The sequence below is a fragment of the Pongo abelii genome, chromosome X, assembly GCF_028885655.2.
Source record: "Pongo abelii isolate AG06213 chromosome X, NHGRI_mPonAbe1-v2.0_pri, whole genome shotgun sequence".
Lineage (NCBI taxonomy): Eukaryota > Metazoa > Chordata > Mammalia > Primates > Hominidae > Pongo > Pongo abelii.
Genome location: NC_072008.2, coordinates 5,630,425 through 5,702,513, shown reverse-complemented (window position 1 = coordinate 5,702,513; position 72,089 = coordinate 5,630,425). Strand labels below are relative to the sequence as shown.

Here is a 72,089-nt window from a genome sequence, read left to right as displayed (position 1 = left end):
ATGAATGCTTGTGATTTTTGCACATTGATTTTGTATCCTGAGACTTTGCTGAAGTTGCTTATCAGCTTAAGGAGATTTTGGACTGAGACGATGGGGTTTTCTAAATATACAATCATGTCATCTGCAAACAGAGACAATTTGACTTCCTCTTTTCCTATTGGAATACCCTTTATTTCTTTCTCTCGCCTGTTTGCCCTGGCCAGAACTTCCAATACTATGTGCAAAGACACACATAGGCTCAAAATAAAGGAATGGAGGAATTTTTACCAAACAAATGAAAAGAAAAAAAAAAAAGCAAACAGGAGTTGCAATGCTATTCTCTGATAAAACAGACTTTAAACCAACAAAGACCAAAAGAGACAAAGAAGGGCATTACATAATTGTAAAGGGATCGATGCAACAAGAAGAGCTAACTATCCTAAATATATATGCACCCAATACAGGAGCACCCAGATTTATAAAGCAAGTTCTTAGCGACCTACATAGAGACTTAGACTCCCACACAATAATGGTGGGAGACTTTAACACCCCCTTGTCAATATTAGAACGATCAACGAGACAGAAAATTAACAAGGATATTCAGGGCTTGAACTCAGCTTCAGACCAAGTGGACCTAATAGACATCTACAGAACTCTCCACCCCAAATCAACAGAATATACATTCTTCTCAGCACCTCACATTTATTCTAAAATTGACCATATAATTGGAAGTAAAACACTCCTCAGCAAATGTGAAAGAACGGAAATCATAACAAACAGTCTCTCAGACCACAGTGCAATCAAATTAGAATGCAGGATTAAAAAACTTGCTCAAAACCACACAACTACATGGAAACTGAACAACCTGCCCCTGAATGACTACTGGATATAAAACCAAATTAAGGCAGAAATAAAGATGTTCTTTGAAACCAGTGATAACAAAGACAAAATGTACCAGAATCTCTGGGACACATTTAAAGCAGTGTTTACAGGGAAATTTACAGCACTAAATGCCCACAAGAGAAAGCAGGAAAAATCTAAAATTGATACCCTAACATCATAATTAAAAGAACTAGAGAAGCAAGAGCAAACAACTTCAAAAGCTACCAGAAGACAAGAAACAAAACACCTCTTACACAAATAAACTAGAAAATCTAGAAGAAATGGAGAAATTCCTGGACACATACACCCTCCCAAGACTAAACCAGGAAGAAGTCGAATCCCAGAATAGACCAATAATAAGTTCTGAAATTGAGGCAGTAATTAATAGTCCAGGACCAGACAGATTCACAGCCAAATTCTACCAGAGGTACAAAAAGGAGCTGGTACCAGTCCTTCTAAAACTATTCCAAACAGTAGAAAAAGAAGGAATCCTCTCTAACTCATTTTATGAGGCCAGCATCATCCTGATACCAAAACCTGGCAGAGACACAACAGAAAAAGAAAATTTCAGGCCAATATCCCTGATGAACATCGATGCAAATATCCTCAATAAAATACTGGGAAACCAAATCCAGCAGCACATCAGAAAGCCTATACACCACGATCAAGTCGGCTTCATACCTGGGATATAAGGCTGGTTAAACATAAGCAAATCAATAAACATAATCCATCACATAACAGAACCAATGACAAAAACTACATGATTATCTGAATAGATGCAGAAAAGGCCTTTGACAAAATTCAATACCCCTTCACGCTAAAAACTCTCAATGAACTAGGTATTGATGGAACGTATCTCAAAATAATAAGAGCTATCTATGACAAACCCACAGCCAATATCATACTGAATGGGCAAAAACTGGAAGCATTCCCTTTGAAAACCGGCATAAGACAAGGATGTCCTCTCTCACTACTCCTATTCAACATAGTATGCTTCACTTTCTAAGAAACTGCCAGACTTTTCCAAATTGGTTAGACTGTTTAACATACCAGCAAGAAATGAAAGTATCTGTTATCTATATCCTCACCAAAGATGCTATGATGAGGATTTTAAAATTGTATCCATCCTAATAGGTGTGTAGTGGAATCACATTTTGGTCTTAATTGCATTCTCCTAATGACTAATAAATTGAGTATATTTTCATCTTCTTATTTGCTCTTCATATATCTTAAGTCCTTGGTACAGTGTCTGTTCAAATCTTCGCCATTCTAAAAAATTGCCTTATTTGCTATTAATCATTTTTGAGAGTTCTCTGTCTTCTGATTACAGTTTCTTGATCGGAAATACAAGTTCTGTCAATCTGGCTTATCTTTTCATTCTCTTAACAGAATATCTTTCAAATATCTTTTGTAAAGCAGATATTTTAATTTTTAAGTTCTATTTATTTGTTTTATGGAGTATGAGTTTGGTGTTAGATCTAAGAAATCTTTTGTTAGGCCTAGGTCACATTTATTTTTCCTATGTTTATACTAGAAGTATTAAAGATTTAGGTTTTAAATCTAAATTTAAATTTAGGCAGATGGTTCATTTCGAGTTAATTTTTTATATGGCGCAAGGTATATATTGCTATTCTTTTTTGTTTGCATATGGATATGTGATTATTCCAGCACCATGTGTTTAAAATAAACATTCTCCACGGAATTGCCTTTGAAACATTTTTCAGAAATCAGTTGTCTATATATATATATGTGTGTGTGTGTGTGTGTGTCTGCTTCAGGATATGGTATCCTATTCCCTTGACTTACTTGTCTGCGTTGGTTGACAATAGCATACTGTCTTGATTATATTACCTTTACAATAAAAAACTGGAAATCAGGTAAAGTATGTTCTCCAACTTTATTCTTCTTTTTCAAAGTTGTTTTGACCGTTCAAGGTCCTTGGCATTTCCATATGCATTTCCAATTCAGCTTGTCATCTTTCCCCCAGAGAGCTTGCTGTGAATTTGACTGTGATTTTACGAAATGCCCGGGCACATTTGGGGATAATTGACATATTAACAATTTTGAATGTTCTGACTTTTAATATTGTATATTTCTTGGCAATGTGTTTGGGTTTAGTACGCACAGGTCTTTAAAAACTTTTGTTAGATTCATGCTGTAAGTATCCTGTGCATTTGGTATTGTGGTAAAAAGGTATCTAATTTTTATTTTAGTTCTGATTGCTACAGCTAGTATAAAGAAACGCAATTGATTTCCGTATATTGATTATGTCTTATGCAATCTTTCTTATTGGATAGTATTCATTATTAATAATTTACTAATCTACTATTTATTCATTTTAATGAATTATTAATTCATTGTGAATTTTACCTTGTTGGGTTCTTGATATGTTAGTATTCCCGTAACTGTCCTTGGCATTTGTTCTGAGACACATTTAAATTACTTGAGTACAGTTTGAGTCTCAGTTTTAAGATCTTATTTAAATCTTGGCTGGGCACAGTGGCTCAATGCCTCTAATCCCAGCAATTTGGGAAGCCAAGGCAGGCAGATCACCTGAGGTCAGGAGTTCAAGACCAGCCTGGCCAACATGGTGAAGCCCCGTCTCTACCAAAAATACAAAAATTAGCCAGGTGTAATGATGGGCACCTGTAATCCAAGCTACTTGGGAGGCTGAGACAGGAGAATTGCTTGAACCCTGGAGGCGGAGGTTGTAGTGAGCCAGACTGCACTCCAGTCTGGCGAGAGAGCGAGACTCCATCCCCCCTGCCAAAAAAATCTTAACTTATATCTCACTTTTAAGACTTACTAGATTGTACTGGAACCATTCTCAGAAAAGGGCTAATTAATTATTCCTTCCCAAGGCAACGTCATTCTGTGCACTTTACCTAATGCCCCATGTTTCACGAGATTCTCTAGTCAAGCTGGTTGGAACAGAAGCGGTTTTGGCCCTGAGTTATCTTTGAGAAATGTTCATTTTCATCTTCTAAGGTGCTTCATTGCTGACCTGTTGCCATTTTCTATAGATTGGTGCTAAACTTGTTAGCTGGTGATATGGTTTGGCTGCGTTCCCACCCAAATCTCATCTTGAATTGTAGCTCCCACAATTCCCACATGTTGTGGGACGGACCAGGTGGGAGGTAATTGATCATGGGGGTGGGTCTTTCCTGTGCTGTTCTTGTGATATGAATAAGTCTCATGAGATCTGATGGTTTTATAAAGGGGAGCTCTCCTGCACACACTCTTTTTGCCTGCTGCCATGTAAGACATGCCTTTGCTCTCCTTTGCTTTCCTCCATGACTGTGAGGCCTCCCCAGCCATGTGTAACTGTGAGTTCATTAAACCTCTTTCCTTTATAAATTACCCAGTCTCGGGCAAGTCTTTATTAGCAGTGTGAGAATGAACTAATACGGGTGGTTATTTCCCCATCCTTGTGTAGTTTCCTCATACATATGCAGTGATAGACACTTGGAGGAAAACTTCAGCAGTTCTCTGCAGATCTCCATTCTCCTCTGGGTAAAGCTACCTCTCTCCTGGTACTCTGTCCTGAGAGCCCTTGCAGCCTTGTTTTCCCAAGAATCAAAATCTTTTGAGCTCAGCCTGACTTCTCCCTTTTTAAGTCAGGCCTGGGAAACACTTCCAAGCCAATAAGCTGGGGCAATAGTATATCCCCACTTGTTTTCATCTCACCAGGATCACTACTCTTAATTTCTTGTTGCCCATTTTCTTAAAAGCTGTCATTTTCTTTATTTTTGGCTGTTTTAAGAAGGATGGTATAATAGGTCCCTTTTAGACAGTTTTGGCCAACAACTGATGCAGTCATTTCCTGATTTTTAATTTAAAATGTGGTAGTTCTCCATTAAGTCTCATTTTTTCTACATCGATTTGTACTAAAGTTTTTAAAATATGCACCTTTTGGTGATTTGAATGCAATTGTTCTCAATTCACTTATTGTTTCTCTGTCAGACTTACTGACATTGGTATTTTCACCTTTCACTTCTCTGCTTCCCCGAGTGGTTTTATGAATTCTGTTCGTTTTTGTTTTCCTCTTTTGCTTCCTATCTCATTGCATTTTAGCTTATATTTTATTCTTTGTCTCTTGGGATTTCTCAAAGCAAAGGAAGACCTAGGTCATAAAAGTTGAATTATCTTTTAACTTGAAAATCGCTTTGGCATTTCATAACTCTCTCTCTCTTTCTCTCTCTCTGTCTCCAGATATTCAATTAGCAACAGGCTTCCCATTTGACATAATAAGTATAGTATACTAAAATATCGATGCTATTAGTTTCATCACTTAAGTTTAAAAGACCCAGAGGCACTGTAAATGTGGTGCCAATAAGATTTTCACACCCTATCCATGCTGTGCTTTAAATTAATGGCCTTTCTAAAACAGAATACACCACAGCCACCATATCCAGGAAGACAATATTTTAATGACCTAATTTAATTTATATTTGAGAATGTTACTGACTACTCCAGTTATACATTCTCACTAGAAGGCTATGCTCAACTGAAAAGGAAAGGAAACCACAATTGCTGTTGAGTTAATACAGAATGCATAATACAATAGCACAGACCAAGTTCAGATGGATCCAAAAAGGAAGCATTCTATTTCAGGAAACCTAATTCAACACAAAGAGTTCTGTAATCTTTTCCCTAGCCCTGACAGAGGTAGGTCGCCTAGGCTTACCCAGGATCCTGGGACAATATTTTTAGCCATTTCATGTTGTCTCATCGTCTTTAATGGACTCATGCAAATATCTGCGTGTGCTGTTTTTGAAAGCTGAGCCACTTAACAAAGTGAGCTTTTATTAAAGGATTAAATCGCTAATAAATGAAGAGTGTTTATCCGCAGAAGAGCTTCAAAGCCTGTTTTGATGAAGATGAGCTTTCTTTCTGTGTTGCAGGTGTCCTAGCTCATGCAGGGGACCTGGCAGTCCAGGGTGGGCATGAGTCCAGAGAGAGAAGGGGAGGGGGTGGCCGAGGCTGCAGTGGAGGCTTCATTGCAGATGCTCACTCAGAGCTCGATTTAGACTGCTTTGTGAACTGGATCTGGAGAAAGGAGGCCACTTCCTCCTCTTAGAGATCTTTCCATCCAAATTAATTTCAGATGTGTTTGGATATCATCACGTGGGCAATTAGTGAAGTGATTATCCCTTCTGTATCATTCAATTACTACAAGGTTTATAGAAAGCATATCAAAAGCATGTCAACCCAATTTCTTCAAATCTCCTGATTTAGACTTAAATTTAGGTCAAGTTTGCAGAAAAAAATTTTAAAAAAATTCCTAGAGAGTAAAATAAATGTTACCATCCCAAACTATGGCTTCCTATAGTTACAATGGAATGCAAAGTGCATGTCATTTAAATGGAAGCTGCTTCATCAGATGATGCTACTCATATTCAATATTGATATATCATAAAGAATTGGACTGCATAATGTGTTTCCATTGTGGATGATTATTAGAAATCAGTCATCAGTGCCTTAAATGAGAATATGTGCAGCTGCAAGTTGAGTTGTGTGGAAGCTTCCACGCTATCTCCAATTTCCCAGAGCTTCTTTCTTTGGCAGATTGTGGCTAAGAGCAGCGACCTGGACATCACACTGCCCCAAGAGCTGCCTCAACAACTCCCATGGCCCCAACCTGCCACAATGTGGATTTTTCTCCCAACCTCCAATTCATTAACTTTAAACTGTGAAATGGGGATATAATGGTATCTCATTGACTTTTCAAAAATATTAAATTGCTAAATATATGAAAAATACCTGAACATTATAAACTGGTAATAAATATTAATTACTAGCAACCTGACTATTGAGGAGCTACTCTCCCCTGTTTTCAATCACTATTCCTTTTAGGGTTGGGGTAACAATAAATAAAATATACACATAGAAATATACATAGATATATCCACACATGTATATATATACATCTATGTGAATATATATATTTTTATATATACAAATCTGTGAATATACACACAGAGATAAATATGATGGATGGATAGAAGATATATATATCTTATATATATATATCCTATACATATATATCTTATATATATATATCTTATATATATTACAGAGAGCTAGATATGGTGGATGGATAGATGGTTGATAGATAGATAGATAAATATAGATAGATAGATGTGATGGATGAATGGATAGAGAGATACCTGTGATGGGTGCATAGGTGATAGATATTCAGAGATTAAATCTTCTAGAAATGTAGTTATTCAGAAAGATCTGGAATTGTTCTGACATTTTGCAGCAGCATTAAGGTCATGCCTCTGACTTCTTTAATGAGATTCCTTCTGCTTTCTCTACTGGGAATTTCTTAAATCATTGGCTCCTCTGAGCATCCCAAGGCAGTGATTTCCTTTGATTTCAAGCTGTGTGAACTAACAAAGAGTGGCTGGTTGGTGTGCTCAGTTTTACTATCTTGATATCTCATTGTTGAGTATGGTCATCAGGATGTTATGGAAGCGTCCTGGATATCCAGCCATAAGGGCACCAATAAGCAAGTACATTCTTTGGCCATTAAAAATGATGATGTCGGCCAGGTATGGTGGCTCACACCTGTGATCCCAGCATTTTGGGAGGCTGAGGCAGGAGGATCATTGGAGGCAAGAGTTCGAGACCAGCCTGGGCAACATAGAGAGCCTTACCTCTAGAAGAATTTTAAAAAGAAATAGCTGGGCACGATGGTGTATGTCTGTAGTCCTAACTACTCCAGATCATCCCTCAAGGGAGGATCTCTTGAGCCTAGGAGGTCGAGGTTACAGTGAGCTATGATTGCACCACTGCACTTCAGCCTCAGTGACAGAGCAAGACCATGTCTCTTAAAACTTTTTTTCGAAAATGATCATGCAAGTGCATATATGAAAATGAAAATAGATCCAGCCCAAAAGACTGAGGGGAAATAAAAAGGTATTCAAAGTGGCATTTTAAATCACATTTTCATAAATAAAAGTCTGTGTACATATTTAAAGGCATAAAGAATGTAAGAAGAGTCAACAGTTTGCTGAGTGACTGCCCTGACTCATGAGATTAGAGATTCTTTTTGTAGCATTCACTGTTTTGCTTATCTGTACTTTCTAATTTGTATGCAACATACATATATGACATTTGTCCTAAAAGTGTTTAATGTTTTTGTGTACCTTCACAGGGTTCAGTATACTCCTAATACCTTTCAGTGACCTTGACACAAAAGGTAGAGGAAGAAGAGAGAGAGGAAGGTTAGAATTGGCTGCTAATGACAGGAAACAGAAATATTTACACTTGGTAACTGGCATCAAGACTCTTTTGCAGAATAATATAAGCAAGAAAGTCACAAGAGGGGCCAGGTATGTAGAATAACCATTCTTCTTGACCTGATAGGGAGCATAAAATAGATTTATTTAAAATATTGTTTTAACCTAATCCACAAGAAATCACATTGTATTTCTCATTGATGAGCAATTTTTAACACATATTGCCAGTTGTATTAGAGTTCAGCATTATGACAATTATGTCTAGATAAAAATTCACAAAGCCTTAATGTCCCAGACAGAGTGTTACTAATTGTCCTCATTCTAAAGCAATTTACAGGGGTATGTTCTAGCTTAAGAACAAAGCTACAGTTGCAAAAATAACAACAAGAACAATGAAAAGATTAAGATAGAATAAGAGCCTTGAAAAAAAATTCTCTGGATTGGATCCAAATCAAAGCCACAGGAAACTGTATAAATAGAAGAAAAATTACAGGAAAAGATTACATAAATAAATTCTTGCATTTATATTGGATGTTGTCAATGTGATTGATAGTTACTAGAATATAAAGTTTATATGTAGTAAAATATTAATTTTACTGTAGAGATTATAAGAACTTCAAATAAAATTGTATACAATTGCCCTTATGCCTCATTTATAGAGTTTTTGGTCTGAGATTTCCCACACACACCCCAAAAAAACCAAACCAAAGAAAACAAAAACAAAAGCTAAAGATACAATCTTGGTTTAAAGAACATCTTTGCTTGTGAAATACATGTAGGCATGCAAATGAAGTAAACAAACTCTGAACATTTTCAATGAGATATTAATGACTTTTTCCAAATGAATGAATTGGTTTCATATTTCTTGGTTTTCAACTGCATCAATATAGGTATTATAGGAGCTTTCTGTTTCTACACTCAGTATATTGTTTCACAACAAATTCACCTTTCTTTATAATGTTTATAAGTGTATTTTATTATCCTCATAAACTTATCTCTATTATCTTTATAAATTCATCTTCACAAAACATTCCTCGTCACTGACACAGAAAGGGGGAAAATAAGACAGAGATTTGATTCCAAAGAAACAAGCTAGAAGGGCTGGAAAACACCAGCATCCAGAAACAATGTTCAAAAGCCAAAGTGGGAATGAGGTTAATGGTGAGGGAAACAGATAGATTTGCAAGGATGCTGTGGAGAAGGAAGGCTGTCACATCATAGTTACATTGACAATGACATTTTCTTTATCCAGTCATCACTTGATGGACACTCAGGTTGATCATCTTTGCAATTGTGAAGAGTGGAAAGGTGCACTTTTGACTAATTGGTTCAGGAGGTAAATATATGGATGAAAATTATATGAGTAACTTGGTAGTATTATTGCATGATGGGGAATTTCCTTGGAGATTATAGGATATTCTAGAACACACAGTGGTTATGCAGTCTTTTGAATCACTCCAGCCTCTGCAATTTTAATACAAAAATACATGCTCCTCCATTATCGTGGGGTCTTAGGGTTTACTAGAAAATAGATTTGGTTTAAATATTTCCACAGTATGTTGTAAAATTATCTGTAAATTGAGTTTCTTGCTTTATGACATTCTTTAATTTTATATCTAGCAATGTAGGCTTTGGCAAATAGAGCAAACATTAAGTTCTCATTAACAATCACTTTATCAAAATGAGGCTTAACAATTGACAATATTATAAATACCTGAATGTAAAATATTCATTTTGGAAGACTGCCCATATAATTGTGAGCTTTTTGTCTCTCAAATGTGCATGCGTGTGTGTTGACTTTAGAGAGATATGTTTTCTGTGAGAACCAGAGGTGATTACCTCTCAAATCTTACCTAATCAAAACAGTGTTCTGCAGAATGATAAACACCAAACTATTGCCTCAGTGTGTTCATTTTATTTAATTGTTTACCCATTGCTTATTTGTTTCAAATGAGTATAAAAGTGCAGCACATCAGAAAGCACACACAGGGAACTGGTTCTCTACCGTGTACATTTAAAATAATTCCCGCCTGGGCGTGGTGGCTCATGCCTGTAATCCCAGCAATTTGGGAGGCTGAAGTGGGTGGATCACCTGAGGTCAGGAGTTCAAGAACAGCCTGGGCAACATGGTGAAAACCCGTCCCTACCAGAAATACAAAAGTTAGCTGGGCACTGTGGCTCAATGCCTGTAATTCTATCACTTTATGAGGCCAAGGAGGGCAGATCACCTGAGGTCAGGAGTTTGAGACCAGCCTGGGCAACATGGCCAATACCCATCCCTACTAAAAATACAAAAGTTAGCCAGGCCTGGTGGCATGTGCCTGTAATCACAGCTACTCAGGAGGCTGAGGCTGGAGATTCGCTTGAACCCAGGACGCAGAGGTTGCAGTGAGCAAAGATCGCACCATTGCACTCCAGGCTGGAAAACAGAGGAAGACTCAGTCTCAGAAAATAATAAAATCATTCCCATGTTTCCACATAGACATATCCATTAGTTTAGCTTTCTTTAATGTAGGTATGTTGAAGAGAAAGTGATACTGATTCATTTTGAATCTGATACTGACACTAAGAGCAAAACAAAGTCAGCTTTATAGAATTGAGGAATTAAATTACAGTAAGTCTTTTTCATAACTGTAAATCATCTCCATGCAGGGTGGTGGCTAGGATCTGTTGCATCTCCTATAATTTTTTCTCTTTAGGAAAATTTGAGTTAGTATTTTCTTCAGTTCGTACTCATCCTGGTAAGCCACCTGCTACACCAGCTGTTCTCAACTGAGACAACCAAGATGACAAGGCTTCAGAAGTCAATTAATGCATAATGTTCTTTCCTTGCAAGATCGGTTACTAAATCTTAGAGGTTTAGGTTTGATAGAGACTGGCCCACACAAAATGCTGCTTCCCTCAGGAAGCTATGTATTATTGGAATATTCTATAGTTTCCATGGCTTGTACATAATTCAGGAAAACAGCACAGTCCAGAAAATCTTAAATGACAGGTGTAAATGGTGCACTATTACGAAATACTTTGAGCTATTTATTATTTCTAACTGCTACTCTTTTTTTGTCTTATATCTTTGAAATGTTAAGCTTAAGATACATGTCCATGTTAAATCTATAAATTAAATATAGGCCATCAGATGGATGAGAATTTTGGCATAAGTTACCAAATTGAGTCTAATATTTTTGAGATTAACAAATCTGCAAGAATAACTAAGAAAAAATATATGAAAAAGAAGTATATGAATGAAATCCTGTTCTCCAAGATACAAATATGTATCCCTTTGCTACTGCCATAGAGGCAATGGATACATGAAACACAGAGAGCAAAATATAGCTTTACAGAACAATATTCAAAAGCTACAGGCAGATCCACAAATATGAGGCACTGATCACACATGAGAAGATTATCTGAAATCAGTGAGAAAATTCCATCAATGGGGTTTAGATATTTGGTGATCTATGGAGTTGGGGTGATGAAGAGAGATTCTCTCTTCACAATAAGATCTCCCCTCACAAACAAGATCTAAAATGCCTTACAAAATGTAAAACAATAGCAAATTATTAGAAGAAAATAGATGATGTTTTCAAAGAGTTGGAAGTGAAATGTCCTTCCAAAGCTTTACACAATACCCGGAAAATTCATGGTACCATGATATCGGATATCAGAACCCACAATATCAGGGACTATATTGATTGACCACATGGAAGTCTAGAAATTATAAATAAACAAACAAAAATTTGAAATAGTTTTCTTATTTCCTTGATTATTGAACACATACAAGGAGCAATGGGTCAGTTTCAGTATTTGAAAAATTCTTAAAAATAAAAATTTTATTATAATATTTTATCTTAATCATATTGAAGATATATTAATACTATTTAAGATAATCAGACCAATAAAATAATTTTAAAATATGAAATAAAGTATCCATATGAAAATAGAAATGGCCAAAGAACATATGATAAATGATCAATTGCACTAGCAATCAAATAAAAAGGAAGTAAATGTAGACATGAGAACATTTTTTAGCTTATCATATTGGTAAAATGAAATGCTCAAAATATAAAATTTTGGTAACTAAGTGGGGAAAAGGGAAGGCATTTTTCATTTGGTCTTAAAATGACTAAATTTATTTTCTAAGTTAATTAAAACTACCTGCCACACTAAAACTATTTTAATATGTTTTATGTACATATTATATTTATAATAGCTTTCAATTATTCACATTATTTATTTGTTATATTTCTGGCATCTTTCATCATATGCTATACTGAATCCCAGAAACATGTTTCTATGTTGTCAAACATATGAAACCTTTTTGTTGATGACCCTTGAGTCTTGTGTCAGGCTTAAAAACGGTTGTTTTTTTGTTTGTTTCTTTGTTTTTGTAGAGAAAGGAGTCTCGTTATGTTGCCCAGGCAGGTCTCAAACTTCTAGGCTCAAGCAATCCTACTGCCCTGGCCTCCCAAAGTGTTGGGGTTACAGGCGTGAGCCATGGTGCCCAGCCAAGCTAACAAAAACTTTTAATAGAGACATCCTACTGCTAATGTGAGAAATAGAAATACAAAGTCACTGCATCATTTACCTAGCTTGTAGATATAGTCCTGTGCATTAAACAGAATCATCATTTAGGTAAATATTATGAACCTCATTTATCTTATAATAAATGATCAACATTCATCAATGGAAGAAAATCTTACTTTCTCCTAGAAAGGGGGGAGTTACAAAATAAACCATGTGTGTCTTAGACCCTAAGACTGGTGTTTTAAACCATGAGAATGGTTACAACATAAACCACTTGTGTTTTAAGTTTTGCCAAGGATTGAGACCTCATGCACATTGTTAAGTGTTGTTCATCAAAAATTCAGTTAGGGGTCATGTGTGGTGGCTCACTTCTATAATGCCAGCACTTTGAGAGGCTGAGGTGGGAGAATCACTTGAGCCCAGGAGCCTGAGACCAGCCTGAACAACATAGTAAAGCCTCATCTCTACCAAAAAGATAAAATAAAATATTAGCAAGGCATGGTGGCCCGTGTCTTTGGTCCCAGCTACTCAGGAGGTTGAGATGGGAGGATTGCCTGAGCCTGAGAAGTCGAGGCTGCAGTAAGCCGTGATCACGCCACTGCACTCCAGCCTGGATGACAGAGTGAGAACATCCCTCAAATTTTAAAAAAGACAAAACAGCAATAGCAACAACAACAACAATAACTCAGAGTTAGTTCTGAAGGTGCACAACGTATTTAGTTTTCAAAATAATTGAGTCTTAATCAGCGATGTTCATCTATATTTCCCCAGAAGCACAAATCTGTATTTTCTGTTGTGTGTGGATTTGCATATTTAGATGCTTGCTGGAGTCCGACTATTCTAAAACATAATTTAGACTTATCTGTAGAGGAGTACATTGCATATGAGTTTGGCTTCTGAATCATCTCACTCATTAATCATGTTTTGTAATTGTGACAGCAGATTATTTGTGGCACCTTATGAGAAACAGCCTTCAAGAAACCAGTTTGTTCATGGTAGCTTGCTGTTTAAATTCTTCTTCTTCTAATTCTCAGGGCTTTCAACTGATAATATGTTTTTTTTCCACTCAATATCAGGAATATTCATGCTTATTTTGTGTCAAGGGTTGGTTTTTATCTTCAAACTTTTGTGGAGACATACGAGTGACAGACATGTAACCCCAGTTTAGCAACACCTATAACATGATATCATGCATTGCTTATGACTTTTGATCAGCCATTCTGTCTTCCCTAATGTTTCCCCTTTTTGTTCTATTGCACTTTCCTAAGATATGTATTCCTTTATCAAAGAGTTTATATAGTACACTATTTTTTTCTTGTCTCTATTTATGAATGCCCAATAAAACAACTTCTTGAAGAAGAGTGTGCACATGGGTTTGTGTGTGTGTGTGTCTTCTATTTGTCCTTCAAGTGCAGAACCATGGTTCACCTTGACTAACATTTTCATGTTAGTGAAAGAATGTTTGGGGCCATGCCTAAACCATATAATTTCAACCCCACGTCTACAACTGAGAACAACAATGGCAGCCACTTGCCAAAGAACACTTGTACCGTATTGTTCTTCACTCTTGTGTTCTCCTGGAGATGATACTTAATGCTCCCTGGTTTCTGTAGGAAGCTCTATTATAACTAAGTTAGCTAGCAAGACTATCTTTAGAAATCTCCAGCTAAAGTAGAGATCCAGTTGGAATTACTCTGCATCAGGAAGCAAAAAGCTCTTGAGACATATACACCCAAGCATTCCCATTGTCCAGATAGAAGAGAGGATATAGGATGTGTCCCGATAGCCATTGGTCCCAACAGGCCTGTTGACTATCTCCCAAGCACAGAAGATGGGGGAAACAGTGGTTTTTAACAATAGCAAGAATATTTTGAAACCAGTACACCAGACTGGGAGACAGAGCCTGGGGAAAGTGTCCTTCCCTTTTTCCTTGGAGGATGTAGAGAAAGAGAAGAAAGAGCAAGGGTAGGCACGAATCATTCCAGCTTCACCACTGGCTTTCCTGCCACAGAGCCTACTCAGTGGAAAATGCCTTGCTGTCATGCGTTCCAAGAAGGTGATGGTGCCATACAACATGTAGCAGCAGGAGCAAAACCAAGCATCTCTCCCGGGCTTTGTGGTTTCCTCCGCTGGTATCACAAAGCTGGAGGGAGACTGCAGGGAAAGGCACACTCTCCAAGGTAACTCTGAGGACTGCTTTGAGGAGAAGGAGAAAATCATCTGAGTACCAAAATACTAGGTCTTCTGGAAACAATGTAACACAGAGCTTGTTATGCAGGTGATACACTGAGGAGGAGCTCTCAGGAGAAACTCAGATGAGGTTATCAGGCAAAACAAGGGAAAAGAAGATACCAAGGAGTCTCAGCCTGATCCCACAGGGAGCTCAGGAATGTGAATAGTGACAAGGAGTTCATTTTGCTTGTGGCAAGGGGTCTAACTTCTTATTAAATTACATCAGGTAGTCCTTGAACATGTCCCTCTCCCAAAGGGAAGACATAATCTTCTAAACATATGTGAGCCTGCAGCAATCCCCTGGAGAAGAAAGCGGGGGAGAATAATTAGAAGCCAAGCCCACAGCAGTGGCTGGATAGGGTGCACTACCATAGAGATAATCTGTTTGCACCTATTTACCAGAAGAAAACAGTTAGCAAAGAGGCTGGACCCTACCATAGCAGTTGTGAACCTAGAAATACAAGCCACACATGACATTTAGAACCCAGCCATAGAAAGAATGACAAGAGGATGCAGTTATCCCTGCTCATGTATGTTATTTGACTATCGATTCCTCTCAAGTTGATGAAGCTTCTCACTTCCTGATTCCCAACTTTGCCACCAACCTGAATATGGACAGGCAAGACCTTAGCAGGTAGGTGAAGCAATACATGCTTGAATTAGAATCCATTCATGTACAACTGGCTTTGCTTTATAAAAATATGCTTTTCTAGAACTTTGCATTTTGCAGCATACAACAAGAGCAGGATTTAATAGGATCCAAGAAGCATTGTTTAATATTCCTCCTAGGTTGCATGTCTTATTAAAGCTCTGTGCATCTGGCTGATATGGATTAGCAGACACACTCTTTGGAAAATAATTACTTTGTGCCTTTGGGTGTGGGCATTAATTTCTTAGTCTTGGAATCTGTTCCTTTAGACATTTCAAATTGCATTGTGCTTTCTAACTAGAAAATGTATTTACTTCCTGATCTGAATTTATCTTTGGGGAGCTGGGGAGAAGAATAAAATTTTAAAAAGGTGGTAACTCATTGTGTAACTAAAATGATTTGGTTTGAAATATCACAAAACATTTGAAAAAATTCCTTGAAAACAAAGGTCTTGATGCATTATTGCAGGGTGGAAATGCTTTCCAACATTAAGAGCTAACATTAATTTCTTCTGAATCAATTAACACATCACCCCAACATGCTGCCTTCAGACTTGATAACACTCGTCTAATTTATGCTGCCAGCATTGTTTCTCCACATTTCAGAGATGAGGCTCAACAGTGGCCAATGGCCTTCTACGGAGAAGTTAGCAAATATATCAAATGAGGTAATACATGAGATATTTTGAAGAAAATTTTAAAAGCTGTAGGACACAGTGTGTTATCATTATAATAAATCCATTTGTACAAAATTGTTTGGAAGTTTTTGAGGAGAAAACAGATATGAGAGGAATTATACTCATGATAGATAGATAGATAGATTAAATAGATAGATGATAGGTAGATAGATAAGATAGATAGATGGATGAGACAGACAACTAGATGAACAGATATAAGGATAGATAGATGAATAAATATTTGAGACATATATAGATATATGATAGGTAGATTGATGTATGGGTACATAGATGGGCAGAGAGATGGTAGATAGATGATAAATGACAAATAGCATGATAGACAGATGGTAGGTAGAAAGATGATAGATATGAACATAAATATACATAAGTATATACAAACATGTATATACTATATCTTTATCTACATGTAGATATAGATACACACACTTATGTGTATATAAGTATATATAGTACACACATGTAGTATATATAGTACACAAAAGTATATATAGTATACACATGTAGTAGACATAGATATAGTATACACATTCAATGTGTCTGTATATATATATTTAGTATATATAGATATAGTATAGATATATAGATAGAAAATAGCATGGAATGGTGACTCTATAGCCACCTCCGCAACCCGAGAGATAACCACTGTTAAAATTTTGTGTGTTTTTCCCATTTTGGCGCTCAAATACATACACGTATGCACAGATGCATATATGCATATTCATGTATATTTTATGTAAGTGGGATATAGGATAAAAATTATCTACATTTATATCTATATGTAGTTATATCTATATCTACATATACATATACAGTCATGTACTGCATAAGGATGACGTTTCAGTCAACAATGGACCAGATGTGTAATGATAGTCCCATAAGACAATCTTGGAGCTGAAAAATTTCTATCATCTAATATTTGCAGCGCTACACTTTTTATTGCTATTTTAGAGTGTACTCCTTTACTTATTAAAAAAAATTAAGTGTAAAATAGCCTCAGGCAGGTCCTTCCAGAGTTATTCCCAAAGAAGGCATTGTTGTCCTTGGAGATGGGGACTCCAGTAGTAGAAAAGCTTCCTCTGTCATGGATCCAGTGAAAGCATCCATGAGACAAATAGATGAGGTAGTAGGTACCTCTCCCTTTATTTTCATTCCAAGTTTACAAGGAATTTTTAAATTACTGATTTGGTTTCCCAGATATCTTCAGAATGGTTTAACACTTATAACAGATGAGAAGCATTTTCCCAACAAACAGACATTTGGCAATACGAGTAGAAGTTCTGTCTCCTCTAGGTTTGGCTAACACCTTGGTGAGCATCACAAGATGGATTTGTTCAACATTCCTTTGCATGTGTGGGAAATGAATCCCTTTTTTAGATGCTGTTCCTCACCCACTACCCTCCCTAGATTTAGTTCTGTTTCTGTGGCATATGATTGAACCATGTCCAACCGATATGGATTTGGGTGCCAGTTCCTCTGCACCCACCAGACTGCAGAAGGAGGTAAGCGAGCGGCTTCCTTCTTTTCAGCTCAACTGACAACATTTTACATCCAATGGTGGCAGCATTGGAAACTAATGTCTAGTATTTGGCATTATCTACAAGCTATTTGGGAGTACATAGCACGTTTTTACCAAAGCGTTAGACAAGTCGTCATTTAATCCATTCACTTTGAATTACAAATTCAAGTTCCAAGTATGATAGAAGATAAATACAGTGAAATGGCAAGTGACCCCATGCCCACCTCCCCCTACCCAGAGATAACTACTATGAAAATTTTGTGTGTTTTTTCCTATTTGTGCACTCAAGTACATATATGTATGCACACTTGCATACACACACACAGTGATGTATATTTTATATAAGTGGGACAGAGGATAAAAATTCTCTGCATTTTAACACAACTTGCCAAATTTTCCACAGGTGAATGCATTTGCTTTTTCCAACCACTGAATGTGATATGGTCGGATCTGTGTCCCCCACCCAAATCTCACCTTGAATTGTAATAATCCCCACATGTCATTGGAGGGACCTGGTGGGAGGTAATTGAATCATGGAGGTGGGTTTTCCCCTTGCTGTTCTCGTGATAGTGAATAAGTATCACGAGATCTGATGGTTTTATAAAGGGGAGTTCCCCTGCACATACCCTCTTGCCTGCCACCATGTAAGATGTGACTTTGCTTCTCACTCACCTTCTGCCATGATTGTAAGGCCTCCCCAGCCATGTGGAACTGTGAGTACATTAAACCTCTTTCCTTTATAAATTACCCAGTCTCAGCTGTGTCTTTATCAGCAGTGTAGGAACAGACTAATACAGAATCATACTTCATAACATGTAGTGGATTAAAGTTGGGCCTGAACTGTTTGTTGCTTTTCTAATTTTGTTGTAGTTTCCTCCCCCTCTGCTTGAGTCTAGGATACCCTATAACTTGCATCCACCCATAGTATTAACCTATTGACGCGTACTGAGAATGGCACATTACAGGTTGCAAAACGTGTCGTAGAAGGCCTCCTAGCCTCTGCAAAAACCCAGTATCTGTTACAAAAATGGCATAATTTTTGTAAGTAGCTATGTTTTCCACCTGAAAAGGAAAAACAGTGGCATTATTTTACATTCTTGTAGACGTCTTTAATGCCTAGCTTACTGAAACAGAGCTTAGGTCGCATATCTACTTCTGGACTGAGTTTGTTGTGAGATCTCAAGCTATGTAACTTGAGCAAAACATAATTGTAAACTCTCAAAAACAAAGGAAATAGTTAATTAAGACCTGTTATTATTATGAATGTAATTCTTATTTCATGGACTTCCAAATGTTTCCAGACCAGACTTAAAGAAATGCTGATCTAAAGGTCTCCTTTCTTGTCTCTCTATTCCATGTTAGATGTAGGACCTCCTAGCATTTTGGGTGAACCTCAATTGCTCCTGATATTTGAAACAGAGGCACTAAATCTGCAATTAGATAGGTTTTGTCAACTTATGGGACTCACACTTAAATTGGCAACCTATGATTTAAATGGAGACATGTAAATATCAGTATCTGACTCTTTTTTCTTGACTTCTCAGTTTTCCTAGAGAGAACTGTTTTCCTCCCTGCTGTTGGCATTTTTGGAATCCACTGTGGGAAGTTGCATGAGTTTCTCAACATTCTGTGTGTAGAATTTTACTTACTTTCCATATTCTGTGTAACTCTACCCCTGCCCATGAGCTGTCACTAACGTCTGGAGGAATGCCCCCTCTGCCCTCGAGAGATAATTCATCTCTGCGGATCAACTCTCAGGTCAAGTAAGAAGCAATTATTTAGCTATGTGGGACGGAGATATTCAATCTTCCAAAGAAGTCCTGCTTTGGGGGATGGGGCAGGGAGGATGAAGAGGAGTGAGTTAAAAAGTGCAAACACATACAGTAAAATAAAACCAATAAATTCAGTGTTTCATAGCAGAGTAGATGACTTTACTTAAACATGTATTGCACTTGGGTGACAGACACCTGCAATACTACATATTATATACATGTAACAAATTTTTTCATGTGCCTTATACACTTGCACAAATTTTTAAAAAGGCAAAAAGAGAGACAGAGAAAGGCTTGCTTTTAACCATATCTGAGACCACGCTTTCAGAGGCCTTTGTGTGGGCCAAGGACTGGCCTATTTCCTAGTTTACTCCCTTGACCCTGAGTACTTCCAAGTTTCTCTGATGAGGATAAATTGAGATTCACCCATCTGCTTTCCAGCTTGCAATATTTCATTGAAGTATGTCGTTGTCTGCTCTCTTATTTAATTCCTTTGAATTCTTGCCTCTTATTTAGACTTTTATTTTGTCCTTTTAGTGAGTTTATGGGAAAGAACAGTGTTTTCAATTCTCTATGTTGAGCTGGATATCTGAAACACACTCATTATGTTGCGTCTCTGTTATACTTCAAGGTGGTCTGGACGTGAGCTACAATGGTGTATTTTCCAGCAATTACTTGCATAATGAATCAATTAGCACGTGACTTCACTCCATGAATATGCACTAACCATCCACTTTGTGATACCTACATACCTTCATTCCCTTCCCTTTTCCGGGGATGTCCAACCCTCATCCTTAGTGAACAAAAAGCAGAGGTAGAAATAAGAATGACTGAGTGGAGTCAGTGAGAAAAATGGCAGTGGAGGAGCAAGCTGGAAGGATGTTTGAATCTGGAAAGATGTTTGGACGTGTCGGAATTCAAATAACCTGCCAATGAGTTTATTGTATGCTCTGCATCTATATCTATATCTACACAGTATACACACTATTATAAAGATCATATCCTGGACTAAATGTGTTTCCTTTTTTCATACTTTTTTCCTCCCAAGTAAAAATTGCATCATTTAAGGTTTACAGATTTTTTTAGCTTTCTGTCATCTCTAGTTTCTCTGTAGAAACATAATTATACTGCCAAAATCTTCTGATATATGAATCTATGCGTATATGTATGCATATCCACATTGCCTGGAGATACTTTCCTCAATATGTATATATGTGTGTATATGTATAATTGTATATATGTGTGTATAGGTATATATGTGTGTATGTGTATATACACACATGTGTATGTATGTGTATGTATGTACATATATGTGTATTAAAGTATATTAAACTTTTAAATCATATGTGTATATATACACATGTTTATATGTGTATATATACACATGTTTATATGTGTATACATATATGTAAATATATACATATATATCATATATACATGTATACATATGTAAGTATGATGTGTATGTATTATATGTGTGTGTGTGTATATATATATGTATGTATGAAGAGAGAACACAAGAGAGAGAGAAATTGTATAAATTACTGACTAGGAGAGTGTCCCCAGGATATTTGCTTTCTTATAAAAAGTTATCTCACAAAGATGAACATGAAAGATTGAAGGAGAATCACTGGAGAAGGAAGAGCAGGAAGAATTAAAGCCCAAGGGTAGGAAGATTTGGACTAGGGTAGAAGCAGGCTGAAGAGAAAGGGTTGGCTGAAGAAGTTCGATGCCAGGCAAATGCAGACTTATTCTGCCAGACCTGGTTCAGCGTCACCTTCTCTCTTCAGCCACACAGATACTATACATTGCTTTGTTCCCTTGCACCCTGGCTACTGCATCATCACCAGGAACAGGGCTTTTGTAAAGTTGGTCATTATTTTTGTGCCCACCAATGGGCTTCAGACAGAGCCATAAACATTTTGAGCTTCCCTCAAACTGTTGAGACACCTTAAACACATCCCACTATTTTAACTTGTCATTTATATGAAGCCAATCTATTACTGATAATTAAAATTGTTTAAACACACAGACAAAAAATGGCAATTTTGCATATGTAAGAAAACCACGTTTTTCTGTACAGTAGATTAGCATTGCAACAATAGCACATTTTTATTTAAAAAAAAAAACTCATTGTGCCTACCTCATTCCACAGTAGTATGAAATTCGAAACATTTACCTACCTGTCTTACCCAAATATTTGAAGAGTTGACATAGCTAGTATCATTTACAGAAAGAAGAAGTTACAAAGTATACACATAATTAGAATTTTGACTTTGAAAATAGAACATGTATTGACTGCAGTATTCTTTCAAAGTATCTCCCATAATGAAACATAGCAATTCCAGGAAAATTTAGAGATGCTTGTCTGGAAACACAGGTGCATTATGTTTATTATATCATGCAATGTGGATGTCTTACACACACTGAAAAGTAAGATTCTTATTATCAAACTATTTTTAATAAAACTGTAACTATAGAAACGGAGCCTGTAATAAATTGCTTTGTAAAAGTAATATATGGGAGAATACACTGTACCGTTTTAAGGTGTAAACCATATTTTAAAGTAGATTTGGATTGCCTAGAATGTGGACTTGGTAGAAAAAAAGAGAAAACAGAAAAACCCACATTATCAAGTGGCTTGAACAAGACATGGTATATCTGTCATCTTCACACTGCCTGTAGGTACGTACTTGCCTCAATCAAAGACTTTTCTGCTTTGCTCCATCTCCAAAGTCATTTCCTGGTTTAGGATAGATCCTTAAGCTCCGATTAGGAAAGGAGGGGCCGGTGAAAAGAGCAGAACTCTGATCCAGGGAAGATTTCTGGAAATCTCTCAGACAGCTCACGCTTACCTCAGTTGGCCAGATGTGGTCACAGAGGCACACCCAATGCCAAGAGTGACTGGAAAATACAGTCTGTTTTCCTCCTGGCCACAGCCTAGCAAAGACCATGGGACATTAACTAAAAAGGAAAATCGGCACAGGCGTCAGGGAAAACCTGAGGGATTGATTTCTTGTCATTTATAAGTAGAAAACCACAAGATGCCACATAGATTATATACATGAACACACATATATAGATTATAAACATACATATAGGTTTAGATTCTCTCAAATACACATAGATTATAAACATAAACATTTGTTAGTCTTTCCTTCTGAGGAACAAATATGTGTTTTTTGATTTAACTTTAAGTTCAGAGGTACAATTGTGGATTTGTTATATAGGTAAACTTGTGTCATGAAGTTTGTGGTACAGATTATTTCATCACCCAGGTATTAAGCCCAGCACCCATTAGTTATTTTTCCTCATCCTCTCCCTCCTCCCATCCTCCACCCTGTGACAGGCTCAGTGTCTGCTGTTTCCCTTTATGTGTCCATGTGTTCTCATCATTTAGCTCCCATTTATAAGTGAGAACAGGTAATATTTGGTTTTCTGTTCCCGTGTTAGTTTGCTAAAGATAATAGCTTCCCACTCCATCCATGTTTCTGCAGTTAACATGATCCTCTTCTTTTTTATGGCTGCATAGTATTCCAGGGTGTCTCCATATTTTCTTTATCTAGTCTACCATTGATAAGCATATAGGTTGATTCCATGTTTTTGATATTGTGAATAGTGCTTCAGTGAACAAACATGTGCATGTGTCTTTATGAGAGAACAATTTATATTTCTTTGAATAAATGTATATATATGTGTGTGTATATATATATGTATATACACACACATATATATATATGTATATACCCAGTAATAATGGGATTGTTGGGTTGAAGGGTAGTTCTTTTTTTGGTTCTTTGAGGAATTGCCACACTGTCTTCCACAATGTTGAAAAAATTTACACTCCCACCAACAGTGCATAAGTGTTTTTGTTTTGTTTTGTTTTGTTTTGTTTTGTTTTTGAGATGGAGTCTCACTCTGTCGCCCAGGCTGGATTGCTGTGGTGCAATCTCGGCTCACTGCAACCTCCATCTTCCGAGTTCAAGTGATTCTCCCACCTCAGCTTCCCGAGTAGCTGGGATTACAGGTGCACACCACCACACCCAGCTAATTTTTGTATTTTTAGTAGCGGCAGGGTTTTGCCATGTTGGCCAGGCTGGTCACAAACTCCTGACTTCCGGTGATCCGCACACCTTGGCGTCCCAAAGTGCTCGAATTACAGGAATGAGCCACGGTGCCCTGCCAAGTGTTTCTTTAAAAAAAAAAAAAGTAATTTTCTTCACCTCTTAATAGTAGTTGTATCTCAACATATTGATTTTATCCACTTTTATCATAAGAATTGAGGTCAGAAAAAGTATCCGTGAAGGACAATGTGTTTTTGTTTGTTTGTTTGTTTTTTGGACATGAACATACTCATCAAAGTTCACATCCAACACCACCAGAAAAACCTTAACCTAAAAATCATCTTTGAATTTCCACCAAAACTTTTTCTGGGAGTAGGTTATTTACGAACTTCAGATGCCTCAATTGCACTACTTTTCAGTTACTAGGTTTCTGTGTTTTTTGTATAAAGATGGTTTTGTGCCCATTGAATTTTCAGTTTGCTGCATGGGGCCACGGGGCCACTGGAAATTCTTGGTACTAAGGGGAAGTTCTGGTTTGAGAAGATCTGAAAGCAGAACCATACAGGTTAGATTGAGGTGTGGGGGTCAAATGGAAGGTAGCTAGGCAATTAAGGAGATTACACATTTATGAACTCAAGAAGAGGCAGGAATAATGGAGGAAGATAATTGAGAGTGTATACTGCCATACCCTGGAAATTTCTGAGAATAAAAACGCTTAAGGCTCCAAATTCAAGGGAATAAAAAGACTGGTTATGTTCTGCCTGTAGTTGTATGAAACCCCAAAACTAGTTTCAAAAGTGACACAATCTTTCAATCAACCTTGGGTCAGGAGCAATGCTTCCGAAAGCCACTCAGCCGTGAAGCTCGGTGCTTCCCAAAGAAAACCCATCAGCAGCCAGCTCACATCAGAAACCGGGTTTCTGCATTAAGACAAAGTGCCCCATAAAATTCCATTTTCTCCAGATTTGGTGGCATGCTCCTGTAGTCCCAGCTGAGGTTACAGGATCATTTGAGCCCGTGAGTTTCAGGCCAGTGTGGGCAATATAGCAAGAAGCTGTCTCTTAAAAAAAAAAAAAAAAATCTGTTTTGAAAGTGTACCAGGACTGACTGAACTTTACAGTACCCAAATATAAGATAATAGCAGTGGTTGACTTGCTTCAGAGACATCACAACCTATAATCGGCGCTCCTTCTGGCTTAGCAAGCAATACATTTAGCTTTTTTCTTTCCCCAGAAACTGAGCGCTAGCATATTTCTACCAACTACATTTGGTTTGTTAGCAACTTCTAGAAAATAAGCCGTTCCTAGATGACTTAGCATTTGAAGGTATGGATTGTGTACTTTCTTATTTCTTATGTCCATTTGTCTTGCTGCTTACCTGTCTGTCTTCTCATTTCATGCAGACAACAAAGCTAACAAACACACTTTAATGCAATGGCTAAGCTATGTGTATTTCAGCCCCTTATGCTGACTCTTAAATGTCTTGCAAAGCCAAGATAGCAACATCAACAAATCTAAAATTTCCAAATTGTGGTGTGTCCATGAAAAAACTGTTTAGATATTTGTTTCTCTTCACATGGGTAGGTCTAAATATATTTCTTTGCTTTCTCATTGATAGCTTTAGTGTCATTTTACCTGGAATAAATCGAGATGGAGTAGAAGTGATCGGAGGTGCTGTGGGACAGGAAAGTTGAACATTAGAGCAGCCGGGAATTATTCTTATTTTTTATTACACAATCCAGGATGGTTCCCATTTCAGTGTGTAGTTTTCTGATGGCAGCAGGGTTAACTGTGATTCTTTTTATTGGAACATTTGCAATTCACTCTATACAGCCAGTTTCCTGTTCTGATATCCCTGAGATATACAGTGTTTATTTCAAAACACCGGAATTAAAATTTTCTATGTAGAATTTTAAAAGTAATTGAAATATAGTTTTTGTTTTGTTTTGCTTTTTTTGTCAGTAAGAGTCTATTGAATAAATATTGGTTTTAGTGTCTATAAGCAATATTTTTGTTATATTCTTTACAGTTTTAATAACTTATATCACATTTAATATATTTCAAACTCTTCTAAAAATGGAGAAAAACGCATCTCCCAATTCTGTTTTTATAGATTATATTGTGTTATACATTTCTCATACATGTATATATCCCTAAATAATGTTCTATACATTTATTACAATATATATTTACATATTACATACATATGTACATTATATACATATGTGTGCTATATGTGTGCATGTGTATGTGTATGTATTAGGTTGGTGCAAAAGCATTTATGGTTTTTGCCATTACTTTTAATGGCAAATCTGCAATTGCTTTTGTACCAAACATATATATATACATATATATATATATATATATATATTTCTTTTAGTACCCCCTCTTTGTGCTAGAAATAATGAATGCTCTTTGGGGGTACAACTGGGACACCTAATACAGCCAACGTTAGTTATATGTAATATAGGTGTCCAATCTAGCCTATCTACATATCAATCCACATATACATACATATGTGTGTATATATTACATATGTGTATGTGTACAGTTTAGAAATGTTTCTTTATTTCTCTTTTCCTTCGTTCCTTCTTTCCTTCCTTCCTTCCTCCCTTCCTTCCTTCCTTCCCTCTCTCCTTGCTTGCTTTTTCCCTCCCTCCTTCCTTCTTTCCTCCATCTTTCTTCCCTCCCTTCCTTTCTTTCATTCTTACTTTCTCTCTCTATACATGTATCATACACATATGTGTGTGTTTGTGTGCAATTTAGAAATTCTTCTTCTGTCTTTCTTTCTTTCTTTCCTTTATGTGTGTATGCATATATACATATATTCATAAATCTAAGCAATTTAGAAATAAGATTTAGCTTTATTTTAAATACAACACAAGAGCATTAATACACTGTACCATGAGTATCTAAAGAGATGCATGTCCTTTTTTTAGTTTTTTTTGAACAGGTTTAGAGGACATTACCTTTCAAGTTTTGATCTGCTTTTATAGTTTTTGGCAGATCGTTACCTTGTCATGTTGCATTACCTGCAAAATCAAGTCCAAACTATTTGAGAAGACATGCTAGCTCAGTGAGATGTAATGTTTAATACAAATATTTATGTCTATTGAGCCCTGGAATGCGGTTAAGTGGCATTTGCCGCACACCTGTCAGTATGCAATGGCGGCCTCATAATGCTTATGGGATTGGCCTAATGTCCATCACTTCATGCCCCAACTCATATGATCCCACTTAGAGATCTTGATGCTGTGGAATGGAGTAGGTTTCCTAGTTGTAACCCATAAAAACATTGTTATTCTTCTCATGAAAGCAAGGGAGAAGTATGCTTATTATTTTATTTTAAATTTTTTTGTAGAAATGGAGTCTCACCCCATTGCCCAGGCTGGTCTCAAACTCCTGGCCCTAGGTGATCCTCCTGCCTTGGCCTTCCAAAGTTCTGGGATTGCAGGCGTGAGCCACCACACCTGGTCAAGAAGTAATCTTGATTGATCATTCTGACTGACCCGATTTGACTTGAATAGAAGAGAAATGTGTCATTACGTTGTTCTTTCTTAGCAAGAACAATTCATGACTGTATTTCCAGGTTTCTCCCAGTGTTTCTCAAATTAACCAGCTCTATCCAAAACACGCCATTAGCCCATAGTTGTAGATTCTAGTATTTTTTCATTTCATTTTTTTTTCTGAACCCAGCTTTCAAGTGGATTTCTTGTGGGCTTTGCTTTTTATGACTAATCCAGGGGCCTTCTCCGGCTTATTTGTAAAGTAGGTGGCCTACATACACTTCTTGTCTCTCCCTTTTCAGGAAGTGACATTAGAAAAGCAGTTGTTGTTAGATTTGTGACCTAAGATGTGCCAGGATAATTTTCATTGCCTGCAATGAAATCTCAACTTCCATGTGGTTTGTGCAAAAGTAAAAGAAGCATGGAGCTAAATTGCATCTGAATAGATTATTGAAGTCTGAGTAAGACTCCACCTGGGGATAAGAACCTCTGCAAAAGGTCCAGCATCTCACTGTTTAGCCATGTTGTGGCCTCTTTAAAAGGAGAAGCATCAGCCAAACATGAATAGTCAAAAAGATCAAGAAAAAAGTAGTCACAACCTCCTGAGCTTGTTTGTATTGGCTAATGACAAAAGTCGTCCATATAAAATGTGTCAACAGTGATAAAATTCATTAATGCTTTGAATTAGAAATAGCTGGAGTGGTAGGGAGCTTTTCCCTTCTTAAAAGGGTCTCTGTTTACAATTTACATTTATCTCACGTAATTTAAAAATTGTGTTTGTTGTTGGTGGTGGTGGAGGTGGTATTGGTGTTGGTGGTGGTAGAGTTGGTTGGAATGGAGCTTAGTATAGCCATTATAAAAAAAGATATGTAAGTTCCTCAAAAAATTAAAAATAGAATTACTATATAATCCAGAAATGCCAGTTCTGGGTATATTTCCAAAGGAAATAAAAGCACTATCTGGAGGAGATATCTGCATCTCCATGCTCATTACAGTGCTATTCACAGTAGCCAAGATATAGAAACAACCCAAATGTCCATGGACAGTTGAATGGGTAAGGGAAATGTAGGGTACATATTCAATGAAATATGATCCAGCCATAAAAAGAAGGAAATTCTGCCATTTGCTACAACATGGATGAACCTGGAGGACATTAAGTGAAGTGAAATAAGCCAGGTACAGACAGGCAAATACTGCATGATCTCACTTAAACACAGAATCCAAAACAGTTAAATTCAGCGGGGCACGGTGTTTTATGCCTGTAATCCCCACACTTTGGGAGGCTGAGGTGGGTGGATCGCTTGAGTCCAGGAGTTTGAGACAAGCCTGGGTGACATAGCAAAACCTCATCTCTACTACAAATACAAAAATTAGCCTGGCATGGTGGCACACACCTGTGTCCCAAGCTATTTGGGAGGCTGAGGTGGGGGGATCACTTGAGAGCTGGAGGCAGAGGTTGTAGTGAGCTGTGATTGCACCAGTGCACTCCAGCCTGGGCAACAGAGCAAGACCTTGTCTCAAAAAAAAAAAAAAAAAAAAAAAAAAAGAAAAAGAAAAAAAGAAAGAGAGAAACGAAAATAAAAAATATAAAATAGTCAAATTTGTACAAGCAGAGTGTAGAATGGTGGTTACCAGAGGCTGAGGAGAGGGAGAAATGTAGAGATGTTAGTCAAAGAGGACAAACTGTTAGTTACAGAACAAATACAGTTTGGAAGACTAATGTACATCATGGTAACTAAAGTTAGTAATATTGTATTCTATAGTTGAAATTTGCAGAGAGTGGAGCTTAAGTATCCTCACCACAGACACACTAGAAAAAGATAACTATGTGAGATTATGGGTGTGTTAATTAGCTTAATTGTGATAATCATTTCAGAATATATACACATGTCAGAATACCCCTTGGTACACCTTAAATATATACAAATTTTGTCAACTATGCCTCCATAAAGCTGAGGAAATTTTTTTTACTAAAAATCGCTTTCTAAATGGAAATCATTATACTTGTATCACATTTCTGTATGAAAGCAATATCCCTTTCTTTTTCACATCTTTTCCCAGAGCATCTTGTCTTTTCATTTACACATCAAGTAACATTCAGCAACCTCTCTCGCTTCCATTTGACATGACATTCAAGTTATTTTGGTTCATGCTCCTGTATCAGTTCTTATTATTTGTGGTCAGTCGCTTAGACATTCTTGGTTTCTAGAGGTTGGATTTAGGTGGAAAATGAAAGAGAGAGACGAGAGTTTCACAGTCTAGATTGGCTGCTGGATTTTTAAAATTCGGTCTGAACAAGTATGTTTGGGTTTCTGTCCTGGTTTATATAGTTATGGAATGTAAACAACTAGACTGGGACTCATTGTATTGGTTCATTTTCACACTGCTATGAAGAAATACCCAAGACTGGGTAATTTATAAAGGAAAGAGGTTTAATTGACTCACAGTTCTACATGGCTAGGAGGGCCTCAGGAAACTTACAATCATGGTGGAAGGCAAAGGAGAAACAGGCACCTTTTGCATAGGGCAGCAGGATGGAGTGAGTGCAAGCACGGGAAATGCCAGACACTTATAAAACCATCAGATCTCATGAGACTCACTCACTATCACAAGAACAGCGTGGGGGAAACCGCCCCCCATGATTCATTTACCTCCAATTGCTCCTGCTGTTGACATGTGGGGATTATAGGGATTACAATTAAAGATGAGATTTTGGGTTGGGACACAGGCAAACCATATCACTCACCATGATATTCATTTCAGAACTAGGAGAAGACAAGAGTTGGGAATCACAGACAAAAACCCCCGTGTTCTACTTCAAAAGCAAAAATAATACAAATTTTTAAAAACATGATTCACCCAAACTCCAAGGAGCTGAAGAGCTGCAATTCAACTTCTAATGCAGTAAATCCTCACCGGATGTTTTCCCAAAGGAACACAACTCAGTGGCTTCCATTGGTGTGAGAACAGCTCTTTATAGGACACTAAATACTGTTCTAATTCATAGATGATAAAATGATAATTATTATTATTACTGTTCTCATCACCAAAGCTAATTATGAATATTTGCCATAGTTCTCATAGGTTTGACGTACACCACAGTCTTCATTTGCTGATAAGTCAATTGTGGCTCTAGGAGGTGAGGCATTTTGCTCAGGGTAGTAAACCTGATAGAAGAGAGTGTTTAGAGAACTCACCCTGTCTTGAGACTATTTAGGGTTAAATTCTAGCACTAACTCTTATTAGCTGTGTGGCTACAGGCGAACCAGTTAATTTCTTGGAAGCTCAGCTTCCTCATTTTGTAATATAGTAAACATAAAACATAGCAGAACATCACATCACGTCACAACACAACTGCATTAGTCTTCTAGGGCTGCCATTACAAAATATCACAGGCTGTGTGCCTTAAACAACACATATGTATTTTCTTGCAGTTCTGAAGGCAGAAAGTCCAAGAGTAAGGTGCCAGTAGCATTAGTTTCTTCTCCTTAGCTTGCAGAGGGTGGCCTTCTTGCTGGCTCCTCACATGGCCTGTTCTCTGTACACAGGAATCTCTGGTGTCTCTTTTCTTATAAGGACACAAATCCATTAGGGTCCCACTCTAATAACTTCAGTTAATCTTAATTACCTTTCTAAAGGCTCTATCTCCAAACACAATCACATTGGAGATTATGGCTTCCAATATACAAATTTTAGGGAGACAAAATTCAGTCCATAAACATAAGATAGCATGGCAGGAAGACATAACACAACACAACATAGTAACACCATACAACATAGCACATCGATATAACTTAACAACACAACATAATGAAGCACAATGTGTCAATGCAAGATGACATAATGTAACATAGCAAACATAACAATATAACACAACATCATAACATAACATCATATAGTGGTAATGAGGATTAAATTAGGTAATATGTCTAAAGTACTTAGCAAAGTCTCTGTCATTTAGCAAATACTCACTCAGTGTTAGAGGTAGCCAATCCCTGACCACTGCCCCTCTCTCACCAATAAAATAAAATAAAATAAGGCACATCTGAAATTCAAGCCAAGGTCCTCTCTCTCTGTAGCATTCTGCATAAAAAGACAAAAATTAGAAAGGACAGATACATACTAGTACATAAAATCAGAATATATATTATAGTCTTAATGCCAAATATGTATTTATATTTTCTTTATGCAGGTATTTTTAGGAAAATGCCTGTTCCCTATATTTAATTCTACCTCTATATGGAAGGACACCAGTAGTGTAGCAATTCTCATAATGCATCTCTTGCTCTCTTCTTCACTGTTTTCCAGGTAAGGAGAAATGACTTTATGTTATGGACATAATCCAGCACTAATCTCCTCTTCACTCCACTCCACTCCTCTCCTTTCCTCTCCTCTCCACTCGTCTGCCTCCTCCTTTCCCTCATTCCCTATTTTCTCTTCTTATTTTTCTTTTTTCCTTTCTTTCTCCCTTCCTTTATCCTTTCCTTTCTCCCTTCCTTCCTCTTACTTTTTCTTTCCCTTCATTTCTTCCTCTCCTTCCTTTCTTCCTCTCCTTCCTTCCTCTCACTTCCTCTTCCCCTTTCTTTCTTCATTTGCTTCCTGTCTTAACCTCAATTCCTCTCTTACTTCTTTTCTTCCTCCCCTTCCTTCTTTCCTCTCACTTCTCTCCTCCCTTTCTTTCTTCCTCTCCTTCCTTCCTTCTCAATTCTTCTCACTTCCTTTCTTCCTCTCCTTCCTTCCTCTCTCCCTCTTTCTTCCTTACTTTCTTCTTCTCTCCCTCCCTCCCTGTCTTTCTCACTCCCTCCTTCCCTTCCTTCCTGCTTCCCTTTCTTCCTTCCTTTTTTTCTTCCTTTTCCATCTCCTCCTCTTTCTCTCACTTTTTCTCCCTCTTTCTCTAAAGATAAGCAGGAGCCATGCATTCTCCTGTCCTCCTTCATTAAGTGACCTATTTCATTTGCATAGGCATCTCATGTGGGGAGGCCTATCTTCACTCAATATTGCCCTCTGCATGTCATTAGGTGTATATGTCCATCTGATAATGGGACTCAGGATCAGAAAGCCCATTTGCTCACAGATAGACTGCCACAACCTGGCTTTCATCTTCCATAAGGGTGATTTTGGCTCCCATCTGTCTTAGCCCATGTCAACTTTCTCATTTTGTTCAGATCCCGTATTGGAAACAGAAGCGTTAGTGACTGGGATTTCTTAAAAATTCCCTAAAGGACACTCAAGTTTGCCCTTGTCCAGGCACCACGATTTGTCACCAAAAAGCTAGTACTGAGAGCAATGCTGAATTTTATGAAGAACGGTTTTGACTCTCCATGGAATTCATCTATGATCCCTTCGGGGCTCTAGACAATTTATTGTTGGACTCAACTGTAATCATCAGCCTTAACCAGGTCTTCCTTAATAAGGAATGCATATATGATGGTTTTATTTATAAACCTAATCAAACTATCTCTCCCTTGTTTTTTTGATTGTTTGTTCTAATAAAATTTATTTGTTTTGATGCTAGACAATGATTTAGAATTATAATTTAACATATGTCCTTTGATCAGTTACTTCACAAATGTTACCACTTCTTCCCTTACCCCCACGTTCAAACCTCACAACAAAGGACAATGGCCCTAACCATCTCCTACTGTTTGATTTCAGTTTGCTTCTCTGGTCTTCACCCAATAAATTACACTGAGTCATTAACGGATCCCTTACACTTAGATACAGACACCAAAGAAAGATGAACAATTGCAATGTTAGGTCAGGTGAAAACAAAATGTTTGATTTTTGTAATACTTTTGTTTTTATTCTTTTAAATAAAAAACAATAAAAGCAATGATTAAGTGTCTGTTCCTCATTATAAGTTTTAACAACAACAACAACAACAAATCCATCTCCAAATGTGAGACAAGTTTGAGAGAGGACAGAAAGAGAAGAAGGATGATGGGGAAGATGAGGCATTTTTTATTATCACCGGTGAAAAAGGAAATGTAGTTACTAAGAAAAACATGAAGGAGATACCTTTAACCTTCCTGCTAATGTCATTTAATTTAAACTCGTAATAATTTTATGTTCTTCTCATTTGCATTATTTCATGTTCATATGTCCCACTTTATTTTGTTTTATTTTTAAGAAGTTTTGAGTCAGAGTCTTGCTCTATCACCCAGGCTGGAGTGCAGTTGCACAATCACATCTCACTCCAGCCTTCGACTCCTGGGCTCAGGTGATCCACCCTCCTCAGCCTCCCAAGTAGCTGGGACTACAGGTGCATTACCACACTCAGCTATTGTTTTCTTATGTTTTGTAGAGACAGGGTCTCCCTATGTTACCTAGCCTGGTCTGGAACTTCTGGGCTCAAGCTATCTTCCCGCCTCACATTCCTAAAATGTTGGGATTACAGGCATGAGCCACTGCACCTGGCACATATGTCCCACTTTAAAATGAGACTATTGTTTAAAGTGAGATTTATGTTCCTAAATCATCCTTGGAATTCGAGTTGGATTTTGCAATGCTGCCTATTGTATACAAAGCTCTCTGAACATTTATGTTCAATAAACAAAGTAGCCAGATCTTCAAAACCATCTGCTAATGTGCATCAAATTATTTAAATTAATAATGAGGGAGTTGGGTAAAGAGGGAAATATATGTTGTATTACTTTTAAATAAAATGCTTGGATAACTAGACTGATTTTTCTTAATGATAATGGCAACATTTAAATGTACAATAACTATAGACAGGAATAAATTTGTTTTAGTCTTTTGCAACCAGGGTGATCTTGGCTTGTTTATGATGAAATCATTTTTTATAAAGTCTAAAGAATGATGGTTGTCAAAATATACAGTTTCTGTGGTGCCCCATATCTGTAGATGGCTTTCTCTGCTCTTGCAGTCTGGTTACTCCCTTATGAAAGTGCAGAGAATCCTCTCTTCCCTGTTCCCCACTTTGCAGCAGTCTCTATGTGACTGAAAACTTCCCATAGAGACCAACTCAGAATCTGGCATCACAAACTGAACCAGAAAATTAACTTCTGTGGAAAAGAGAAATGGCCAAAACAAAGAACCCAAACACATAGTATCTTAAGAGGCACTTGTCACAGGCAATGTAGATTAAAATATATATATATATATATATATATATATACACATATAAAACCCACACACACAAGAAATAGGTAGTTGACAAAACATGTCATTTCTCTGCAGTGGCAGGCTGATATCTCGTGAGATATTTTAGGTGCATTTTGACAACAAGGAATCAATAACTGTGGCTGCATTTGGGGAAGAATTTTTTTTTTTTTTTTTTTTTTTTCCTGCAAAGATCAACTGGTCCAGATTGCCAGGGTAGAGAGTGATGTTATTAGCAAAGATTCTCATTCCTCCCTGGATTTTGCCATTAGGCCCCCTCTAGGAGTTGCAAAGCAATCACCCATCTTTTCTAGGGACTGGCAACACACTAAAATGTGCAAAAAGGAAAAAAAATCAGATTTTACTTGGGAGTGAAAGAATGTCTAAGACTAATTTATAGTGGTGGTTTTCAAGCATTTCTGGGGACTATATAAAAACCATTGTTCAACTCACATAAGCCAGGTAAGTGGTCTATTTTAGATACTGTTTAACATTCTTCTAGATATTATTATGTAAGAAAAAGACATAATAAGTATGAGAATAAAGAGAACGGACCAAAAAAAGCATAAGTTGTGACTCAAAATCGTGTATAGGAAGAATGAAATGTAGCCTTGGTTTCAATGGTGGGCTTGGGTAACATCTAGAAAGTCAATGAGTTATTAGTTGTATTAGTCAAGGTTCTCTAGAGGCACAAGACTCATAGGAGATGTATATATGACAAACAGGTTTAAGTTTGGGGGCTCTTCCTATGAACTTAAACTTTTCCAATGAATAAAGCAATCACAAGCACATATATTTATTTTACTTTATTTTATTTTACTTCACTTTATTTTAAAGTTCCAGGGTACATGTGCAGGATGTGCAGGTTTGTTACATAGGTAAACGTGTGTCATGGTGGTTTGCTGCACCTATCAACCCATCACCTAAGTATTAAGCCTAGCATCCATTAGCTATTTTTCCTGATGCTCTCCTTCACCAACAGATATTTCAACACAGGTTGTATAAAGAGAGACAAAATTAGAAGTAACATCCTTAATATATATTTGCTTTCCATATCCTTTCATTCATCTCGAGAGAATCTGATATTTTTCACCAGAATATCTTTACCAGCATGGCAATGCCATGGGAAAAATATTGCAGGAATAAATTCTCTAATATATTAAAAAGAGATTAGGTATTGAATATACATGAAGACAAAGATCAAATAGATAGTCTGAAAATGATGAAGTTTTAAGTTTAAACAAATAGTTGGTAAATGAGATTTAATAAAACACATCTGTTGGTTCAATAATTCTCAGCTTTTGGAGGTGGTCTACACATTTACCCTCTATCACAGATTTGTATGAACTTATCATCTGTGCCATTTAGAAAGCCTCGTTCCTGTATTTTGATAAACATCTACTCAGGTTGGTTATAAGAAAAGTAATATTTATAGATAAATGTCAACAGTATTGCCTTCCAAACATGGAATTATTATTCAAGGGAAACATCAACTTTTGAAAAGAGTTTCATAAAATACACACGTTTCCCCATCCATATGTAATCTGTGAATGCTATTTTTGTGGCTTGTTTAGGATTTATAAAATTCTCTCATTATAATAGACTGCCAGACTCAGTCATCAAAATCTACCTTACATATTGAGTGCTCTGGTAGGAGTTATTCAGCTGGTGTTTATTCCATACTCAAGTGTTTAAATTTGAAAGAGACTATGTAAAATTGTTCCATTACTTTTAGTCATTCCAGATTGTCTCTTTGAATTTATCTAGAGAGTATTTCTGCTTTAAATAAACAAATGAACATCGTATACAAGTTTCTTGCTGTTAAATTCAACCTATGCAATCCGGAGAGTTTTTGTAGGTGAGACTGCTTCATGAGTCTTTTTGGATTTCAATGCAATATAGAATTGTCTTAAATCAAAAAGTAAAGGAACTGACTCAGCAGCAAAGGTATTTTGCTCATAATTGAAAATGACAACATGGTAGAGAAGTTAGGTATGTACATACTTTAGTTACATGGTTCTCATTTTCAATCTTGGACTGGTTCAGCCAAGTGCAAACTGCCCAAACTTGAGACAATGTATTTAGCTCCATCAGCCTCAATTTCATCAAATCCAATTGTCATTGTGAGGATCTATTTATATAACATACATAAAGTACTACCTTGACATATAACAAATGACTGGCACATATTTATACATTTCATAAGGTAACATGACTTCGTATAATGCCTCTGGTCTCATTAATGGCATCTTACCAATATTAGCTTTTCAGTATTGACTATGTACCATAATTACACAAGGTAATATTTTGAGGAGCTGAGTGAAGTTCTTATATGGAAGCTCCTGGACTAACATTGCAACTTTTTGTATATCTAAAAGTATTCCAACTTTAAAAGTTTATTTTAAAAAATAGAGGAAGAAGTCTGCCTGGCTGAGTGAAAACCTGTTATTAACTAGAAACCTGAAGACTTGAGTTCAAATTTTCCTGACTCCCCTTGGAGTCAAGTCAAAGCACTACTTGTAGCCCAAAGCTCTTGGTCTACGGGATAGATGTTTCATGACTAGCTCTACCTACATCAAAGGTTTGTGGTAAAATCAGTAAATGCAGTCAGCTAATCTACAACCACATCATCTATAAATATAGTCATCTATGAATGCATGGCAGCGCTATTGCATTATTTTTTATTGATCCGTAATGTTTTACATATCTATGGGACACATGTGAATATTTGTTCCATGCATAAAATGTGTAATGATCAAGTCAGGATATTTGGGGTATCCTTCACCTTAAGTATTTATCATTTTGATGTGTTGGTAACATTTCAAGTCCTCTCCTCTATCTACATTGAAATGTGCAACACATTGTTGCTAACTACACACCTACAATGCACTTCACCAGCCCAGTAAATGTAGCCTGGAGTGCTATGAAATCCACATTTATTGTAGTTAAAATCACAACTAGGGACTTAACAAAAAGAATTCAGTCATATTACAAGTCATTCCAGGCGAATTTAATTACATTATTATAATATAATTTATATACGATATATTTAATAATGCAAATTTAGTATAATTATTATTAAAAAGGGAAAATAAGCACAAGAAAACAAATGTCTGGCACATGTTTTTGGCAGAGTTCTGTCAAATCCTCATGTGCTTTGTGGATAGTCTTTTCCCAGGAGGCAGGTAGCAGAGATCTCTCGAGACCATTAAATCCTAAAGGAAACAAAGGCTTTGGCCTCAAAATGACAGCTTACTTTATAATTTATTTTTAGAGGGCTGTGGATTTAGGACTAAAGGGAGTTACTCTGATCATGTTACATAAGGCATTATCATACCTGTCCTAAAATGGATATTTTAATGCTTGGCAAAGCACTGCTCTTTTGGGCTGGTTTATCTTTTTTTGTGTGAATTGTTGATGCTTTTATATGCCACGAATAGGATTGAAAAATCTGAACGATGAAAACACCTTCTTTTGAGAAATTAGGATCACATGAAGAAAAAACAACATTAAAAAAGAAAATAGCTTCGACACTGACACAGAATTTTTAAGAGAACAAGCTTTACTGCCTCATACTCGATAGCATTTAAAACAGGTACTTACAGAGTCGGCCAAGATGGCCGAATAGGAACAGCTCCGGTCTACAGCTCCCAGCGTGAGCGACGCAGAAGACGGGTGATTTCTGCACTTCCATCTGAGCTTTGAAGAGAGCAGTGGTTCTCCCAGCATGCAGCTGGAGATCTGAGAACGGGCAGACTTCCTCCTCAAGTGGGTCCCTGACCCCTGACCCCTGAGCAGCCTAACTGGGAGGCACCTCCCAGCAGGGGCAGACTGACACCTCACACGGCCGGCCGGGTACTCCAACAGACCTGCAGCTGAGGGTCCTCTCTGTTAGAAGGAAAACTAACAAACAGAAAGGACATCCACACCAAAAACCCATCTGTACATCACCATCATCAAAGACCAAAAGTAGATAAAACCACAAAGATGGGGAAAAAACAGAGCAGAAAAACTGGAAACTCTAAAAAGCAGAGTACCTCTCCTCCTCAAAAGGAACACAGTTCCTCACCAGAAACGGAACAAAGCTGGATGGAGAATGACTTTGACGAGCTGAGAGAAGAAGGCTTCAGACCATCAAATTACTCCGAGCTACGGGAGGATATTCAAACCAAAGGCAAAGAAGTTGAAAACTTTGAAAAAAATTTAGAAGAATGTATAACTAGAATAACCAATACAGAGAAGTGCTTAAAGGAACTGATGGAGCTGAAAACCAAGGCTGGAGAACTATGTGAAGAATGCAGAAACCTCAGGAGCCAATGCGATCAAATGGAAGAAAGGGTATCAGCAATGGAAGATGAAATGAATGAAATGAAGCGAGAAGGGAAGTTTAGAGAAAAAAGAATAAAAAGAAACGAGCAAAGCCTCCAAGAAATGTGGGACTATGTGAAAAGACCAAATCTACGTCTGATTGGTGTACCTGAAAGTGACGGGGAGAATGGAACCAAGTTGGAAAACACTCTGCAGGATATTATCCAGGAGAACTTCCCCAATCTAGCAAGGCAGGCCAACATTCAGATTCAAGAAATATAGAGAACGCCACAAAGATACTCCTCGAGAAGAGCAACTCCAAGACACATAATTGTCAGATTCACCAAAGTTGAAATGAAGGAAAAAATGTTAAGGACAGCCAGAGAGAAAGGTCGGGTTACCCTCAAAGGGAAGCCCATCAGACTAACAGCAGATCTCTTGGCAGAAACCCTACAAGCCAGAAGAGAGTGGGGGCCAATATTCAACATTCTTAAAGAAAAGAATTTTCAACCCAGAATTTCATATCCAGCCAAACTAAGCTTCATAAGTGAAGGAGAAATAAAATACTTTATAGACAAGCAAATGCTGAGAGATTTTGTCACCACCAGGCCTGCCCTAAAAGAGCTCCTGAAGGAAGCGCTAAACATGGAAAGGCACAACCGGTACCAGCCGCTGCAAAATCATGCCAAAATGTAAAGACCATCGAGACTAGGAAGAGACTGCATCAACTAACGGGCAAAATAACCAGCTAACATCATAATGACAGGATCAAATTCACACATAACAATATTAACTTTAAATGTAAATGGACTAAATGCTCCAATTAAAAGACACAGACTGGCAAATTGGATAAAGACTCAAGACCCATCAGTGTGCTGTATGTAGGAAACCCATCTCACGTGCAGAGACACACATAGGCTCAAAATAAAAGGATGGAGGAAGACCTACCAAGCAAATGGAAAACAAAAAAAGGCAGGGGTTGCAATCCTAGTCTCTGATAAAACAGACTTTAAACCAACAAAGATCAAAAGAGACAAAGAAGGCCATTACATAATGGTAAAGGGATCAATTCAACAAGAAGAGCTAACTATCCTAAATATATATGCACCCAATACAGGAGCACCCAGATTCATAAAGCAAGTCCTGAGTGACCTACAAAGAGACTTAGACTCCCACACATTAATAATGGGAGACTTTAACACCCCACTGTCAACATTAGACAGATCAACGAGACAGAAAGTCAACAAGGATACCCAGGAATTGAACTCAGCTCTGCACCAAGCACACCTAATAGACATCTACAGAACTCTCCACTCCAAATCAACAGAATATACGTTTTTTTCAGCACCACACCACACCTATTCCAAAATTGACCACATACTTGGAAGTAAAGCTCTCCTCAGTAAATGTAAAAGAACAGAAATTATAACGAACTATCTCTCAGATCACAGTGCAATCAAGCTAGAACTCAGGATTAAGAATCTCACTCAAAACCGCTCAATTATATGGAAACTGAACAACCTGCTCCTGAATGACTACTGGGTACATAATGAAATGAAGGCAGAAATAAAGATGTTCTTTGAAACCAACGAGAACCAAGACACAACATACCAGAATCTCTGGGATGCATTCAAAGCAGTGTGTAGAGGGAAATTTATAGCACTAAATGCCCATAAGAGAAAGCAGGAAAGATCCAAAACTGACACCCTAACATCACAATTAAAAGAACTAGAAAAGCAAGAGCAAACACATTCAAAAGCTAGCACAAGACAAGAAATAACTAAAATCAGAGCAGAACTGAAGGAAATAGAGACACAAAAAACCCTTCAAAAAATTAATGAATCCAGGAGGTGGTTTTTTGAAAGGATCAGCAAAATTGATAGACCACTAGCAAGACTAATAAAGAAAAAAAGAGAGAAGAATCAAATAGATGCAATAAAAAATGATAAAGGGGATATCACCACTGATCCCACAGAAATACAAACTACCATCAGAGAATACTACAAACACCTCTACGCAAATAAACTAGAAAATCTAGAAGAAATGGATAAATTCCTCAACACATACACCCTCCCGAGACTAAACCAGGAAGAAGTTGAATCTCTGAATAGACCAATAACAGGAGCTGAAATTGTGGCAATAATCAATAGCTTACCAACCAAAAAAAGTCCAGGACCAGATGGATTCACAGCCGAATTCTACTAGAGGTACAAGGAGGAACTGGTACTGTTCCTTCTGAAACTATCCCAATCAATAGAAAAAGAGGGAATACTCCCTAACTCATTTTATGAGGCCAGCATCATCCTGATACCAAAGCTGGGCAGAGACACAACCAAAAAAGAGAATTTTAGACCAATATCCTTGATGAACATTGATGCAAAAATCCTCAATAAAATACTGGCAAACCAAATCCAGCAGCACATCAAAAAGCTTATCCACCATGATCAAGTGGGCTTCCTCCCTGGGATGCAAGGCTGGTTCAATATATGCAAATCAATAAATGTAATCCAGCATATAAACAGAACCAAAAACAAAAACCACATGATTATCTCAATAGATGCAGAAAAGGCCTTTGACAAAATTCAACAACCCTTCATGCTAAAAACTCTCAATAAATTAGGTATTGATGGGACATATCTCAAAATAATAAGAGCTATCTATGACAAACCCACAGCCAATATCATACTGAATGGGCAAAAACTGGAAGCATTCCCTTTGAAAACTGGCACAAGACAGGGATGCCCTCTCTCACCACTTCTTTTCAACATAGTGTTGGAAGTTCTGGCCAGGGCAATTAGGCAGGAGAAGGAAATAAAGGGTATTCAATTAGGAAAAGAGGAAGTCAAATTGTCACTGTTTGCAGATGACATGATGTTATATCTAGAAAACCCCATTGTCTCAGCCCAAAATCTCCTTAAGCTGATAAGCAACTTCAGCAAAGTCTCAGGATACAAAATCAATGTACAAAAATCACAAGCATTCTTATACACCAATAACAGACAAACAGAGAGCCAAATCATGAGTGAACTCCCATTCACAATTGCTTCAAAGAGAATAAAATACCTAGGAATCCAACTTACAAGGGATGTGAAGGACCTCTTCAAGGAGAACTACAAACCACTGCTCAAGGAAATAAAAGAGGATACAAATGAATGGAAGAACATTCCATGCTCATGGGTAGGAAGAATCAATATCGTGAAAATGGCCATACTGCCCAAGGTAATTTACAGATTCAGTGCCATCCCCATCAAGCTACCAATGACTTTCTTCACAGAATTGGAGAAAACTACTTTAAAGTTCATATGGAACCAAAAAAGAGCCCGCATCACCAAGTTAATCCTAAGCCAAAAGAACAAAGCTGGAGGCATCACACTACCTGACTTCAAACTATACTACAAGGCTACAGTAACCAAAACAGCATGGTACTGGTACCGAAACAGAGATATAGATCAATGGAACAGAACAGAGCCCTCAGAAATAACGCCACATATCTACAACTATCTGATCTTTGACAAACCTCAGAAAAACAAGCAATGGGGAAAGGATTCCCTGTTTAATAAATTGTGCTGGGAAAACTGGCTAGCCATATGGAGAAAGCTGAAACTGGATCCCTTCCTTACACCTTATGCAAAAATTAATTCAAGATGGATTAAAGACTTAAACGTTAGACCTAAAACCATAAAAACCCTAGAAGAAAACCTAGGCATTACCATTCAGGACATAGGCATGGGCAAGGACTTCATGTCTAAAACACCAAAAGCAATGGCAACAAAAGCCAAAATTGACAAATGGCATCTAATTAAACTAAAGAGCTTCTGCACAGCAAAAGAAACTACCATCAGAGTGAACAGGCAACCTACAAAATGGGAGAAAATTTTCGCAACCTGCTCATCTGACAAAGGGCTAATATCCAGAATCTACAATGAACTCAAACAAATTTACAAGAAAAAACAAACAACCCCATCAAAAAGTGGGCAAAGAATATGAACAGACACTTCTCAAAAGAAGACATTTATGCAGCCAAAAGACACATGAAAAAATGGTCATCATCACTGGCCATCAGAGAAATGCAAATCAAAACCACAATGAGATACCATCTCACACCAGTTAGAATGGCAATCATTAAAAAGTCAGGAAACAACAGGTGCTGGAGAGGATGTGGAGAAACAGGAACACTTTTACACTGTTGGTGGGACTGTAAACTAGTTCAACCATTGTGGAAGTCAGTGTGGCGATTCCTCAGGGATCTAGAACTAGAAATTCCATTTGACACAGCCATCCCATTACTGGGTATATACCCAAAGGACTATAAATCATGCTGCTATAAAGACACATGCACATGTATATTTATTGCGGCATTATTCACAATAGCAAAGACTTGGAACCAACCCAAATGTCAAACAATAATAGACTGGATTAAGAAAATGTGGCACATATACACCATGGAATACTATGCAGCCATAAAAAATGATGAGTTCATGTCCTTTGTAGGGACATGGATGAAATTGGAAATCATCATTCTCAGTAAACTATTGCAAGAACAAAAAACCAAACACCGCATATTCTCACTCATAGGTGGGAATTGAACAATGAGAACACATGGACACAGGAAGGGGAACATCACACTTTGAGGAATGTTGTGGGGCGGGGGGAGGGGGGAGGGATCGCATTGGGAGAGATACCCAATGCTAGATGACGAGTTAGTGGGTGCAGCGCACCAGCATGGCACATGTATACATATGTAACTAACCTGCACATTGGGCACATGTACCATAAAACCTAAAATATAATAATAAATAAATAAATAAATAAATAAATAGGTTGTTAAAGACAGTTTTCAATGTGCTCAAAATAGAAGCTCAGAAATGACTTCACCTTTATCTACGTTCCTTGTGAGCAAACATGATTTGGAATAAGTCAATGTTTTATACCCTCCACTGTGGAGTGACTCAAGACGGAAAGATTGAGTTCAAGTTTTGGCGATGCTTCCCGGCTTGCAGTTCCCCATAATGTTCATCCGTGACACCCTAATAGCTACTTAATTGACTGTTGCAAACTAATTATCCACTATGGAAAACTAGGAACAATAGTATTATTAATCTCAGTGATTCTCTCTGAGCTCTTTACTTGATAGACTTGTACATAAGATCAAATACCATTACAGGAACTTACATATCCTGAGATACAACTTTCAAAAAATCAATGGAAATGGAAACAGAATTCTTATTGAGTCATATATGCCTCAGTTTTAGAATTTTGACTTTTTAAAATTTTCTCAAGAGCTTCTAAATTTTTTTTAAGTTTTGACTTTTGATATGAGAATTATTTGTTTTGTTTCTAAGTTATTCAATTATTGGAAAGACGACAAGCTGATATGCTTTTTTTTTTTCTTGGAGAGAGACAGGGTCTCCTTCTGTTGCCCAGGCTGGAATGTAGTGGCATGATCATAACTCACTGTAGTCTGGAACTCCTGGGCTCGAGTGATTACCCCCACCTCAGCCTCCTGAGTAGCTGGGACTAGGTATACATCACCAAGCCCAGCTAACTTTTTAAAAATTTTTAGAGATGGGGTTTTGCTATGTTGCCCAGGCTGGTCTTGAAGTCGTGGCCTCAGGTGATCCTCCAATCTAAGCCTCCCTAGTCCATGGAATTATAGGCACTAGCCACCACACCTGGCCCCATTTATCGTTAAGAAAAACAGACACGCAACAACAAAAACACTAGAACATTGATTGCAAAAGCACAAAATATATGATATAAAATAGCCAAAATGGATTGCAGATCCCTGTGTGCAGGAAACACTTGTAGTGAGGACCTTTTGACTTCCATGAACTGTTCTTTATGGCCCTCCCTTCCCCTTCCCTCCTCTTCCCCCCATCCCCTCCCCTCCCTTTTCCTTCCCTTCCCTTCCCTGTGGATTTCCATCCTGTGGTTACAGCCTTGGCTGCTCATCAAGAAACATTCATCATCTTCTATCTGCATATCCCTGGAATTTTAGCACTTGTGGCTTCTGCCGTCTCACTCAACCATCAGACTCACACCTTCAACAGACACTTAAATGAACACAGGCTATATACCAAAGACTGTAGAGAATTAGGATGCTGCACCAGAGAAGAAAAGAAGTCACTGATGAAGCAAGTTTCTCTGTCCACTCATTTGGGCAATGGTGTTGTATTCTGAGATGAAGAAATGGCAGATTTGTAAAAGTCATGTTTTGACTGTTTTAAGTTTGAGATGGCATTTGTGAGCTGTATCAAGAAAGCAGTTAGCTCTATGGGTGTAGGGTTCAGGGGATAGATTAACTTAGCAATTATTAGCATACACTAATTAGAAAGTTTAATTCTCATCAGAAAACATGTTTCAGCCATAAGATAATATTTCACCTCATTCTATACATTCTCTACTTTGTTGCGTCTGCCTTGGTGCTGCAGTCACATCCAATTTTCAGCAGATCCATGTATACTCATACCCAAAATCCAATGAAATAAAATAAAACAAGGTAACAACAACTGATGTGTAGCATTTTAATTTAACAGGACCAAATTGCATACAACAACACAAGACCTATTAGAATTTTGCTTTTCTTTCTCTACTTCTTTTGGATTTCACATCCAAAATTAAAACATCCACAGGTCAATGAGCAACACAACCTCATTACTTATTTAAAAGTAATTTTTCAAATCAGCCAGTGGAAAAGGATTATGCATTGTAGCAGAACAATGGGATGGAGGGCACAGGACACGGCTGTAATTTATGTTTCTGTTACCTAAAGTTTACAACTTTAAGCAAACCACTTGAGCCCTGTTTAACTCTTATCTCAGAGGTAAAGACACAATTGGGTTCGTAACACTTCCTACAGCAGGATTCTCTGACAAATCCAAGCAGGTCTGAATGCACACAAAGAAAAGAAAGATTTGGGCAGGTAAAGTTACATACACAAGGGTAGTGACACCCAGATATGTGTGTGGCTACAGAGGCTAAAATCACTCCATCTTGGATGCTAATCGGCCATGTTGACTTCTGAGTAATCCCAGTTCTGGGAGTGCCTCTAAGATTTCTACTTTATCTACTATTAGCATATACTTACTGTAAATCCTGCCCATAGGTCAAAAGAACCTTGATCACATACTTATCATAAATCCTGCCCTTATGCAGATTATAGGCTATGACCATATAGCCTTTCCCTGAGGGGTCAACTTCAGTTGTCTTATACATCACTTCTGAAGCAGGTATATCCTTTCCTTATGGCGTATAAGCCCGGGGTTTGTGATTAACAGTGGGGAGATCCATCTTCTCACAGATGGCCAAGACATGGCTTCTGTTAGTAAGTCCCTATTAAATGAAACTGAATTTATCAGCTTCTTCCTTCAGCCTCTCAGCTCCCTCGGCCTTTGTGGGTAGGTGTGCATAGACCTGCTCTCCTGGGACAGTAGGTATCTAGAAAGTACTAGCAATAATTCGGAAGCCAGCAGATTATATGAAGGTCTCATAACTCAGTGGAATGAGATGGAAAATTGGTTGGTAGGTAGGGAGGTACATAGGTAGGCAGGCAGATAAACCAAATGTCAAAGTCATGTTGAAATAGCTAAATGATGATGACAAACACCCTCCAAAATGAGTCCTGATAATCTCTCGCCTCCTAGAATTTATTGCTTTGTGGGATCCCCCTTCCATATTGTATTTGAGTCAGCCTGTGTGACCAATGACAAATGGAAGATGTAATAGTATGTCAATTCTGAGATTAGGTCCTAAAATGCACTGTTCAACTAAGTAAAATAAGGAGGACACAAAAGGACGAACACTGTTTGCTGCCACCAATAAGAAATATCTAGGCTGGATGAGGTGGTTTACACCTGTAATCCCAACACTTTGGGAAGCAGAGACAAAAGGATTGTTTGAGACCAGGAGTTCAAGACAAGCCTGGGAAACATAGCAGGACTCCAGATCTATAAAAAAAACAGTTAAAAACTAGTTGGGCAGGGTGGCATGCACCTGTAGTCCCAGCTACTCGAGAGGCTGAGGCAGAAGGATCACTTGAGCCCAGGAATTTGAGACTGCAGTGAACCATGATCTCACAACTGCACTCCAGCCTGGGTGGCTGAATGAGAGCCTGTCCAAAAAGGGCAGTATCTAGAAGAGGCAAATTTATTGAGACTGAAATTAGATTAGAGGTTACTGTGGATGTTTTAAGTTTGGATGTGAAATTTGAAAGCATTTGAAAGGTGGAAAACCCCCCACAAAATTCCAAAAGGTCTTGTGTTATTGTATGCAATTTGGTCACATGAAATTACAATGTTTATACATCAGTTGTTGTTGCTTTATTTTATTTTTTCTTCTATTGGATTTTTGGTATGAGTTACACAGGTCTGCTGAAAATTAGATGTAACCAAGGCACTAAGGCATACATAACAGTAGAACACAAGCGCTCCATTAGTCCTTGGTGTACAATATGTGCTCAGATAAATTCCTGCTGAAGGAATGAGTCTCATAGTCTGCATGTGATGTGGTTTGGCTGTGTCTTCACCCAAATTTCTTCTTAAATTGTAGCTCCTATAATCGTGGGGGAGGGTCTTTCCTGTACTGTTATCGTGATAGTGAGTAAGTCTCATGAGATCTGATGGTTTTATAAACGGCAGGTTCCCTGCACTTCTCTCTCTTCTGCTGCCATGTGAAGAAGGATGTGTTTGCTTCCCCTTCTGCCATGATTGTAAGTTTCCTGAGACCTCCCCAGCCAGCTGAACTGTGAGTCAATTAAACCTCTTTCCTTTATAAATTACCCAGTCTCAAGTATGTCTTCATTAGCAGAATGAGAATGGACTAATACTGCATGAGATAACAGAACCCACATTTTCTCCAAATCAAGGGATGGACTGGATAGGAGATTGCAAATGGGTTTTTGATGAACGACCAAGGTTGGAACTATAGAATGGAAATCCAGGGGGAACTGCAAAAAGGAAGCATCAAAGACAGTTTATAGATATCAAAAAGTCCTGACCACAATTTTTGTGCATGCAGTAATCTAGGACCCACGTTGGTGATTGTATTAATACATCCCCAGGGGCTTGGGGAAATGTGGAAGGGGGAGTTGTTGAATAATGGCTCCAGAGTGATGAAAAAGACTTGGAAATAGGCAGTTGGTTGTACTAGCTTGCTAAGATTGTCATGACAAAGTACCACACACTTGGCAGCTTAAATAACTGAAATTTATATTCTCATAGTCCTGGAGGCTGGAAGCCCAAGATCAAGGTGTCGACAAGGCTCGTGCTTCCTGAGGCCTCTCTCCCTGGCTTGTAGACCCAATCTTCTCCCTGCGTCCTCACACAGTTGTCCCTCTGTGAGTGCCTGTATCCTAATCTTCTCTTCTTATAAGGACACCAGTCCTATTGGATTGAGATCCACTTTAGTGACCTAATTCTAACTTAATTACCTCTGTGAAGACCCTAACTCCAAATGCAGTCACATAGGAATTTAGGCATTCAACATGTGAATTTTTGAGGGAAGCAATTCAATCCATAACAGTGGTGATGCTTCCACAACATTTTAAATGTAATGAATGCCACTGAATTGTACATCTAAAAAGGTTAAATGGCAAATTGTATTATACACACACACCTAGATGTATATATCTACACGCATATGTACATATATAGTATAATTTGCCATTTTAATCATATTTAGGTATATGATTCATAGGTATGTAATTTCTGTATATGTATTTAAGATTTCTAGATATGTATGGACATAATTACAAAATTGATATGCATTTATATATATATATATAAAGCCACAATATAACATACATAAACTAATAAATTAAAATGTGACATTTATTTATTTTAATAAATAAAATGTGACGTTTATTTATTTTAATAAATAAAATGTGACGTTTATTTATTTTAATAAATAAAATGTGACGTTTATTTATTTTAATAAATAAAATGTGACGTTTATTTATTTTAATAAATAAAATGTGACGTTTATTTATTTTAATAAATAAAATGTGACGTTTATTTATTTTAATAAATAAAATGTGACGTTTATTTATTTTAATAAATAAAATGTGACGTTTATTTATTTTAATAAATAAAATGTGACGTTTATTTATTTTAATAAATAAAATGTGACGTTTATTTATTTTAATAAATAAAATGTGACGTTTATTTATTTTAATAAATAAAATGTGACGTTTATTTATTTTAATAAATAAAATGTGACGTTTATTTTAATAAATAAAATGTGACGTTTATTTTAATAAATAAAATGTGACGTTTATTTCAATAAATAAAATGTGACGTTTATTTATTTCAATAAATAAAATGTGACGTTTATTTATTTCAATAAATAAAATGTGACGTTTATTTATTTCAATAAATAAAATGTGACGTTTATTTATTTCAATAAATAAAATGTGACGTTTATTTATTTCAATAAATAAAATGTGACGTTTATTTCAATAAATAAAATGTGACGTTTATTTATTTTAATAAATAAAATGTGACGTTTATTTATTTTAATAAATAAAATATGACATTTTTTCTCTCTCTCTCTCTGTTTGATCATTCCCTTTTAAGAAACCCATGCTATGGACAGCCCTATGGAAAAAGCCACCTGGAGAAGAATTTTAGCCTCCCAAGCATCACCATAGTTGTCCTCTGGAAGAAGATCATCCAGCTCAAGTTCAGTCTCAAATGACTGTACCCCCAGCTGACAACTGGACTGCACCAGAATCAATGAGCTGAGCTGCTCACCAAGTCCCAACCTAAAGAAGATGTGTGAGTTTATATTTACTGCTTTGAGCCACCATATTTGGGGATTACTTGTTACGCAGCAACTGATGACTATTACAATGGCCATGTGTAGTCTTTCTGCATTGCCTGAAATGCCATGAACTAGACAAAGAAGGAAAAGAGTCAGCAATGGCCAATTCAAACACAGAGCTGAAGGTAGAGAGCAGAGAATTTCCTTGTTTGTGGGGGACAGAGGACACTTTGTGATGACTGTAAGTTAAGTATCCCAATATTTGAGATATGTGCAATTATGCGCTTGCGAACTTTTAAAATTTAAAAGTTAGAATGAAAAGCCCAATTTGTGTGTTACCTAATCCTAATAGTAAAAGATTAACTGAGTCTTGATGCATAGAAGGCATTTCCTAGCTTTATTATTTGTGCTGTCAGATGGTGTGTACACATACACAAAGCACAGCTTAAAACATGTGTTGAAAAACAAATCTGCATGCTAAGCAGAGATCATTCAAACAATCTACATCACATCACATTCAGTTTTAATCAGTTTCAATGCTTTTATGGGGGCTCTCATATTTTGCTTCTAAATGAATAAATATGTATTAATACCAACACACAAAATGCCCATGTCTTTGTCCTCTTAATCCATCCATAAGTTATAAAGATTACATACATAAAAAATAGATTATAGATTATAGAGGACATAGGCTTTGGGCATAGGAAATTGAGTATTACTGACCCAGTTTTGACAGATGCAGAGCAGCATGCCTCTTTGAGACAACTTCCATTTACGGAGATGCAGCTCCATCCACAGAAGTGAACATTATGATCTAGCACTGACTTTTCCAGAAAAGAAAGTTGAGGACCTTATTCTATTTCCATTTCCCTAGATTTGAAAGCCTTCATCAAAAGAGAGATTTATGCCACTGTTAGCCACTCTGCAAGCACAAAAAAAAAAAAACAGAGAATAATAAATTGCCTTATGAAACAGTTAATCCAGAACATGGGAAAATGTCTTTACTACTTCAGAACAAATGACACACCATATATAACCTGGTGATTAATCTTCAGAGAAGAAAGATGCAGCCTTAATTACAACAAATTTGCCATCATCTTTTCTGCACATTGCCATGCATTCAAGCTACTACACGTCTGCAACACACACCTAGCTGCCCAAGAATTCTTACTCGAAATCATTGGTTCCTTCTATCCTCAAATCCATAAATAGGCAAGCAAACACTTTGTATGCTTCATATCCTTCGACCTCACCTTCTGCAACCCTGGCAAGAAAATGGTCAGCTTTTATGGCCCCTCTTGCTTAAATTGGGATCACTCAGCTATTCGCCATTTTGCACCATAAAATAACCAAATCATGGGAGTAATCACTCATTGTATTCACACGTTCCACTCACACTCCAAGAGTGAAGGCCATTGGAGGTCATTCTTAGTGCACAGTAGTACATTCTGAGGCCACCAGAAATCTAACCACTGAGAGTGCTGCTAACAATTTTGTGAGTGTTTTGTTCAATAATTAACAAGATTCAACAGGCCAACATCTTTTTTTTCCCCTATGATTAGAGCAAGTACAAGGTTATCACCCTAAAAAATATCATAGTCTTGTAGTTTCATGATACTCATTTTCTGGAGTTGGAGAAAGAGGACAGCTTTGAAGGAATGTTGGGAATGTAACCTAAAGTTCTGCGTCTGAGCTGAAACTGGTACTAAAAAACTATTGTTAAATGTCTTAATAGTTGGGATGATGATTTTATTTATTTAATTCTCCCAAAGATGTTCTGTACTTTGTAAAAAGGTGTACTTGATTCTGATGCAAATTTCTTCCTTGCTCATTGTTATGAAACCCAACTGGGGTCCACTCACCCAGCACAATAAGACCAGATATCCATTCAGAGGCTTTGTAGCAGGAGAAAGGAGGGTGTTTATTGGCAGGGCACCAAGCAAGAAGAATCAGGCAGCTCATGCTTAAGACCCAGCCTCTGCAATGGCTTGCAGGTAAGGATTTTCAAAGGTAGAGCTGAACTTCAGGAAAGCAGAAACTACAGGCAAAAGAGTGAATCAATACCAGAAAGTTACATATTGGTCTTGGCCTAACATGGAAGAATATTTTGAAGTCGGGGCATACAGGTCATAAGTAGATTAGAACATTTTCTGATTTGGAATTGGTTAAGGAGAGAAGGTTTTGTTTAAAAATTTGGGGTCAGGCCGGGTGCAGTAGTTCACTCCTATAATCCCAGCAATTTGGGGGGCCAAGTTGGGCAGATCACTTGAAGCCAGGAGTTAGAGACCAGCATGGCCAACACAGTGAAACCCTGTCTCTACCAAAAAATACAAAAATTAGCTGGGTGTGGTACTGCACGCCTGTAGTCCCAGCTACTCAGGAGGCTGAGGCAAGAGAATCACATGAACCCAGGAGGCAGAGGTTGCAGTGAGTGGAGGTCATGCCACTGCACTCCAGCCTAGGTGACAGAGGAACACGCTGTCTCATAAATAAATAAATAAATAAATAAATAAAAATTTGGGGTTAGCAGAAAAGAATGTTAGCTGTGGCTCATGAGCATGACCTCCTCTAGGCCCCTCAAAAAAATACATAGAACAAAGAACAGGCAGTCAGAGTTCAGTCTTTAGTTCCCCTTACCTGAGGTCTACATGCCAGGAGATCTGTTTGGTGACGGTCTAGATATCTGAAAAAAACATCTCAGGGATATATGCTAAGATATTATCTTTAGTTTTTCTAAAGAAATCAAACATCATGTGATTCTAACTTCCTTGGCTATTGTTTTAGGCTACTATTGAGATGGGAGAGTTCCCTTGACCCCTTTGCACGACTTGCGACAGGGGTGTGGCTCACTTACTGTTATAGCACTGGTGGGAGTATAGTAGTGAGGACACCAGAGGGTCACTCTCGTGGCCATCTTTGTTTTTGGTGGGATTTGGCTGGCTTCTTTACTGCAACCTGTTTTATCTGCAAGGTCTTTATGACCTGTGTCTTGTGCTGACCTCCTGTCTCATTCTGTGACTTAGAATGCCTTAACCATCTGGGAATGCAGCCCAGTAGATTTTAGCCTCATTTTACCCAGCCTCTATACAAGACAGAGTTGCTCTGGTTCAAATGCCTCTGACAAGAGCTTACAAGTCATAGGTGGATTCATAGATTTTCTGAATAGCGATTGGTTGAAAGATTTAAGTCTGGTCTAAATACCTGAAGTTAGTAGAAATAAATGTTTGAGTTCAGATAAGAGGAACTGTGGAAACCAAGATTCTTGTTATGTAGACGAAACCTCATAGGCAGCAGCCGTCAGAGAGAATAGATGGTGAATGTCTCTTTTCAGACTTGAAAGGTGTCAGACTCACTCATTTAATCTCTCCTAGATACAGGAAAGACCTAGAAAGGGAAGGCCTGGTTGCATTCATGGAGATTGTCTATAGATGCAAATTGCACACACACACACACACACACACACACACACACACACCGCCACAAGAGATGGCTTTGCTAGGGCATTTCAAAATATGTCAAGTAAATTATTTTTGGTGGTAAAATATTTTGACTTTCTCCTTTTGGGGTCTGCTGTCTGTCATATGATGCTATATCTTGGCATTTGGTATCTTATTCCACAAAGCATCTGTTTTATCAGTCTTATGGTTTCTAGTTTTACGTTAATGTTGGTCAGTTTTGCCTAAACTCCAAAAAGGAGTTTAACACCTCCACCTAGCCCCGGTGATGGCTGGGAATTCAGCTTTTCAGGTTTCTCTTGGGACTCTTGGGCAAAAGGGGGGCCCATTCAGTTATTTGGGGGGCTTAACGTTATATTTTTAGTTTACAAGGCTAAACTGATACAATAGTGTGTCTAATGTAGTGTGTCACTGGGCACACAGCCCACAAGATGCTACAACTAATTTCCATTCTGGAATTAAGTCATGGACTGTCTCAATGTTCATAAAAATTACTTTAAAGCAAAATTATTGGGTCACTTGAGGATTTGTTTTTGAAGAAGCAGAGAATCCTGATCTATTTTGTTCCATGACTCATCCACAGACATCTCATGCTGGGAGAAGACTGCTGGAGGTGTCTGTCTCTCCCCACCTTTTTCTGCATTCAAAGCTAATAACTGGAATGTTAGAGCAGGTAGTCAGGCAGACATGAGCAGAGCAAGAGAGCCCCTGCCCCGACCAAGGAATGCCAGGCGACCATCAGGTGATAGCAGGCAGTTGTTAAGTTGTCTGCCTAAAATAATAATTGGTCACAGCTGGCACCAGGGAAAGACAGTCTACCAATAGATTTGTTTTTAAACCCTGAAACTATTGATCAGCAACTTCCTAGTGAGTTCTCAGGAGTTTGACGAGTGGGCTCAAGCATGCACATTAAGAGGCAGAATGGCAGAGTTGAACTGGTGTTTGACCTTCCTTTAGGAACAATCAACTGGTAAGGGAAAAACGCCTCAAGTGAGCATGCGTACAACTCCAGTAAACACACTGTGCATGCAGCCCCTGCTGAGTACTGGCAGCTGACTGTGCATATGGACAGCCCACCCCAAGGGAAGAATCAGGGCAGAAGGAATGCGAGACCCCAGAAGTATGTCCATGTATAAAATCCCAAGTCAAAGGTCAAACCGTGCACTTGGATCTCTCAAGTCTTCCACTTTGCCCTCTTCCAAGTGTACTTTACTTCCTGTTGTTCCTGCTCTAAACTTTTTAATAAACTTTCACTCTTGCTCTAAAACTTGACTTAGTCTCTCCCTCTGCCTCATGCCCCTTGGTCAAATTCTTTCTTCTGAAGAGACAAGAATTGAGGTTGCTGCAGACCCGTACGGATCTGCAGCTACTAACAGAATCACTGATGTCAATAAAACTCTAATTGAGCAGACTGACTGCTGTGCATAGTAAGTGCTCGGGAAGAAAAAAAATAATCCTTGACTACTAAGGTTCGTGCTGGATAGGAATATTAAGATTTTACTGTGCTGTAGTTGTGGGTTTGAGGAATATGCTGCTTACAGATTTGGAAACGAGAATATTAGAGAAAACCAATAAAGATCACAGACAATGCTGAATGTCCAACCTCAGATGGGAAAGAGGGGGAGACAGAACTGAATACAAAGGAAGCATAGCCATGTGTTTCCTCCTTGCTTCTTTCTTTGCAAATGGGAGCCACTCTGAGACACAGCTTTGCAAATGGGAACCAAGTGGAGAGAGAGAGAACGGGTCCAGCCTTAGGGACGAGCCTGTAAGAAATGATAGCTGGATTTGAGGAGGCTCAAGTGTCATTTTCCAAACTGGCCTGGGAGTGGATATTTAATCCATACATTGGAAGAAAAAAATTAGGCAGAGGTTTTAGTAACTGGCAGATTGCCCTCAGGATCCCCAGGAAAAAGAAGACAAGGGCAGCTATTTTATAAATTCCCACTCTATGACCTGTCTTCTGGAATCTACCATCTAACACCCTCATGTCTCTTTTTCTTGAATTCCCTGATACTGAATTTTAAATGTCAAATCATCTAGCTTCTCTCTTTTAAAATTTTCTTCCATTCAAATATATCAGCTAACCACCAGCATTGTGCCCATGTGGTTATCTGATTGCAATACTTTCTGTTATTTTTGTGTATGTTGTCAATGCCTACGTTTTCCAGCAGGGTCATATTTTATCTCTAATGCTTAACACTTTGAGGGGTACACAGAAGAGAGATCTATTGGGAGCTAGTGGGAGTTTTTCATTTTTAACACTGGGCATTTCTATAAATTCATATTTCTGCATCTCCTTATTTTGTTAGGGAGTGATGTATGGTCCATCCTCATCATTATGAATTCTGTAGTTGCAAATTTGCCTGCCAGATAACATTGTTTTTCTCCCCCATCAATGCTGGTGGTGCTTTTGCCGTCAGTTATGGACATGAAGAGAGCGGTCAGAAATTTGAGTCTCCTGATACGGTTTCCCATCTGAGGTTAAACAAGGCAATGTGTTGTCTTCTTTCAGCCCTTGTACTGTAAGCAAGTGTACTTCTTAAAGTCTACTCAGTGCCACATTCATTTTTTTGCATGTTTGTGCTTTTTGTTGGTGATGTTACTATTTAAAATGGCACTGAAGTGGAGGCTTCAGTGTCTTCGTGTGTCCCTAAGCACAAGAAGGTGTTACTGAAACATTAGGGGTTCAGCGTAGCTCAGTATCTCATTGCACAGAAAACCAGTCACTGAGACAATGAGTATTGCCAGGGAAGAAGGCTTCATTCAGGTGACATCAGCTAAGGAGATGGGAGATAAGTCTCAAATCCATCTCCTCGGCTAACTAAAATTGGGGTTCATAAAGCAGGCAAAGAATACAGCTATAAGTGGAAAACAGGAATTAGGGAGAGGTAAGGAAAAGGAGTTTGTCAACAGGAAGCAGGTGGTCAGTTAGGCAGTCAGGGTTCTGGCTTCTCTTTGTCTGGATGCAGTGATCTGGCGATACTCTCTGGGAGGCCTGATGGTGAGTTTCCTGAGAGAGAAACTCAGTTAAGAGAATTGTAAGTTTTAAGCCTTAAGACCGGGAGGGCCAATTTCTGTGTTTATTCAAAAAGACTGTAAACATCACTTCTATGGAGGAAATTCTGGTTTCAAAGGCTGTGATGTGCCTTGCAGAGATAATGTGTGTGTTAGGTAAGCTTTGCTCAGGCATGAATTATAGTGCTGCTGGCCATGAGTTCAATGTAAATGAATCAGCACTATATTATAGATCAAATAAGGTGTCTTTAAACAGAAATACACATAAAACAAGGTTATATGTTGCTCCACTGATGAAAATGTTGTGACTAGAGTCTCACAGAAACCCAACTCTGTATTTCCCCAGGAAAAACTATTTAGCATTGGCTAATTCATTGTCCATGGTGAATTTCTACAACATCAGTGTTGTGAATGATGACAAATTGACTGTCTTTTGATGTATGAAGGTTTACGAGCTACAAGGCATTCTTCCACATAAAATGTCACCTAGTGAAGTTATGAGTACTGACGTCACATGTACCACCCCTCAGTGTTCAGGGGTTTCTGGACCCAAACAGTAAATAAAATAAACAAGAACTCCTAGCAGCATGTGGCTGTAGTGAACTGCCAACATCCACCCTGAAGAGGTGGTTGCTGGTTTCTGAGTTCTCTCACCTTCTTACACCAAATCCTTACACCATTCCCTGTGATGGTCAGACTTCTAACATAGCCCCTGATGAGTTCACTTTCCTGGTATTGATGCCCCAGGAAAGCATCATCTTCAATAGACATCTATGATGTCACATCGGTGCTTAAGTTGTCCAAGATGGTGACATGGATACCATAATAAGACTAACTCCATTTCTTGTTATATGACTGCTATTAGCTTTTAAATCTCACTCATCCCTCTTCCCTTCTGCCAGACGTTTGAACATCTAAAAAATCATTATATCTAAAAAGTCATCAATATTTATATTTAGATTTAGGATGTCCCACATCACAATAAATACCTTAATAAATTCCACTGTGTCTGTGTTGAAAGCAAACCTTACTGAACTTCCATTTCTACCGTGAGTGCCACCATCTGCCTGGACAACCTCAGAACCTTCTCGCACATCCTTGCTGCCTCTACCCTTAGCCCGCCACAATCTATTATCCACTCAACATCTAAGGATCTTTTCCTCTTTAAAACCATTCAAATATTTTTATATTATTGTTAGAACAAGCTTCAAAGTATGTATGGCCTCCAAGGACCAGTGCAATGAGAACTCACTTGTACCCCTCTCACCTGAAATTGATTCAGTCTTTTGTTCATGCACTGAACCACACTATGTCAGCTCCTCCAGCTGAGCAAGTCCTCTGCCTTCTCATGGTGTTCACACATGTTTCAACCGTGTGTGTGGAACAGCCTCCGGAAGCAACCACCGTGATGATCATCACCTCCGTCTTAGTATATTTGCGTTGTTATAACAAAATACCTTAGGCTGGGTGGTTTGTAGACAATGGATATTTATCTCTCACAGTTCTGGACGTGAGAAGCACAAGCTTAAGGCACAGTGGATTTTGTGCCTGGTGAAGACCCGCTTCCTGGTACATAGATGGCACCTTCTTGCTGTGTCCACACATAGTGGAAGGTGCAAGGGAGCTCTCTGAGGTCTCCTTTATAAAAGCACTCATCCCATTCACAAGCAGTGCCCCTTCATGACCTAATCACCTCCCAAAGACCCCACCTCCTAATGCTGTCACCTTGGAGATTGGGATTTCAACATAGGAATTTGGGGGGCACACCGAGATTCAGATCATAGCAACCTCCTACACACATACACACACACAGACGCATACATGAACACAAACTTTCTTTACATGGCTGGTACCCGCTCTCTCTAAGAGTCTTAGTCTTTTTTTTTTTTTTTTTTTTTTTTTGAGATGGAGTCTCTCTCTGTCGCCCAGGCTCGAGTGCAGTGGCGTGATCTCGGCTCACTGCAAGCTCTGCCTCCCAGGTTCACACCATTCTCCTGCCTCAGCCTCCCAAGTAGCTGGGACTATAGGCGCCCGCCACCACGCCTGGCTAATTTTTTTGTATTTTTAGTAGAGACGGGGCTTCACCGTGGTAGCCAGGATGGTTTCGATCTCCTGACCTTGTGATCCGCCTGCCTCGGCCTCCCAAAGTGCTGGGATTACAGGCATGAGCCACCGCGCCCGGCCATTACAGACTAGTATGTCTAGAAATGTTAAAAATTTCAAAGAAATGGACGCCTGCATTTTCTGTATGCTACTTCAAAAGTGATCCCAGCTTGTTCAACATTTCCAAAAGTAACACTTCCTGACAGTGTTTCAAAATGAACTGGGTTTGTGGAAATCAGACCTGTTTTATGTCAGACACCTGCAGTTTCTCAGCACTAAAAACAGTACCTCCCTTAAGAGAATTCTGAACTTCACGGTAAACTTTGCTGAACAATGTTTTATGGTAGGATCACAGTTTCTCAATAGTAAAATTCTTTTGTTCACCTGCTTATAGTCCACACCTTCCATACCACGATGCAATTAAGAGCTTTGTAAATTATTATTGTGCTTAGAATAAATAGAATCAAATCGGTTTTACTCATGGACATCTGCAAAATGAAATTCTATATATCACAATTACTTATACTTTATTAAGTTCATTATTGAATTCTTTGAACCTTTTAGATTGTTTTCATAAAAACTTACCACCAAATTGAATATAATTTGTAGCCAAATCAGAAATCAGAGGCCTCTTTCTAATCTTTAGGCTTCCTTGAAGGTTAGCCTTGTTAAATGCTATGACACCACGTCAAATAGAAAAGATGTTTCCTTCTCCACCCCTTAAGCCACAATATGATCTATTATTGATCACTTATTCTGTGAGCAATTCGTAGGCGTGTGGAACTCCAAAGAGTGTTAACTTTAAAAAGAAAAAAAAGACAGACACACATTTATTTGGGATCTACCTGATGATGTTCTTGGAATTTATTTAACACCAGACTTTGGACAAAGTGATGAATCTATACTATACGATAGGATTCTTTTTGTGGGGGAGTCATAGCTTGGCATCCCAATGAATGAAGCCTTCCACTAAGTCAGCCTTCATGTACACTTTACGCTTTAAATAGGGGCATTCACAAGACTGACTGCCGTACAAGCTTGTGGTCTTTGCTTCTCCTGAGAAACGCAATCCCTGAAGCTCACATCATAGGCTTAGCTTTCAAGGAGCAAATGTTAAAGTACTAGCCCCATCTTCTTCCCTGCCATAAGGCTACGTAAATAAGAGTAGTGTAGGAAGACAAACAAATCTATTAATTTGTTGAAGGGCCCTTCACCATTACTCCAAATTTTAAAGAAGATACGTTTCAAATAAAATAAAATAGGAATAAATAAATGTGTTCACACTGTAATAAGTGCACATGCATTACTTTCTTTCCAGGAATTGCAATATTGCTTTTCCAGTCATTTTATTTTGAGAACATTCAAATGTACAGAAATAAAGAGCAAGTACTATAATAACACCAAATCCTCTGCCCTAGACTGAACAATTATTAATATTTTGTGATACTGTATTTGCTTCAACTGTATATGAAATGTTTTGATATACAGTTGATATATAGGATATCAGAATATATCCTGATACAGGATATCAAATGAAAGGCTATGTGGTGGTTTTTCGCTTGTTTGTTTTTGAGACAGAGTCTTCCTCTGTCACCCAGGCTGGAGTGCACTGGCACAATCTCGGCTCGGTGCAACCTCTGCCTCCCAGGTTCAAGCGATTCTAGTGCCTCAGCCTCCCGAGTAGCTAGGACTACAGGTGTGAGCCACCACACCTGCCTAATTTTTGTATTTGTAGTAGATTTTAGTAGAGACGAGGTTTCACCATGTTGGCCAGGCTGGTCTCAAACTCCTGACCTCAAGTGATCCACCCGCCTTGGTTTCCCAAAGAGCTGAGATTACAGTTATGAGCCGTCCAAGGCTACGTGTTTTGATGCCCTTAAGAATTTCAACATCCTTTCTAGACAATGTCTAATTCTAAGTCTAAATCTCAACTATGCAATTCTAGTTGTATTCTTGTGAGTAAATAATAATTCCCAGTATCTAGTGCAAGTTTAATTGCATATTTTGGCACCAAAATATACTTGATTTTTGATTGATGGAACTCAGAATTGGATAAAGAATGAGCCATGAATCTGCATTTTTTTTTAAAGAAATTAAGGGTAAAGCTGAATGCTTTTTATTACAAAGTCTTTTTTTAACATTATGTTGTACATTTTTAATTCCAGTATTAATAATGACATACAGACATATTAAAGCATAAAATAGAGAATAGATATAAAATTAATTACTTATTATTTATTCTAATAATAGTAGATCTCTAAAATCAACTAACAACAATAGTATTTTCAAGTGTTACCTTTGTTTTAAGTATCACCTTTACCTAGTGTAATTGGGTTATTTTCTAAATAAATATTTCCTTTATTTTGTTCTTCTTTAAATATTCTCCACTTACAATTTTGTTCCCACTTTCTTATTCATTTTTCTGAGTATGCTTATGCCAATCGTATACATCTCATACTTATTCCTGTCGATATTTAGAGCTTTCTACCACTTATTTAATATTTTTTCATCCAGACTTTAAATGCAGAACTCTCTTTGTTATCTCAATAACAAAGATGATTTTTGTTTAGTGAACACAAATGCTAGAAACTGGATGGAAATTAGCACTTAAGGTCCATACGAGAAAAGCACAATATGACATTCTTGTAAGGCAGTTAGTCTGCAGTGTAATTATCTTTTTTTTTTTCTTTTGAGACAGGGTCTTGCTCTGCCATCCAGGCTGGAGTGCAGTGGTGCAATCATAGCCCACTGCAGCCTTGACTTCTTAGGCTCAAGCAATCCTCCCACCTCAGCTTCCAGAGTAGCTGAGATTACAGGCATGCGCCACCACATCTGTCTAATTGTCTGCATTTTTAGTAGAGACAGGGTTTTGCCGTGTTGCCCAGGCTGGAATTATTTTAACATACTATGCTGTTTACGAATGGACTGCCACCTACTCAGTGATCTAAGCATATAGCTAAAGTAGAAAACCAACTAGTGAAAAACAACTTCCAAAACAGATGTCAGAAGCAATTTCCAAATTTTCCTTACGTGCACATTCCACCTCATGTTTGTAGGGTCACTTTCCACTACACTATATCCTTCCTAGCTGCCGATTAGTTACTCCTCTAATACTGAAGACAAAAAATGCCCAAAATACACTGCATTCAGATCCTTATCCTTACCTGTGGGTTCTGAAATAGAGCACTCTGTCAGATAACCAAGGGGAAAAAATAACAATGCCAAATAAATCTTTACCTGCCTCCAAATCTTTGCCCATTAGACTGATTTTAGTATTATGAGGGTTGAACCCTGTATTATTTACACTTTCTCCTTTTATTAAATTTTCTTTTCATTGAGGTAAAATATGCATATATGGTTGACCATCTTTACCACTTTTTGTGCACAGTTCAGTGGCAATAAACCTATTTATATTCTTTTTCTTCTCTCCACCCTCCCCTCCCTCAGCCCCTTTCCTGCCTCTGGTAACCACCAATGTGCTCTGTCTTCACGAGATCCATTTTTAAAACTCCCATATATGAGTGATAATGTGATGTTTGTCTTTCTGTGCTTGGCTTATTTCATTTAACATAATGATATTCAGTTCTGTCCATATTGCTGCAAATGAAGGGGACTTCATTCATTTTTATGGCTGAATGTTCCATCATGTGTGTATGTACCACATTTTCTGTATCCATTCATCTGTTGATAGGCACTTAAGTTGACTCCATATTTTCACTATTGTGAATAGTGCTGCAATAAACATGGGAGTGCAGATATCTCTTTGATATAATGATTTCCTTTATTTTGGATATACAACCAGTAGTAGAATTGCTGGATCATATGGAAGTTCTATATTTTTTTTTCTTTAAGAGACAAGGTCTTGCCCTGTTGTCCAGACTGGAGTGCAGTGGTGTGATCATAGCTCACTGCAGCCTTGAATTCCTTTTGCTTCAGCCTCCCAAGTAGCTGGGACTACAGATACACACCACCATGCCTGGCTTATTTTAAGTTTTTTTGAGGAACTTCCACACATTTTCCCTAGAGGCTATACTAATTTACATTCCCACCAACAGTGTGAAAGCGTTCCCCTTTCTCTTTATCCTCACCAGCATTCATTATTGCCTATCATTTTGATAAATGCCAATTTAACTGGGGTGAGATAATATTGCACTGTGGCCTTGATTTGCATTTCTCTGATGACTAGTGATGTTGAGCATGCTTTTGTACACTGTTGGCCATTTGTATGTATTCTTTTGAGAAATATCTGTTAGGGTTTTCTGCTCATTTTCAGCCTCCTGAGTAGCTGAGATTACAGGCACGTGCCACCACTCCCGGCTAAGTTTTGCATTTTTAGTAGAAACAGGGCTTCACCATGTTGGCCAGGCTGGTCTCGAACCCCTGACCTCAGATGATCCACCCACCTTGCCCTCCCAAAGTGCTGGGATTCCAGGCGTGAGCCACCCCACCCAGCCCCTTTCACTTTTGTTGGCTGCCTGGGTGCTCTGCAGATAGCAGGGATCTTGTACCCAGTTATCAAGTTGAAGAATGCAAACCCTTCAGGCAAAGACACAGCAGTGTCACTGAGCTCTCGATGTGCTGTTTGTCTCATGTCAAGGAAGTTTGAGCAGACCAAAACAGCTTGCATGTCTACTTTACTCCCTACACCTAGAATACGCCATAGACCCATGCAGTACGTGCTCAAAAAAAAATTTAAGAAATGAATTTAGGAAGGAATAAGGAATGAATGATAAATGAATTGCATCTTTCCTGACACATGAATTTTTTTTCTTCCATAATAACTTAACTTATAAGGATTCTTTTTTATTTTTTTAATCTACTTCCAAATGGGCACTTGCGTATAGTGCCTTTTGATGTCTGCTTTTATGTTTTTCTCCAGCTCCCAGCTACTTACTGCCTTTGTACCAATCTTTTGTCTCCATGAAATGCCTTCTTCTCTCCCTCATCAACTGGAACATCTTGAAGGGCTTTAATGCACAACTATCCAAAATACTTTCACAAATTTACAAAATCTTGCAAAATGTTTTAATCAATTGATACCAACCCAAGAGTCCCATAGACAATAGACAATTGTTTTGTTGTTTGGTTTTTGTGTGGGTTTGTTTTTGTTTTTGTTTTTGATACACATAGAAATGGGCACTTCCAGTCTTAAAGCAACTTGAACCTTACATTTGTTTTATCTGAGTTCCTTCCTCAGGAAATGACCCTCAGGGCTCTCAAAAATTATCAAAGAACAAAACCTCACCAGGTTACCACATCCAGACAATGAGATGCCAGACCCCTCATTCTTTGTGATTGTTTCCTTACCACTCCCTAATTCCCGATTTCTTAACCAATCACCTACATCCTGTTGAATACTCCTCTTCCTTACCTCTCCCTAATTCCTGTTTTCTCACACACAGTTACATTTCTTCCCTGCTATTATATATGACCCCTAAGTTGAGTCAGTTAGGGAGATAGATTTCAGACTGATCTTCCGTCTCCTCGACTGCAGCACCTGATTTAAGCCTTCTTCCATGGCAATACTCATTGTCTCAATGATTGCCTTTCTGTGTGGCAAGCAGGAGGACCTAGACTGAACCCCTGGCATTTCAATAACAGAAAGACAGTAGCTATTTTAGTAATCAGGTGGTAGGAGAGAAAAAATAACTTTGCAGTTATCCCACATAGTTACTATGTGAAGTTGAGTTAAATTTCTCCTAATGGTACAGACAGGAGGCAGGAGAAAATTCCCCCACAAAGGCCCCACCCTCAAGCCTGGAAACCTGTGGCCCTAAATGGAAACAGACATTCTTATTTCCACTCCCAAATGTTGCCTCTTCCTAGACCACTCTGGCCCACCATGTCCCCATCCTCTATCCATATAAACCCCAAGCCCCAGGCTCCATAGGCAGAAGAGCAGCAGAGTGGAAGAGTAACAAAGTGGAGCAGCAGAGAAGGAGAGAATAGAGGAAGCATCTGAACATTGACAGGAGTTTGACTGGAGGCAGTTGGAGAAGAAATCAGCCATGGTACAGACAAATTCCAGGGGAAAGATCATCTTCCCACTCCATCCCCTCTCCAGCTCCCTATCCCACTGAGAGTCACTTCCATCACCAAATAAAATCCCCACATTCGCCATCCTTCAAATTCAAGTAACCTCATTCTTCCTGGACACCAGACAAGAATTCAGGACCTACTGGGTGCGGGAACCCAAAAGGGTTGTCACACTGACTTTTCACTGAGCTGTTTAACACTTAAGCCATCCCCAGGCAGCAGGGCTAAAGGAACATTGTAACACCCCTAGGCACCGTCATGGAGCCAGAGCCCAGACGCACTCACCCTGGCTCCTGCACCTGCTCACCTGCATGCTCTCCCTCCTGTAAAGGGCTTGAATATGCAGTGGCAGAGTAAGCAAGTCGCAATCCTGTCGCAAGTCCTGTGAGGGGGTCAGAGAACTCTCCCATCTCACTAAGAAAACTGTAGACATTTTTGTGCATTTGTGCGTGTACTAGTTGACTTATTCAGTATTTATTTTATGAGAAATGAATATCCCAGGAAGGGTACTGAGAATATGTTGGCATTAAACAAAACAAAAGGAGATCCCTACCTTGGAGGGATTTATGTTTAATAGAAGAGACACACAATGGCAAATATATCATATGAACTAAGTAGTATTTTATAAGATGACAACTGTTATAAAATGGTTAATGTAGACCAGGTTGGCTCCGGTGGGGGGCGGGTGATGGTGAGGGTAGAGGTGATGTGATGCAATTTTAACCAAGATCAAAAGGTATAAAAGGAATGTGTCACAGAGATGTCAGCACATGAACAAAGACTTGACAGAGGTAAGACAGTGAGCAACAGAGAGAGAGACCTGAGAAAAAAGCCTTCTCCACCGCAGTGGAAATGAAACCAGGCCCCTTAGGATTTCTATACCTAGCATTTTTAGTGACTGGAATCATGAAAATTTTGCTTCAGCTCTTGCTTGCTTGCACAAGTTAACTACTCAGTTTTTGCCCATCATCCCTTGTTCCTGCAATACAACGATAAACTGCTGATGTACTGTTTCTTTGTCAGGCAGGAGAAAGTCACTTGAGGGTCATGAAAAAATTTGCAGAAGGAATGAATGCCTTGAAGGGCGTCGCGACCAGCTGCTGATACCCAGGAATCTGGTTGCTCAAGATGTTACCTGAGAATAAAGAAATGCAGACTTTTCCCCTCACTTCCCTGAAACTGCCTCTCCTTTACTCCTTAGCTACCTAAAAACTCACTGCTTCCTCTTTTTGTTAAGACGGATTTGAGACATCTTGCTCTCCCGACTTCTTGCTTTGACCAAATTGAATAAATCTTGTTTGATCTCCAAGCGCCAATGTCTCAGTGCTTGGCTGTAGCTGCATGAGCCTGAATTTAGGGTTCCATAAGAGGAACATCCAGTGAGGATACCTCAAAGTAGAGTGAACCTGGAGCTTCCTGCAAAGCAAGGTAACTTCTGGCTAGAAGGCAGAGAAGCAAGGGAAATCTGAGGTAAGGACTCAATGTGAGATGGTGCCAGATATCTTAAAGTTTTGATGCTGGCTGAGTTGGGGGACTATTGGAGAGCATTGTGCAAAGGACTTATCCTCTGCTGAATGGGTGGAGAGTGTTGGAAGTGTGCCCAAGAGTAAGGATCAAGAATGCTTGCGTAAATTCACAGGGAAGGAAAAGGATGATTCTGAGTAGCAGGAGCTGTGGTGTTTGCTCAGAAGTAGTATCTACTTCTGGATATATTTTGAAGGTTTGGTCAAAAGGACCCATCAAACAAATTAGAAACAGGATATAAAAGAAAAAGAGAAGACAGGAAGATCGCCACAGTTTTAGAAACCCTATGAACAGTTTCAAGAGCTCACAGCCAAACTCAAAGCCCGCAGTTGTATAACTCTCTGTATGTGGATCCCTTTGAAACCAATAGTTTTGAAAGATGAAGGAATTTGGTTTTCTAAAATATTAGTGGCTTCAATCACAGGTATCACTGACATTTCGTGTGTGTGTGTGTGTGTGTGTGTGTTTTATCAGCTTAAATAAAGGTGTTTTGCTTTAAAGCCAAATGATTTTTTCCTCTGGATTTCAGGGTCGTACTTACTTTAAAATTTCTCTTCAGTGGTATTGTAGAGCAGTTCCATACAAAGATTCATGCAAACAGTGCTCTTTATTATTTAATTAAATTTAAACAAAAATAGTGGTAGAGATTCTCAAGATACATTTAGATGTGTACTCGTGGTATTTGAGAGGCAAATTGACTTTTTACTAATTCTTGAAAATGTGTACACACACCGTTCTGAAAAAAAGGTTAGCATTATTTTGGTTTTGTTTTTCTTCTAAAACTAAAATTCCTATTTAAAATTATATCTGGAAATTTAGTAATGCGGCAGAACCTATTTATTCTAGTGCTACAGGTAAAATGTTTATAAATAAGCAGATTAAGTAAAAATACATCACAAAACTAGTGGGTAATAAGAGGCAAACAACAATAACAGAATTATATTATTATTATTACAGATGGGGTCTTGCTCTGTTGCTCAGTTAGGAGTGCGGTGGTATGATCATGGATCACCAAAGCTTTGACCTCCTGGGCTCAAGCGATCCTCCCACTCAGCCTCCTGAGTAGTTGAGACTACAGGTGTGCACAACTCCAGGCTATATTTTTAAATTATTTTGCAGAGATGAGGTCTCACTAGGTTGCCCAGGCTGGTCTTGAACTCATGGCCTCAAGTAATCCTCCTGACTTGGGCTCCTAAAGTGCTGGGATTATAGGCATGGGCCACTATGCCTAGCCAGAATGAGATTAAAAACCTCTAGCTAAAAAAAAAATGCATGCAAGTGGAATAAATCTTTTTTTGTTTGTTTCTAAAAGGACTGCTCTCCAATAACTTTGAAATAATATTTTTATTTTAACTGAAACCAAATCAATATGAGTGAAATGAAAATAAAGCAATTCATCTGGATAAGACAAAAACAATCAAAAAAATCCCAGAAAATTCTATTGACTTTGTAATCCGTTTTTCTAATATGAAAGGAAGTATTCATGCACAGTTGTCAGTATTGGAAAGCATCTGCGGGAGAAATTACGATGAATTCATAGCGTCAGAGGCATTTGAACCAGAGCAACTCCATCTTACATCGGGGCTGGGTAAAATAAGGCTGAGATCTACTTGGCTGCATTATGAGGAGGTTAGGCATTCTAAGTCGCAGGATGAGATAAGAGGTCAGCACAAGATACAGGTCAAAGACCTTGCTTATAAAACAGGACGTGGTAAGGAAGCTGGCCAAAACCCATCAAAACCAAGACGGCAATGACAGTGACCTCTGGTCATCCTCACAGCTCATTATATGCAAATTGCAATGCATTTGCGTGCTAAAAGACACTCTCACCAGTGCCATGACAGTTTACAGGTGCCATGGCAACATCAGGAAGTTACTCTATATGGTCTAAAAAGGGGAGGAATCCTCAGTTCCAGAAATTGCCCACCCCTTTCCTGGAAAATTTATGAAGAATCCACTTCTTGTTTGGCATATGAGCAAGAAATAACTAAGTGTTGCAGGACTTTTCCTCAGTTCAGCTAAAGATGGGGTCCTTGTGCGTCCCATGGCTACCAAAATTTAGGCTTGCACACGGTTTGAAGCGTGAGTGAAGCAGGGTTTTATTGGGTGAAAAAGGAAAAAAAGGGGAAAACAGGGATCCTCCACAAGGCCAGAGTCCCTGCTAGAGCCCTTCCCGCCTGCAGCTTGAATCCCAGGTTTCACCCAGGAAGTGGAGGAGCAAGGCTCCTCCCTGCTGCAAACTTGTGAACTTCCCCAGGCTCCACCTCAGAGCCCACCAGTGGGCAACCTGGTTGGAGTTTCTCCAGGGAGCCCCTCCCACCTGACTATTTCATAAATATCCTTAGTCCAGCAGCTCAAGGCCCTGCTCTGCCTATGGAGTAGCCATTCTTTTATTCCTTTACTTTCTTAATAATTGCTTTTACTTTACTCTGTGGACTTACCCCAAATTTTTTCTTGCACGAGATCCAAGAACCCTCTTTTGGGGTCTGAATTTGGGCCTCTTTCCAGTAACACTATCAATGAGTCAAACACAGTGAGGAGGGCCTCTTTTTAATATTCCAATCAGGGTCTCGCTGAGTTTTCGGTGTCCTGCAAAGAATGTGAAAACATAGTTAAAATACATGTTCCTCTTCAAATGTTGAGTGAATTAAAAAAATTATAGACTAAAAAATTGCCCATAAAGATAAACATATGTACAGTGCATGGTTTGTTTCCCAAAATAAACATTGTATTTTATTTTGGATGTGGAATTGGCACTTTTAAAATTTACAATGTATATCACTTTAATTTCATCATACCACTAAAAATTCTTCTATCACATGATTTTTAATAGTGCAAATTAGTCCATTCATGGTATAAACCAAATTTGGGGGAATTTAGTTAGTATATCAGGCAAAATGCAATCACAGAAGCCGACCCGGGGTCTATTCTTACGCAGTGTTGAGAGCTGATTAACAAACTCTATAAGACTATCATTTTTATGTTGGATGCTGGCTCTCCAAGTCTACAGGACAAGCAGTTGAAAAGAGCAGAGGAACATGAAATGTGTGAGAGCAAGAACAAGTAGTAATACACAAACACAGGTCTATACAATATAGCACCACTTAACTCATTCACAATATTGGAACAGTAATAAGACCTAACCCATAGGATCCTTACAAAGATGAAATGGGTTGTTACAGGTGAAGCACTTAAAAAGAGAACTGATACGCACCACAAACTCAATAAAAGTTATTTCCACTTCAGTACAAGTAGTTGTAGTGTAACCAAACCACCTTTGCGAAAATCGTATCAGTGAGAAAATATTTTAACAGTAAGCTAAGCTAACCCACCCCCTATCTTGCCTTCCCCTTAATTATTCCTGAGCTATTGGGCCAAGCTAACTTTGGAAGACACTGAAGCTATAGTTTAAATGATAATAGGCCTTGCCCCCAAACTCAACTGCTTTTATAAAGCTAATGGAGGCCGTTAGGCTGGGCAGAGGAGAAGAGTCCTGCGAAGGTGCAGACATAAGCAGTTTTCAGCTATTATTCCCAATTACTCCTGCAAATAACACCAGTATTGTAGATTGGCCTTTTGAGGTACCTTTCGCGGTTTTTTGCATGTCTGACGCCCACGGCTCTACCTGGACCCTGATGGCTCCACCTGGACTGCCAACCCTGCTCCTGTAGCCCCATCCAGAAGTGACTCAACCCACAGTAAGACAGCTTGGATACCCTATGAGTTCATCTCCGCCCCAACCAATCAGCAGCAAGCGCCTTTTACCTGGCCACTCCCACCCCTTCCCCCAAACTGCCTTTGAAAAACTCCTAACCTAAGAGCTTTGGACGAGATGATTTGGCTAGGAACTCCATCTTCCACTTGGCGTGGCTGGCCTCATGTCTGCTAAACTCTTTCTCTACACAATGCAGTGGTCTTTACACAGTGGGCAGAAAGAACCCCTCGGGTGGTTACAGTAGTACTTGCAGTAGTGCTGGATCTGGTGCTGGTAAGCTTAGGAGTAGTAATCTTCCCACACCAGCTTAGATAAAGCATATTCCTCTGAATACTACTGATAGCACATTTGAGATTCACTCACATTTTGCCTAGCAATATTTGACATGACTGTTTCCTTTTCTCTCCATTACCTAAAATAATTTTCTTCTCTTAAAAGCTTCTAAAGCTCTGTTTAAATATTTCAAAGACTTGCATGCGCTTTTGGTCTCTTACACACAGAAAGAAAGACGTCGAGTCTGTCCTAAGAAAGATATGGGAATTATTCATTATTTATTATTAGGAAACACGGTGAGGTATTTATGTTGAACGAGGTACATATCTGAAAGGCATGATTTCGGCAATTTTAAAAGTACTAATGTATATATGATTTTTTCCTTCTTTGATATTTGGAAGGGTATTTCGAACATAAAAATATGGTCAGATTTTATTTTCAATTAGTTTAAAAAAATTGTTGGAAGCAAGGCTGGTAACAAGAGATCATCGTTTGAACGAACATTTGAATATATCACCTGAACAAAGGCAAGGACAGTCAGATAATCCTGAATAGTCCATAAAGGGATAACGTTAAATTTTAAATAAAGGTCTAAAAATATGCATCAACATTTTCAGGCATGAACTTTATATATACATCAAAGACCATCGCTCACCTTGAGCCTAGCACCTGCAGTTTCATCTCAAAACACCCGTTGGGAACAAGAGCCTCAGGGGATTGTGTTTATAGTAACTACTGTAGAGCATTTATGAAACCAACTCTCTTTTACATATAATGAAAGATGCTTTTAGATCGATGGGCTGCTAGGTTTTGTCAATGTTTTATCTATTTCCAACAATTCTGTGGAAAATGCAAGACAAATGCAGCTCTTTTGTAAAACCAGGTGACCTGACATTAATCTCAGTAGTTTCTTTCTTAGGAAGAGTCAGTCAAAGAATTTTGACCACTTGTGTCATCCAAGTTATTTTCAGTTTACTTCTTTAAAAGGAAAGTCATTTTAAAGAGTACTTACACTTCTGTGAAAGAAAATTAAATTTTGGGACTCCAAATTAAAATTTAGCCAAAGGGAAAAGTCAAGCTGGGAACTGGGTCACGCAAACCTGCCTCCATGTTTTGCAGGGTTCCTAAATAAGATGGCTGCAAGATGAAAAGCTACATGCCTCCTGCATATTTTGCCCACAAGGAAATTCCTAGTGAGCTGCAAGATCTTTACCCTAAGGTGTTTCTGTTAAAATTTCACCACGGCAATGATAGCTTATCTTTATAGGTGCAGTCACCTCTGGCCCACCAGACACAAATGAGTATCTGATTGTTCCCCTGCCCCATTTTGTCTATGTTATCTTATGTAAAATGCAGATTCCCTTCATTTTTCCTCTGCCCCAATTGTCTGTCACCTTATGTAAAAAGATGCAGATTCACTGTACCAGACAAAGGCATGAAAATCCCTACCTGCCTCTTACATAAAAATTGTGTACTTCTCAATATCTCGCCCTTTTCCCTTTAAATTTGGAGCCCCCAAAATTATCTTCAGAGAAAGGCATAGACCTGTCTCCTGGGCATGCATCCTTAACTTTGACAAATCTTCTAAAATGGTTGAGACTTGTCTTGCCATTTTTCTTGATGGGCACTTCCAACTGATAGGGAAATGTTACACATACAAAAAACAGAGAAGCCTTAGAGACCCTGGAAGGGAATTCAGAGGGAAGTTGTCCAGAGATGAAAAGATAAGACCATGCAAAACTTTGCATGAAGGATATTTTTAGGCACTGTGGTTATTCGCAAGACTGGGGGAAAGTGGAACTGAGATTCCAGTGCACATGCATTTGCTTCCTGTTCAAGGCTGGAGTCCCCATGTGAAATGTGAACTTACAAGACGACTGCCTTATCATGCATTCTGGTAAATCTTTTCAGAGTAAGTGGTGTCACAAACCATAGAGACCTTGATTTCTAAGTTCACTTCCTTGTTAAAATATTCCAACAGCTCAGAATCAGCGGCCTGAAATCTCTTTCTAATTTAACCAGGGTCCACAACTGGTCCAGTGGCCACATAATTGCTCTGACTTTATTTTTTTAAAAGTAGGGTGGGATACATGTATTTTGAATTTGAATAGCTGCTCAATTCATTTTTAGGACATACATATTTGATGCAAGCACCACAGATTCACTGAAACAATACCTCTGTTGTCATTGTATTCATTTCCATTTCTTACTCTCAACCTCTAGAAGAAATTTTTTTTGTTAAGCTATAATTTACAGGCTAGTGCATTTTGACTTTGTGTGTACATAAGTACATACATGCATTTACACAGACAGAGACGGATCGCTGGCTGGCTGGATGCATGGACAGATGGAAGGACGGATGGATAGATAGATAGATAGACAGATAATGGATACATGGATGGAGAAATACATAAATGGATGGATAGATGGATTGATAAATGGATGGATGGATGGACAGACGGACGGACGGACAGATGGATGGATGGATGCATGCATGCATGCATGCATGGATACATAAATGGATGGATGGATGGATGGATGATGGATGGATGGACAGATGGATGGACGGACAGACGGACAGGCAGACAGATGGATGGATACATGGATGGATAGATACATAAATAGATGGATGGATGGAGTGATAGATAAATGGATGGATCGATGGATAGATAAATAAATGGATGGATGGAGTGATAGATAAATGGATGGA

At 38.3% G+C, this 72,089-nt stretch overlaps 1 long non-coding RNA gene across 1 annotated transcript; it reads right to left on the bottom strand.

The window, feature by feature from the left end:
• Positions 1-28,687: 28,687 nt before the first annotated feature.
• LOC112130995 (uncharacterized) lies at positions 28,688-69,819 on the bottom strand. The gene is made up of 4 exons (XR_002913157.3): positions 68,977-69,819; positions 67,833-67,980; positions 31,040-31,150; positions 28,688-30,635 (listed from the first exon to the last, which is right to left on the bottom strand). It is a non-coding gene; the product is annotated as an uncharacterized LOC112130995 (long non-coding RNA).
• Positions 69,820-72,089: the final 2,270 nt, after the last annotated feature.